This window comes from Acartia tonsa, chromosome 9 (genome assembly GCF_053477335.1).
Source record: "Acartia tonsa isolate MP-2025a chromosome 9, ASM5347733v1, whole genome shotgun sequence".
In the NCBI taxonomy this organism is placed as follows: Eukaryota; Metazoa; Arthropoda; class Copepoda; order Calanoida; family Acartiidae; genus Acartia; species Acartia tonsa.
In genome coordinates, this window is record NC_137268.1 from 19,684,153 (window position 1) to 19,756,241 (window position 72,089).

Consider the following 72,089-nt stretch of genomic DNA (forward strand, 5'->3'; position numbering starts at 1 on the left):
TAGGGATCATTATCACAAAAATCAGATGAAAAGGAAAATTATATCAAGCAAAAATTTGTCTAACGTGTCTAAATTTACGAAAGAGCTAACCATTACGGAACGCACACCTGGACCGACCATAGTTATGGAAAAGCTTCGCTTTCAAAAAGAAAGCATAAAATAAGGTTGATGTGAGCAATTAATTTTTTCAAATTTCCAATCGTTTGCCATAGAAACGAAAATTAAAAGTTCCAACCCTCTTAAATTCTTAGAATACACCCTTTTCCAATAATCGTTTGTGTACTTAATCCTTTTCAAAGGCGCCGCGCGCCGGACAAAATGCACATGAATTATAAGAGCCCAAAATAAGGTTGATATGCGCAGTTATATTTCCAAATTCCCAATAGTTTACCATAAAACAAGGATGACAACGTTCATAAAAGCGAAGCTATAAAACAGTAGGACGAACGAACATTAATATTTCTAGAGTGTCAGAACTAAATAAGCAGAATATACATAAATATGTAAGTCCAATCAAAATTAATAGTAGATTTATTGCAAAACAGCTAAAGTACAAGATAATATTTAAGGACATTCTAAAATTTTTAAGACTTGATTAAAGAGATAAATCGCTTTCATCAGTGTACTTTGTTGTCTTAGGAATCAGTATTTTAAAAACAATAGGATTATTTTATCACATAAAAAATTGTTGTCAAAAAATCTACATGTTTTAAATGGACGTACTGACTTTCTGGTAACCATTATAGGGTTGCTACGCTTTCTAAATCGTATCTAACTACTACTAGAACCGCCATGCAAAGTTTGAAATCGATAGGACAATTTTAACATGCCTGTATTAACCTGAATAATAAGCCTGAAGAGCTATCTGTTGCGGAGGGACGTAAGGATGGACGGACTGACCCTAATTATATAAAAGCTTCATTTTGAAAAGTATTAAAAGCTCCTCCCCTTTAAAATCCTTAAAATCTCTCATGTTTTAATGCTCGTATATGAGTACCTACACATTTAATAAATGCGTATATAAATCTTGGTATAAATACCAATAACTTTAATTAAATTAATTAGTTGAAACATATCCTAAAAGGTTCCAGGATATACATGCATGAATAATCTACAGATCTTGATTTTAAAGGTAATTGTTTTTCTCGTATTCATTCGAATCCGGTGGATAGGAACCGGTTCTCATCCATATGAAAAAACTATGTCTAGCATCGTATTATATCCAGCTTTCTACGAATATAGAAATGTACAATCATAAGATTAAAACTAGTTTTTTTAGCCGGTGACTTCGTCACCTCGGGGCTAAAAAAACTAGTTTTAATCTCATAATTGTACATTCTATATCCGCGGAAAGCCGTTTATAATACGATGCGAGAAATAACTATTCTCGTATTCATTTGAATCCGGTGGATAGGAACCGGTTCTCATGAATACGAAAAAACTATGTCTAGCATCGTATTATATCCAGTTTTCTACGAATATAGAAATGTACAATCATAAGATTAAAACTAGTTTTTTTAGCCGGTGCCTTCGGCACCACGGGGCTAAAAAAACTAGTTTTAATCTTATAATTGTACATTCTATATCCGCGGAAAGCTGTTTATAATACGATACGAGAAATAACTATTATTTACTTAGTACCAGAAGCTGCGCCCATAGCATATTGAGTACCTGTATTCGAATGGGTAGGATATGTATTGAAAATTGCTCAAAAACTCAAACTGTTCTAATTTATATAATAGTATAGTAAATGTCTTTTTAAAAATTATTTGGCAATCTGTCTGCCTACCATCCTTATGTTACTGCTTTATTCTATTAATAATTTGTTTTAGGTGGTGCTGCTCACCTATTACGCAGAATCTGCATTTGTGCCACCCTTTCCGGATCCAGCTGCCCTGTCAGGCCCCTCTACACTCCAATTCCAACAGAAAGCATACGAGGATTATCTGGACGACCTTAAAGAAGTCCAGGAGGCACAATTTGATGTACAGCAAGCCAGGTTGGCTTTTAACCAAGCCCATCAATATTTAAAATCTGTTGGATCCAACCATTTCCCCAAACTGGAGTATTTTAAACTGCTGAAAGAAATGAAGGAGTTAGCTGTAGATAGATTTGAGCTTGAACAGGCAAAGCAACTTTGGGAGTTTTATGCTACTCCGCAAAACCATGCTGCAAATCCTCAAATAACTGCCCCTGTTGTAAATTCTCAAAATGCTGCTGTAAATCCTCAAATTACTGCTGTAAATCCACAAAAAACTGCTGTAAATCTTCAAAATGCTGCTGTAAATCCTCAAAATGCTGCTGTAAATCCTCAAAATGCTGCTGTAAATCTTCCTAACATCGAAAGGAACCCAATAGTTGAATTAAAGCACCAGCATGCTTTGAACAAAGCCAACAAAGAATACTTTGATGACCTGCAAGATGTCCAAGAAGCTGAGCAGCAAGTTGCCCAAGCCAGAATTGAATTTGTGACAGCCCTACAAATATTGCAGTCTACAAAGATTGGGCCATTCCCTATCAAAAAATATCAAAAGCTTCAAAAGAAAATGTTAAAGTTTTCAGAAGAAATGGATGAATTGAATTATTCAAAACAATATTTTGATTATCTGAATCAACAAAATCATGCTTAAAAATCTTGTTTTGTTTGTATATAAAAAATATTGTTATATTATTTTTATATTTGTGATTTGTTATATTATTATCATTTTTCTTTTGATTATGTCGTGTTAGCCATAAATCATCAAAAATAAAGAAATGTGATTTTTTAAATAGTTATTTAGTGCGTCGTATTATAAACAGGTTTGCGGAAATCGAAATAAAAAATTTTTAGATTAAAACCAGTTATAAATGGGTTTTAGAGCCACACCAAACCAAAAAGATTTAAAGAAATAAAAACAATGGTTTTCATCCATCTAATTTTGAGCATAGCTTCCTTTAAAGATAAAAAATGCTCTGTTTTGTTAAAATATATCAGTGCCCGTAGCACCAAGGAGCTCTGTATTTAAATGGGTGGGTATTACTTACTAAGTAAGGGGCAGAAAAATAGTTCAAAACCACCCCAAGGCTTAAATCTAAAACAAATAGCCTAAAACCTTCCCGAGCCCTATGTGAAGTTTTCCTTAAAGTGATATCTTGACCAATCCAGTAGTTACTGAAATCATAAGGTTCAGACAAAAAAACCTTACTTCTTTAAAATATAGGAGAAAGTGTTGGTAATTTTAGTATAAGTAATAACTTAAGGTATACTAACAATTGTGTTCAGCCAATTTGATATTTCAAAAATGATTTTTACAAAGACGACATTCTAACAGTAGTAATTATCTTTTCTTCATATAAAGGTTTAAGTGTTATTAAAGAGAGGCGACCAATGGCCATAGATAATAGATATGCTAGTCCCAAAGAAGATAAAGTATAGAATAGAATCTAAAACTAAGGTCAATTATACTTATCACAATCAAACAATAGACTTTTCATTAAGTTGTAACTTATTATCTGTGTCTGACTAAACGTAAGATGCTTGTTTCACTTCTGTAAGAGGTTTGTATCATATGTGTCACTAGCGGCTACGCCACTAGAGGCCTCTAGTGGCACTTTAAATGTTTGGTGTTTAAAAAAAAATAATACCATACCTTGCAATGTTGCGAAGGAGTCTCTATCAAATCTCTACAATACAATGTTACATAGGAGTCTTTATTCCAGAAGAAAAAATCTCGATTTATTGTGATTTCTCTTGGAATTGTGGTGGTATCCTCCCCCAAAATAGTTATTAACCTTCCTGGGACCTATGAGAAGCTACCCTTTTAAGGAGAACCCGATCGGTTCAGCAGTTAGCGAGATTCTTTGGTACAAACTTACACACAAACACAAAGACAAACATACAAACATCCTGTTACTTTATTATAAGGACTAGCGGCTTCGCCCCTAGCCTCTAGGGGCTTGAGGTTTAATCAAACCAATTTTTTGTATTTTAGATTTAAAAGAAAATAGTTATAAACCTTCCCGGGACCTATGAGAAGCTACCCTGTAAAGGAGAACCCGATCGGTTCAGCGGTTAGCAATATCCTACAAACAAACAGACAGACAGACAAACAAACATCGTTCTACTTTGTATTATAGATATATGGTCAGACATAATTTTTTTTCTTCAGAGTAAATACCTTCTAATTACACAGAACAAAATATACTGATGATTTAATTAAAATTGAACACGAAACAAATTATGAATGTAAAGGCATGAACATTAAATTGATCTTTAACATATTTGTTGATTTGATTTTGATAGAAGGAGTTACTGCATAACCATGACAAGAAAAGCAAATATTTATTTAAAATTTTGAACAACTTTGCTTTTATAAAGTCTGTCATAAAACCTCTCTATATATGATTTATTTAAGGCTGAATTTCCGTGACCTAAGCAAAGCCACTGATAAAAATGGTCATGAATCAACTCACGTAAGGAGTAGTTTTATGAAGAACTTTATAAAAGCAAACTTGTTCAAAATTTTAAATAAATAATCTTTGCTTTTCTTGTCATGGTTATGCGGTAACTCCTAGTGGATGAAAATTGAACTTGAAATTTTCAAATCTAATTTTCTCAAAAACGGCTGCATTTTAGATTTTATTGAAAAGTGAAATAAAGTTACCTAACCTAGGGTAATGAAATGCACTATGTCCCAATTTAGGTTCTGACACAAAAGTCAAAGCACCTTCAAACGCACTGTGGGGTATGTCTTTGTAATATTGTATTTAATAAAAATAATTTTTATCTTCATCCAAATAACCAGCTTTACTATTAATAGGTCGGGGGGGGGGGGGGGATGGAGCATCATATGGGTCATGTGCAGGATTACTTTTTAAAAGCGAAGCTTTTCTATAATTAGGGTCGGTCCGTACGTCCGTCCGTAACGGATAGCTATTTAGTTAATTTAGGCATATTATAATTTTCCTATCGATTTCAAACTTTGCATGATGATTCCTGTAGTAGTTAGATACGACTTAGAAAGCATAGCAGCTCTATAATCGCCACCGAAATGTCCGTACGTCCATTTAACTATCAATATGATCAAGTCCTAAAAATGTCAGTATGTCCTTAAACAGAATTTATATTTAAGAAGTTTTGCAACAAATTTACGTATAATTTTGTCAAAACTTTTATAGTTCTGACAATCTACAAGAGTTAATGTTCGTCTGTTATACCGTTTCAGAGCTTCGCTTTTATGGATGTTGTCATCCTTATTCAAACAATAATGACACTATTGCAAAGCGAAGCACAAGAGACTAAGCGTGACTTTAACAGACAAATAAAAATAACCTTACTACTTTTTATAATTGGACAATAAAAAAATCGGATCTACTGCAGTTCACGGTAAAATATTGCTGGTATAAGTGGCATAAGAAGGACTACAAATAATCTGGAATAGCCAAGATCCAATTATGCACAGGGAAAGCTTCACTGAAGAAAAAACGCGTAAAATAGGTCTTTTTCGCGCATTTTCTGCACTGCGAGTTAATTATGCATTATTGATTTATGGCTATTTCAGATTATTTGTAGGCCTTCTTATGCCGCTTAAAACAGTGTGCGGGCATGATCTGTACGTTCAGCCGTTTGGCAGCTAGCAGCCTTTAAAATTCATAGATTTTTGGAAATATTGCTTACCAACAATATTTTACCGTGAACTGCAGTAGATCCAAAAAATCTGTTCATGTTGTGGCTGTTAATGTTCTTGTTTCTAAAAAGTGTTAAAATGATTTTTTTTTAGATTAGAAGCACGAACAATATAAGTACATTAAATTTGAAGCTTTATCGTTCCGTTTCACTGCTTTAATTATAAAAACTATATATAATTAGATAGCCAACAAGGATGACAATATCCATAAAAACAGAAGCAATCTTTTTTGATATCTTTTAAAATTAGAAAGTAACAAAATGTCTGTGTGTCTGTAGTAAAAGATCTTGCTAACCGCTGAACCGTTATGATCTTTCCTAAGCTTAAAATAGGTCAAGAGAAGGTTTATAACTACTTTAGGGAAGGGTCAATTTTTTTCCGCCCTTCTGCTGTCAAGTTGTCACACAGGCCTCTAGTGGCGTAACCCCAGAAATAAATACAAAACTTAGTTTTTCACAATTTTTTTAATGACTTTATAAGCAAGCATGACAGCATTGTATTGAGCCTGTTTTGGACCAAGACATTACCACTACTCTTACTTTTAATGTCGAGTATATGAAACAACGCTGAAGGTCCAATAGTTAGGGTCTTTAAATAAATAATATAAAATGAATTCATTTTATTAACTCTAACCAACATTTAACTCTTTTAAAGTAGCTCTGCTACTAAAAATGCAAGGGTCCAAAATTTAGAAAATTTTGTGACTCATACTATTTAGGTCGGTTCTAAAATTGTCTATTGCAAAATATCACAAAAGATTTGTTTTTTTTTAGAATAGCTTGCTTTAATGCAGTCATAGTACTGCTTTCATAATTATCCAGGACTACCAAGGATAATGGATAAAACATGTGGATTAAATTCAAATGTTACAGTGTCATTTTGTTATCAAGAAGGTGTCAGGTTTGAGTCCGGTCTCCATTTTGTAAACTTACATTTTAACTATGAGATAAATGTTGCACAATAAAAGGGTTTGTTTGTTGTTACTTTACATAAAACCCAGTGATTTAAGACAGTAAAGAAACTGCCACAGATGTGTTTAGTTTTAAATTTGGCTTGGTGGAGATTCGAACCCTTTGCCCGAATGACAATTAATCTAAAGTAACATTTAACACAAATTAGATTAGCTGTCTATTTGTTCCTGCAATGAGTGTAATATTATCCAGAGAAATCAGATTTTTTCAGTATTTGTTTGGCTTTCACACCGTCAACTATTATTACATTTTTACCTGATGTTTTTAAAAGTGAAGCTTTTCTAAAATTGCCCTATTGATCAGCTTATAATTTGAAACAACTATTGGATGAACTTTTAATTGTAACCCTTGTTGTGTGGTAGAGGGGTGTAGAAAGTGTCAACACTCCATTGGTGAATCCCTATGAACGCCACTGAATGTGACGTACTTTTTATTTATTATTGATTAGTGAGAATCTTGATAGCAACTTCCTGTATGTATACTAAAAGAGAATCATATTCATATAATTCAAATCCCTATTACAAGTTGTAGATTTAGAAAAATGGTTGTCTACTGGGATTGGTACAGTAAAGCTCAGGCTTGTCAATCATTGTTACACCTTCCCACATTGGGGCTGGAAGGGGGGGGGGGTGGCCCATGAGTTCAAAATTATGGTAAAGGCGATTTTTACATTCTTATCAAATTATTGTTTATATAAAAAAGTATGGGCATGGCATCATCACACATTTTAGATCCAGGCACACTTTTGTATGAAAGGTAAATGGTAGATCTAGGTTTCAAGTAGTGATTTAAATATTGTTTATGCATGTCAACACAAAAATCAAGTAATAAACAATACTTTAATCATGTCAGCCTTAGTTTTTTGTTGACATTAAAGAACAATAAAACTGTTTGTTAACACATTGCCCAGGTTTAACTTGGTGGACTGTACCTCCTAAAATTCAAAAGGGGTTGTTTAATAATACCCTACTTTCATAATAAGGAATTTTACTAAAGTTTAATATAAAATTTTAGCTATATAAATACAGACATAGTGAAAAATAAGCATAAGAAGTTAACAACTTTAAAAATAGATATATTTTTTGAATTAAGTGAAGGAAGAGAATTTGCTACTACAAGGCTTCCAATATTTAAAAATTTCTTTTTAATATCTAAAAGTTTAAAAGTGATAATTGAAAATTTCAGGAAAAAATGTATTTAAAACATGCTTTCTTGTTGTTGGCACTAACAATTCATCTAGCTACATCTGATTTTGTATGTACAACAACTGGGAATTTTGGTAATATACTAATACTTCTTTTTTTCTTTTAAATGTATAAATCATAGAAGCAGGCCTATCTGTTCTAACAATTAATTCTACAAAAAAAAATCACGAAACCTTTGGAAGTAATGTGGGGGTATATCTTTTTTTCTTCATATAACTGAAGAGGGGAAGAAAGGGGAAGGGGGTTATGGGGACATTTTCCTTTAGAATTGTTTGTCAGAATCACATTCCCTTTTTTCTGCATAGAAGTAAAAAACAAAACATAAGTTCAGCATTCCATCGGTGATGGTCACACATATTTTAGTGTCCACGTAAATCTACTTTCTTCCCCATCACCCCCCCAATATAGCTGAACGTGAATCACCCCCTTTCTTAACTTACCGCAAACCGCACCTAATTGTACTCACCGTACATTTACCTAGCTTGCCTGCCAGCACCATACATCGCAGACCAATAGGATAACAGATACAGCCACGTGATACATAGAGCTAGATAACTATTGGCTATAGGTCCAGCCAACCATAGTGAACAATAAATCACGTGACAACTCCAGCCTGGTGATTGGTCAATTAAACAATAAGAACGAAAAATTGTGAACACGTGCACCAAGTGAACACGTGCACTAAGATAAAGTGCATTAGTTTAAATACTACCGATAAACACACAAGTGAATTTCACAAGCTACAGGCCAATTTTTGTATATTCTATTTTATAATTAAAGTGAAAATAAATTAAATTGACCATTTTTTACATAATCTCAATTATCTTTCAGAACCAATCACCGAAATGGCGGAATCGGAGTCAAGTGACAAAATTAAGGACATAGTTTTCCAATATGCCAACCGCTCCAATGGCAATATCGGAGCCACAGTGCTCGTCAACATCCTATCGAAGATTATGAAAGGTGAAAACAACTTTAACACCTCAGACCAGCTCGATAGAATCAAGAAGATTGAAGATGACCTGGAATTATTCAAGCAAGGAGGCGGAGACAATCAGGAGAAGATCCAAGCAATCCAGGACAGCATCGACAACCTGAAGAGCTCAATCCAAAAGTCCGATTTAGCACTGAAGTCCAAGGTAGATGAAATGATTATCCACTACGACAATAGAGTGGAGAAATTAGAGCAACTCTCCACTTTACAGATCCTCCAGATCAACGAACGCGAACGGAGGGACCGATCTTTTTCGATCAAGGTTCACAACTACGCAGACTACTCAACATCTGGCCAGCCACTAGTGCAACATATTTTTGATAAACTGCTGAAACCTTGCCTTATTGATGCTAACAAGCACGGAGAACTAGATGAAGTCCCTGATTCCTGGATGCAATGCATAGAATACGGCCACCCATTAGGCAATAACAGGGACACAACAGCTCCACGCAATTTCATAATCCGACTACGCTCAAGATACTACCTGGACGCAATCCTGAAGCACAAGAGAGCTCATGTGGACGGCCTTAACGAGCAGAACCTCTCCACCAGCAAATCATATGCAGAGTCAGTCAGGTCTGGGAAGCTCTATCCATGCAGGATAGGTATAGATACCACTGCCCTTGACAGAGATGTACTGTCCTGGCTCTGCCGTCACAATGAGGTACACCGAGCATACCTGAGAGGTCAACGCATCGTATTCAGCCTCAGAAACAAACAGCAACAATTTTTCACCGTTCAGAACCCATACGGTCGCACACTTAAGGAGCTTATCTCCCCGGTGATCGATGAGAAGAAGTGGATAAGATCCAAGAACAAACAGAGCCCTTTTGCACAGCCAGCCTACATTAACGGTCGTTCTAATGAAAGGCACCTGCTTGATATGCTGAACCCAACGAAACAGAACCCCCTGCTAATGGATGAGGAAGACGACCTAACTGAAGAAGTCATCATAGATGGAGTGACAAATATCGAGGATACAGACAACAGCAAGAAAGCAACGGCGGCTAATAAGAAGAGGAAGCATGCGTTCACACCGCTCAAACTGTTCGATGAAAACAACAGAAGCCCAGCCGTGAAGCAGCTAAAATTCAACACTCCCCTTCAGAACAGATTCGGAATATTACCCCCAGAAATTACGCTGGATGCAGAGGACTCAATTATACGTCAGTTACCACAGGGTGGACCATTGAAGCAAAGAATCAACGAGACGAAGGAGAAGATAAATGCGGACACGGCTAGCTTATCGGACAAGATGGTAGACAATGCTATGGTGAGTGAGATAGCTCTCACCCTCATCGAGAGTGAAATGTCCGACCTAAAGAAGAAAAAGGATTCGAGAGCTTCCTCTGCAGAGAATACTAGAAACACCTCCAGGAATGTATCCCCGTCCACCGATACAGCGATCAATGACACCTCGACAGAGGCCATCGAAGACGAGGAACCGAAGAAGCAGCGGAAGCCGCGAACATGCCGCAGCTCACAGCAGACCACCGGTAACTGATTAACCACTCGCGGTTCACTAACAGTTGGAACTGCGATGCATTACCTGATTAACCACCCGCGGTTTTACTAACAGGTCACTTATATACCTGACTAACCACCCGCGGTTTATTAACAGGTCACATACATACCTGACTAACCACCCGCGGTTTATTAACAGGTTACTACTCAATAAACCACCCGCGGTTAAAAATAACAGCACCCGGCTATTTTATTATCATGCATTTGGTGCTAAGTTAAGTTAAAATAAATGCGGGTAAATTCCTATAACATTAGGCCACCCGCGGCAAGTCATATCCACCCGCGGATTAGTAATGCGGGCATTATAAATTATAAATCATAAACTAAGGACACCAGGCCACCCGCGGCAAGTTTCGATCATGGCAGCATCATGTCATATGAACACTAGGCCACCTGCGGCGAGTTAGGTCCACCTGCGGCCCATATAATCAAGCGGGTCCAATCGGCAAGTTTTTACTTAAATATAACATAGTTTTTTTAGTAACTATAGTATTCAGTAATGTATATCACTTAAATGTAACTCAGTAATAGTTGTTCCATCTTCTTATTATGAACGGTCGACATAATGAATATTAATTTATATCGCATACTTGGCAAAAGTCTAGCTAACAAAAATGAGATCTTAATTTACATAAAGTGTGTTAATATTTACGTCTATAATATTTAGTTGCACTGGCACTTCTTTTGCCTCTAGCGAATTAAGAGCTAATGATTTACACTGTTTGCATACACCCCAGCAAATAAGTAATATTTTTTCACGCTTTTCTTTTCTTTTCTTTTTACAAATCGTACTACTTTCTGTCCGGCATAATCAATTTATTAAATAGTATTTTACTAAATCATATAGTGATTTCTTATCTTTATATAATCGAATAGTTTTGGCCGACATAATTATTGTATTGATTTGCATTTTGTTATCTTGCTAAATCGTATAATGTCTAAGTTTTAATTGATATAAAAATATTTACTCGAACATATTTTTCTTTTTCTTTTTTGCTTTTAATTACGTAGTTTTTGAAACCCAGCAATAATCTAAATCTTTATAATCTAAACTGATATACTCCTTTTGGCAGTACTTCTATTTGATATGATTTAAATTGTCTATGTTTATTTTTCTTTTTCAAATGATAATATTAATTATGACTGTATCCAATATATTAGGTACCTAAGCGGATAATTTAAAACTTTAGAAGTCTTTGATTGAAAGAGGGGAACACACTCAGCTTGGGGGGGGGGGGGAGGGTAGAGTCCGAGGAGACTGAGATGCAATTTGACCATTTTACCAGACCCAGAGTGGTTCCCTTGGGGGGGGGACCGGGGGCGGATGGGAGGGGGAGGGGGCGGACCAACTGTGAAACATGTTGGGTCGGCCACGGTGTCAATAATATTAAGGTGTGTAGCAAATTCGATATCGAAATAAGATTTAAGACATTACAATTTGATGGAGGATGAAATAGTAGCTAATAATAACAATAATGATGATGATATTAATGTATTGAGAGAAACGGTTCGTGCCGAGGTCAGGGCCATTAATGTCGACGATAATAACGTAGCAAACATACATCAATTAATTGATAGGAGCATTCTTGAACTTAATGAAGACTTAAGATTAGATTTGAAATGTCAAGTTCTTTACGGCAACAATTACTTAGAATTTGTCGAGGATTTTAATTTACCTTCATGCGATTATTATAGCGAAGAATCAATTAAAGACTTTATGAATTCCACAAACACAAAATATTTGTCTACTTTTTCTATTAATATTCAGTCCATCTTGAGCAAGTATAACGACATTTCATTATTTATAGATAACTTAAACTCAGGGAAGTCTAAAGTAAATATTTTAGCAATGCAAGAAATATGGCACTCGGTAGACCTAACATTTAACGGATATCAATATTTTAAGAAAAATAGGACATTAGGAAGTGGAGGAGGAGTAGGATTTTTAATAAGTAAGGGCATAGCTGTTACAGTAATGAACGATGAAGAATTTTTTCGAGACCGAATATATGAATGCATAACCTTAAACATCACTATAAGTAATCAGAAATTTATATTACTCAATATTTACCGTTCCCCAAATACACCAGGCATAACTAGGAATGCAGCCATTAACGATTTTCTGGAAATACTTGAAGCACATTTAGACTCTTTGAGTAATAATAATATACCAATAATTATATTTTCGGATTTTAATGTAAACCTTTTTAAATTAAACCAACCTAATTCCGAAGCCAGTTCATTATTTAATAGCTTAATATCAAATGCATTTATCCCAACAATAAGTAAGGCCACTAGGGTAACAAATAATACCTTTTCATTAATTGATAATATAGCCTGCAAAGACATCATAGGAAAAGTAGATTTATGCGGAATAATACCAACCAATATTTCAGATCACTATATGTTAGTAAACTTAATTCAACTAAAAAACCCTCCAAAGAATTCGCATAAATCTTTTTCTCACTCAAAAAGAACTTTCAATATTGAAAATCTAGAAAAATTTAGGACAGAGCTAGCGATTACGGACTGGAGAGAAGTGATGAATGAAAAGACAGACGTAGACAGAGCATACACAATATTTATTGAAAAATTTTTGAGTATTATGAATAAAAACATTCCTTTAAAACCAGTTAACAACAGAGAGCGCAACACACCGATAAACCAACATATGGACAAAGAGTTAAGAAAGTGTAGGTTGAAAAAAAGACAACTATTTTTAGCAAGTAAAAATTCATTAGAAGACGCAGAAAGATATAGAAGTTATAGGAACAATTTCAACAGGGCTAATAGGAAGGCAAAAAAGTTACACTATAGAGAAAGAATACTCGATGCGGGTGGAAATTCTAAAAAACTTTGGGACGTATTAAAGGATACAATGGGGACCAGTAAGAAGGATACACGGATAGAATACATTGAAACCGAGGGTACTAAAATTTATAAGGACATTGAAATAGCAAACAAGTTTAATGAATACCTAGCGAATATTGGTCGTAATCTCACTCCACTGCTACCCAAAATTAATAGTAGCACTTTCCATAATTACCTACCTCCCCCGTCGGAAAATAGTTTTTTTATAAGACCAATAACCGAAAGGTTTTTATTAGAACTAATAGGAAACATGAAGCATAAAAAAAGCTCTGATGACAATGATGTCAGTATATATCTAGTCAACTTTGTAAGAATAACTATAATTAGACCACTTTTGCATATAATAAACCTTAGCTTTGAAACAGGCAAGATGCCTGATAAGCAAAAGGTCACAAGGACTATATTAATCCATAAGAGCGGACCATTTTTCTTACTCGATAACTATCGAGGTGTCTCATTAATAAATAGTTTTTCAAAAATTCAAGAAAAATGTGTATATATACAATTAATGGACTTTCTACAACAACAAAGATTCTTTAATAGATTACAGTATGGATTCCGACCAGGCAGGTCAACTTATCATGCCATTTTACATCTAGTCAACAAAATCACAGCGTGTCTTGCATCTGGGAGAATCGCCATGGTGGTTCTTCTAGATGTAAGAAAATGTTTTGATATGTTAGATCGTAGTATTCTTTTAAAAAAACTTGAAAATCTGGGGGTTAGAGGACATGCACTAAAATGGTTCGAGAGCTACTTTAAGGACAGACGCCAAAAAGTTTTTTACAAAGGAATAAATTCAAATAATACGGTAACGATTGATTGGGGAGTTTTACAGGGGTCAATATTGGGCGTTTTGCTCTTCTTAATTTATATAAACGATATTAATGCATGCTCGGAAACATTATTAAGCTATTTATTTGCAGATGATAATTGTGCATTTCTAGAAAGCGATAACTTAACGAATCTTATTAATTTAGCGAACACAGAATTACCTAAATTATTAGCTTGGTACAGTAAGAATAAACTCCTCCTCCACCCGAAAAAAACTAAAATATTAATCTTTGGACTTCCCAGAAATGATCGTTTTTTAACTAATATAGACCTAGGTCTTTTAAATGAATTCCCGGTTTATTTTGATATGAATGATGAAGGGCAAAATTCCCCTGAAAAAATTACCAAATTAACATTAACCCCGAATGAAAATGAAAAATTTTGTAGACACCTTGGAATTTTAATTGATAATAAGCTGACTTATAAATATCACCTCGACAACTTAAGGATTAGGATAAGTAAAATTATATTCTCAATGAAAATGATGAAAAACTTATTACACAAACGCCATTTAATTTTAATATATAACGCATACTTGAAATCTTTATTAGACTATTGTTCCCCATTATTTGTAGGAATTCCAGAAAGTTATATTAAACCTATTATGAATCTACAAAAAAAGGCAGTAAGAATAATATGCAGAAAAGAGAATAGGGCTCATACTAAGGATCTATTTATTGACTTGCAAATACTCCCTTTCAAGAAATTAATACTATATAACACTGCCAGATTCATGTACCTTTATAAAAACAAAAAGGTACCAGCAACTTTTGACAATACCTGGAAACTAAATAGAGAAATCAGAAATAGAGAGTTAAGGAACGATAACGATTATCATGTTCAATTTACAAACCGTTCTTATTTGAAAGCATTACCGCTCTACCGATTTCCAGTAATCTGGAACAATTTACCAGCTGAAATCAAATCCGTAGAGAACAAGAACGAATTTAACAGGAAAGTGTTCTTGCATTTACTATTAAGATAGGAAAATGGCTACGCAATTTTAGCATATACAATTCTTCATTTTAATTTTTAGTTGTAAATTATAATTACAAGGTCTAGCAATAGCATTGTTATGGAAAATTAACTGACATCATATAGATATGTGTGTACTTTTTCCTTAATTTAAATTAAATCTACACAGTGGAAATTGACGCAATCGCAATTACCTCATATATTACACAGTCTATTTAAACACTTAGGCTTCAGTTCATAAATTACTAGCGGCAGCGACACTTTCATATAATTAAACTTAAAGTTGTTTATGCAAACATCTTATATTTTGTCGAATAGATTAAGTAACGCCAAAGTTTACTCAGCCGAATTAAATACTTATTAACAGCAAACAAAAATTTTCTCTTCTTTTTTCAAACGAACAAGATTAATTAACTATAGAGCAGCTTTGGATATATCTATCTAACAAGTTAAGTTTATTTAAACTCTTAGGCCGCAGTTCATAAATTGCTAACGGCAGCGACACTTTTACCAATTAAAAGTTTTTCTACGCAAACACTTTATACTTTGTCGAACAGATTAAGTAATGTCAAAGCTCACTCAGCCGATTTAAATACTTAGTAATAGCAAACAAAAATTTTCTTTTCTTTTTTCAAACGAATTAGTTTAATTATAGAGCAGCTCTGGATCTATCTATCCAACAAGTTAAGTTCAACGATTTCATTTAGTCGCAGACGTAAACAATCCATAATTTAATAATTATTAAATCGAATTTCTCATGGTGCTAAAACACTTAATAACAGTGGACTAAGTATAATTATAGAATAGCTTTGGATCTATCTAACCAAAAAAGACAAATATTTTGGATGACTAGTTTTTAGCCGAATGAGTCTTTATTAATATCATTGTTCGTTTTATTATTATTTATATAGGAGTATTCAAATTAGTTTAATCATTCTGTTACATAATAGGATGGTGAATATATATATTTATTTGCTTTAATATGTTAAATAAACTAATCCAGAATCTCGACGCTTGGCTCGCGTCGCTCCTCGTGTTCTGACTCGGAATCCTCCTCGAAGGTGGGGCCGTCGGAATTCTCGGATTCAGCACGGGAGTCGGCGTCGTCTCCAGCGGCATCGTCTCCAGCTTCGCCAACATCGGACCTAGCTCCGGCGGACCCAGCCTCTGACTCGGAATCCATGGACCAGTCATCATACTGGCCATCTAGGCCGGGCTCGCTGTCACTGATCTCAATGGTCGACTCGAGGTCCAGCACAATATCATACGCAGAGGTAGCCATTAAGACCGCCTCCTTGTAATCATTGCACTGAGCCTCGAGGACCGACAACTCATGCTGGTTGTCTTCACGCGAGCGGTCGACAGTAGGCATTGCATCGCCTAACAAGCGGTGCAGCCGAATGCCTTCGTCGACAAGTCTGAGCGACTCGCGGTTGGGAATCTCTTGCAGACCTGCGCGAAAAGCTAACCTGCATGCATCGCGGAAGCTAGTGCGCAGGCCCTTCCCAAAATAATACCAGTCAGCAATTTCACTCGAGTAAACTATCGGCGGAGCTGGCAGAGGTTCTGGAACCGCAAAGGGAACGGGGCCGCCAACATCGGGTTCGGGAGAGGGAGCCAAAACTTCCTCTGCAGCGTCGATCAACAGTCGCAGGTTGCTATGATCAACCATGACGGAAAAACTTATTATTTAACTTATCGGCAGATTTAAAATTAACGTAACTTGATGGTAAACGTATGAACACCGGAAGAGCAATGATTAGATAACAAGAAAGTCGCAATTAAATAGAATTAATCATGTCACGTGACATGTCCCGGCAAGCCTTTACAAATAGGTCTAATTTACCTCCATTTTTCATATTAAATAATAATAAACAAAGACAGAAACCGGCCGGGTCAAAAATCAAATTGCGCAAAGGCAGCTTCCTCCCCCAATGTCGGTATTTTTTCTCCACCCCCTTTTATATTACCACCCGGGTCAACCATTTTTCAAGACGACACTTTCGGCTTCTTTGACCTCACTGACACCTCTAGTGAATATTAAGTCTTGTTGTCAAAGGGATAAAGGGGAAGGGATGCTAGGGACGGATTTCCCGGGAAGCTAGCAACAACAACAACGCATGCCTATAACATATGGGTCGTATGCTCGTCAAATACACTGTTGTATAAAAAACGAATGCGTGTGTTTACGTTTATGTGTATGTTTTTTGTGTTTGTGCGTATACAATAGCCTCACTGGCCACCCAAAGCTCCTTAGCCTCCCCAATTTGCACGTTTCCTGCCCTACCCCAATACTAATATTAATATCATCATACTACCCAAAATATTCTAAATTCCTGGAAATGATAAAGGTTAAATTGAAATTCAACGAATTTTTCTACACATATTTTTTCAATTCTTTAAATATGTTTTACAAAATCTAGCCCAAGGTCAATTTTTTCTTCATTCTCTGCTTTAGTCTCCACAAAAACTTCAATATTCTAATAATTTTAAAAATGTCTTAACGATGCCTTGAATTCAGAGATCGAATCACCACTACACAATTTACAATTTTAATCAAATTAATTCTAGTTGACACTGTGGGTCATGACTCGGTCACTTCTACAATGACCGAGCCAAACATAACCAACGATTTCAATAGGAACCCCGCCTCCAACCCCCCCCCCCCCCCCGTCAACCCACCAAAGGGAAACCAACGGTCATATGGTCACACCGTGTTCTTTGACGCTTGGATCTGGTGCACGTCGCCTTTTTCAGGATAAGGACAGCACGGTGTGTGGACTAACCAAATGGCATGTCGGTCCTATGGACCATAATCACAGCAGTGATTGGTGTGATATTGACATATTATCACAACCACGACATCCCCTATAGGCAACCAGTAGATGCATGATATATGGATGCAATTATACTTTAAATATAACTTATAAATTTAACTGTAAATTGTAATAGTACTCTTGTAAACGGATGGACTAACAACACGCACAGTGTTTTTACTCTATCCGTATAGCCACACGGCTATTTTCCATTGTAATCATTGTATTCTTCTGTTTTTCCGAAATAAATTATTATTATTATTATTATTAAGATGTTTAAAATCACATTTTGTCACTTTTATATAGGAGGTGAAAAAAGGTTATCTTCTAAAACTCTCCTTCCCTTGACACTCTTTTTGTTCATGCCACTGCACTGGTTATATATAGTAAATATTCTGTTTAAATTAAGTGTGACTTAAAAACAAGAGAGATTATACTAAAAAATTATTGTCAAAAAAAAAATGCAGAATATGACTAATGGCTTTAAAGAAATCATTGATGTAGTACTGGCCTTAAATTATATCAATTGTTAACTATAAGTTTTTCTACCAAATATCAAAATACTTATAGGTTGTAATTTGAAGTGTAGTCTATACAAAAGGTAAATATCCATTTCATTTTATAATTAAGATGTTATTTTTGATTAATATTCTTGCATAATCTTTATTACTGAATGTTGTCATAAAATTTTTTTTCTGCAACAAAAAAACTTTTTTTTTCTAGAGGTTCAGGAAGCTGTCAAAATATTGATGAGGAAAAGAAATTATCAAAAATTACGAAAAATAAGGCTGTAGATTTCTTTTTAGTAATGTCTTTCAAAAATATTTATCATATTTCTTATTTTTAATTTATTGTCAGACTTCATTTATTAAAATTAATGAAAGATAATTTCTTCCCAAGAGAAAAAAGTGTGTTTGCTTAGAGGAAGGTATTTTTTAATGTTTCATTAATAATGATTTTAATAAATTTTGTCATACTAGTGGCTATGCCACTAGAAGCTTCTAGGGGTACTTAAGTTGGGTGTTGAAGTCGACCCCACCCTGGAGAGTAACATTTTTTTTTAAATTGGGGGGGGTATTTTTTTCTAGGGGCAATTCTCTTTGAAGGGTGTTAGAAAGTTAAAAACCTTCTCTGGACCTATAATAAGCTCCACTCTAAAATAGAACCTCATAGGTTCAGCGGTTAGCAAGATCAATCACTACAGACAAAAAAACTTGCCACTTTATATAAAAGGATATGTGTTTGTATAAAGCTACAGAATATAAAATAATCTATAGTTAAAAATTTAGTTTTAAATTCACAGTTAAATTAGATATTTGTTCTCCTTTTAAATTAGTTTCTAGAAGTAAAATTAAAATTCAGTTTTGGCTATTTGTCTATAAGATTTTGAATAAAAAATTTTCTTTTTGTCATGTGAATAACAACTCTTTTTGCTGTACACTTATAATCACAATAGATATGTTGATACATATTTACTATTTAGAGGTAGAGGAGAAGATAGATGAGGCATCTGAAGAAACTACAACAATAATCTCAATAGTTGAGGATGAAGAAGAGAGGTAACTCTTCAACCAAATTTTGGTCTGTATGTTTTTATTTATTTTTGTCTGAATTTTTTTTTTTGGTTAATGTGAATTTATAAGCTGAAATTCAGAAGCCTAAATTTTCTAGAACAAACTTGAATTAACTTTTCAATTAAGAAAATTGTAAGTTTCTTTCAGGTTTTTTCTTTGAAATTTGAGCTTCTACTCTATAGGTCACTTTGTTCTTTTTCTGTTGCATCCTATTCCTTAAGATTTAAAAAACACAGACTTTTTTTTCCTGTCAGAAATATGTTTAGTAATATTTGAAAAGTTGTGGGATCAATTATGAATAAGTGAAAATTGAACTTTGAAGAAGAAAAAATCTGAAATTGTCATCCATGTTATTTATTCAATGTTTCAGTTTTTGGAAGGAAGTTGATGTCTATGATGAATATTTCAAAGAAAAGGTTGTTCTTTAAAATTAGAAAGTTAAATATTTTAAAATTTCCTTAATGTGATAAGGATTTGTGGGGTTGTCAAACATTCAATACATATAGTTGAATTACCTAAATGGTTTAATTAATAACACATATCATAAGATATTTTTAAAAAGTTGGCTGATAGTTCTTCCATAAGAGGTATATACATTTATTTAAATCATACATTATAGGAAAATGAAGATAAGGAATCATATTCCAAGAAAGATGAAGATAATAAATACTTGAGCTGGATTCTTAAGAAACTTATTTTCTTTCCTGCTGAAAGGTAAAAGCCCACAGTTTATAGTAACAACACTTATTTGATCATTTAATTTAAATATTCACATAATCCACCTAGCTGGTTGATCATGATTGTAATAATTGTACAATGCATGGAAATAAAATGAGTTTATTCATTGACAAAGAACCTAAATTTTCTTACACAGTAATTTTTATATCAAAGACTAAAAACAAACCAACAGCTTCATTATTATTTTTTTTCTATAAATATTTAATCTAAGCTACAATAAAATTGTTTCTTTGCTCATTTTTATAGGAAAGGATTCTTTGGATTTCTACAGGATATTGAGAAACCATCAACCTTTGGTCTGAACAATGCTGTCAATTTTAGGTCAGAATTTTCTTTTGCAATTTTTTGCTAAGATTATTTTAACAAATATCTGTTAAAGAAAAAGAAAAAATGGATGATTTTAATTAAATCTAATTTTAGATCATAAAAAAACTCCCTTAATTTTTTCTAACACGCTGAGCTTAGAAACCACCAAAACAGCTGTCCTTAAATACTTTATAAATATCATTTAGAATTCCATGTGAAAATGGCAGTCTTGGAGCATGGTTCATTTCACCTCTTGGTAAATAATTATTAGGTCAATTAGATCATTTAATTTTCTGAACTAGAAATCATAAATATATTTATCCTTTTCGGTCAATTTTAAAATCTTATTTTTTGCAATTGATTGCCAAATGAATTTGTCTGATTAGGAGAAAATCAAAAGGCTCTGAGTGAACTTGACAGCAATGACACTCTTGCCTTGTATCTTCATGGAAGTTCAGCAACAAGAGGTTACAGCCATAGAGTTGAAATGTACAGGTTAAAATTTACGAATGCTAACAATTATCTTTAATCTTTATCATGGGTAATGTCTGAGAGAAAACATTAATTGAAACAAAAAAGTGAAAAGAAAAAATATATTTATTTAAACTTCAAATGTCTATAATATGAAATTAAGGGAGCAAAATAGAGAGTAAAATTAAGAACTTTATAACTATTAGCTGACAAACATACAGAAAATTAAGTAAGGATAACATAATATCATTAGAATGATAACTTTTAGGAAGCTGACTGGAATGGGATATTATGTCCTGACTTTTGACTACAGAGGTTATGCTGATTCTACTGATGTTAACATCAGGTAAATTTATATAAAATTATAATGATAAATGAAAAAAATAACTTTAGATATCTTTATTTCTTAGTGAAGGAACTGTTGTTAATGACACATTAACTGTGCTTAAATTCATTGGGTCTAATCTAAGGTAATATTTTAATAGCTTACTCCACAATTATGATTACTGAAAAATAATCATCTTCAGTCTTGAATTTCAAATGATATTTGTAGTGAGGATGAAAAGCCCCTATTCTTGGTATGGGGTCATTCCTTGGGTACTGCTATTGGTACTAACTCACTGTTGCAATGGCAAAATAGCAACTTAGGTAGAATTTTTGTCAATTTTGAAACAATACTGTATTTTAAACTGTATCTAATAAGGCAGATTTTGAAACAGGTATGATATATATGTTTAGACATTTTTTCTTTTTGCTTTTTAAAAAAGATAATGGTAATTTGACTGTACCTTTTATACAATCTTTATCCTGTAAAGCATTCAAAATAGAGAACACATCATCAAGCCATTAATGTTATTAACAACCAGGAATATAAAAGGGATAAGACAATGGATGCTAAATTGATGAACATCCCCAATGATGATACACAATATTACCCCTTCTCTAGATTACAATTAGTGGTTGTATCATTTAGACAATCAACTTAATGAATCAACCAATCAAAGATTCAATTGTAATCCGATGAATAAGAAAATGTTATTATGAATCTTTGGGGACTAGAATAGCCAGAAGCCCAGTATTCCCTCCTTCCCTGATTAACAACACTTTCTTAAGAACTTAGAGTGCATGGAATAGTTCTAGAATCACCATTCAACAACATGGAGGATGAAATACACAGATTTGCTTTGGGCAGATTTATGACTGGCTGGCTTGGCCAGGTAAAAAAAACTTGTGCAAAGCCCCTATAACAGTATAAAAACTAAATGTATATTATGGGCCTGTCTGTACATCCATCCTTTTGTCTTAATCTCAGTGTTTAAAACAAACCTGAAAAAAAATTATCAAACATATTCTACTGACAAAACATATTTTACTTCAAGGTTTGCACCATTATCTTTGCTTAATTTATTTAAGAATCACACAGCAATATTGATGTCAGTGGATGCAGAGTTTAGAAGTTCTGACTATCTACCCCAGCTACACGCACCAACCCTGATCCTACATGCAGATAATGATAGATTGGTTCCTTCATACCTAGGCAAGTCCCTCTTTAAGAATACCAGGATGTCAGCTATTTACCTGTTTGTGTAAAATACTTTTAATTGATGAATACTAGAAACAAATATTTAAAAAATAAATCAAACTTATTTTCTTTTATTTGTCATCCCATAACTTAGTATACTTTACTTTAACAATTTTGTAAACACTTAATAAAAATATTTAAAATAACAAATACATGAAACTATTCAATAGCAACCAATTTTAAGTTATATTAGATAGGATTTGAATATAAACAAGTATATTCATTTAACTATTTGTTCCTCAATAAATTCCAAGATTTCTTTTTGTAGGTGAAAGACTTTACAAATCTGCAATTGATGGTGGAAAAAATAATACCAGGTATATAAAAATTAATTTTACAAATTGCTAAATTTTCACCAATGAATCATTTAACAATAAAATAATTTAGTTATATTCCTCTATATAGATCAATAGAAATCCAACTTATTATCTTATATTTAAAAATTGCAGCTTTTGTGTTTTTCACTTAGTTTTTGTATTGCATAAAAATTGCTTTTACTCCTAGATTTGTTCTTTTTCCAGCAGACATGAAACTCGGGTAAGTATTTATGCCAAATTTTATCATAATTATTAAAATTCGTTACAGAAAGCAAATTTTTAACAAATAAATTTTGTAGGCATAAATATATTTACTCAGCCCCTGGACTTGCAGCTTTCATAAAGGTAAACAATGGATATGGAATAGATAGTGGGACGGAGCAATTTTTGTAGTCAATTTAGATTGCTAATTTAGTCCATAAATTAGCAAGCTAGGAGAAACATTGATCAGGATATGCAAGCATCTCTCACTTTATCCGCTTATTATTTATCCATTAGGTAAACTGATGATTTATTTGTAAGATTTCTTAATTTTCCTCAAAAAGTTCTCTCTTATTTTTGTCTCTTAATTTAATACAAAACTAAATAATTGAATCTAGGTTTAAATTTTTTGTCATATAATTTTTAACAGTTTAAGAATTATTGACCTTTCTATACCAGGATTTAGAGCAAGAGGCTAGAGATTTCAGACAAAATCAAACAATAATTATTTCATAGTTATATTCTTGTTATTTGTTGCATTACCAAATATAGCTGATAAATAAATCTGTTAAAAGATTTTTATCTTGTGTCTCATTCTCAGCAAAGCATTCATAATTTTTAGACTTTTATTGTTTTGTGCCCACTCTGGTGCTCATGCAGTACGGAGGGGTCATTCTGTAGAGTAGTTCCGCTTCTAATTTACCAAGTGATCACCATCAAAGCTGACCGCCAACCCTCTACAACCCTGTCCACCTGTTGAAATAATGGAAGCCTAGATATAAATAGACCCTGCTGCATTCCAGAGGGGGGGGGGGGGGGTGAAGTATCACTACAATTTAGGCACAAACCTCTATCCGTTCATGTACGTAGTAGCACGGGTTAGAGTCACTGTGATACACTCACAATTGATCTATATAGATGTATATACAGATAACTACTCCCCTTCCTTTTTCAATGACCTATTTTTTGTCTGCTAGCAAATTGTTTTCTGCTACTTGGCTGTGTTAATACTTCCGACACAATTGGTTGATATTCAATGACCCAATTGAGAGTCGGCACAAGGACACTACGATGGGGAGATACAGTTATTTAACCTCTTCCCCCCTCTGGTGTTTTACTCTCATGTGCTCACAAAGAATTTAATAATAGCTTTGTTTCACCATTGAACCTATGTGATTATAAACATGTAAACAGGGAGTAAGGGAGGGAACAATGGATCGAATATTCAATTTTTAGGAGTCTTAGACTTTGGGTACTGGCTTAAAGGGAATGTGCAAGAATTTAACAGTTTCTGGCTGAGTTTGGGTACTAGCGCATGAAATGCCGCTACTTGCTGTGTTAGTTTTGAATATAGCAGACGGAAGAATTTGTTTTGATATGGCTGGTTTAAAAAAATTTTCTCTAAAAATTATCATGATAAAAACTTTATTGTGATATTTGTGTAATAAGCAATCAAAGAACCCTAACCTAACAACCTAAATTTAATTCTTGTGTATAGTGGCATTTAAAATCTATGGAAATGGGTTAAACGAGTTCCAGGAAGATTTTTCTAGTAATTAATTACAGAATGGTTACATCAGTCTGATATACTGGTAATCTAATTTTCAAATGATCGCTTTTTTCTTATTTTATAATTTTCTAAATTTTATTATACCCCCTTTACAATTTTCTTCAAATTTTCTGGATTAATCTGGATTTCATGGCCTTTCTTTGAAAACTCCTAAATTGAATTAATTGCCATTGTCCCCTCCCTTACTCCCTGCATTGTGAAGCTCATCTAAAACAACAATGACTGGTGCCTATGACTTTTTCCTGTTTTGACGACTGAATTTTTTATGTAATTTGAAGTCAACGGGGACAATGGATATAGAATACGTGCATATTGTGACAGATGATTTTTTTGTTATTTTGGGTAGCAAATATATTCCTCAGACATTGGTCAGTACGTTCATCCATCGTCAAGTGGAGGAAGTTATATGAAGTCATTTGGGACTTTAGCCGGACAAAAAGAATGTAAACAAAGAAAACAAAAAGTCTTTCTATTACTTTTAATAAAAAATAACAATTTTAAATTTATGATTTTATTAAATGATTAAATTTATCAAAATATTAACAAATACATAAATTTTAATTTATTAAAAGATAATATTTGCAATTCTGTAACAAATTTTTTATTTATATAAAGATCACGCAACCTTAAGGAGATTGCATGTAAGAAATTAGTTGATCGTTGATATATTCATAATTTTTTCTTCAGAGCCATTTGGGGGTTCTCACTACACGTCCCTTCAGGGGGCAAGGGGGCCTATAAATAAAAAAAACATTACAGAAAATGTAATATACTAATGATGGATTTAAAATCTGCAAGATAAGCCATTCTCCAAGCCATTATGTATAATCAGGTATAATTAATATCCTTCCCAACCCTTCAAAAACAAGTTTTGGGTACCTGTAGTTATCACACATTCGTTCTGAATGATCATCACCAAACTTCAAGTCTCTCATAAACCGAATCTTGAATAAAATAATAATTAGTTAAAATAAAGATATCTCCACATTTAATGGAATTTGTAAAATTTTACAATGTTGACAGCTGTGTAATTCTAGTGTTGCTCTTCTGCGGCTCTTGCAAGAAATTAAAATATTGCAGCTGGATTGGTCACTCTTTATGAAGTTATTACAATTTTTTCTCAAATTAATGATTACCTGGGCCTGGGAAACTTCAATTGGCTGTTTGAACAGGATCCAGGTGACAGATTCAAATAGAGGTGGAGTTGTCAGGGAACCTTCATATGTGTAGTAGCTCTTGTTTCTAGATATATAGATAGATAAATATCTTTGTTCCTTAATTAAGGCTTAGTATTCACTACACTAGGTATCTTAACTAGTTAAATGCTCAAGGATCTACAGAGAGATAAAATGCAATAAGACAATGGACAACAAATTGATATACAATACATACCCAAAGATGATAGACACAAATATATTAAGATTAATTGAAACTGTTAGAATTTGGTGAAGTATTGCCAGTCTTGATAGATAAATACCTTCGGTATAAAATTATTGTAAAGTAAACCAAAATCTTGGAAGTCTTGATAGATAAATACTATTAGTATAAAATTATTGTAAAGTAAACAAAAAATGTACATAATTACCTTGGCAAAAAGTTAGCAGGATCCATAGGAGCACAGATATCAACCTTGTCTCCCTTCCTAAGAAATAATCAACCATATTTAGTATATAAATAAATAGATTTAGGGGGGGTAAATACCCCCTCCTAAATGGTTGGGGGTGCCTACGGCACCTCCAGGGTAGGGGTAAATTTTAAATGGGGGGAGTAAAATGAAAAAAAATTTGGGGGTGCCTACTAAGAGATATAAGTTTTCCGGAATTGTAATGTAGGGAGTAGATTTGAAATCTGCATCAAATTTTAAGGATTTTTTATAAAATTCGTTTTTTGTATAATTCTTTATCTAAAAGCGGAAATACAAATATAGTTCATTAATTTTGGCATCTGTGATTGGTGGATTTAAAAAATCTGCGCTCTGATTGGATGTCGTACATCATTCAACCAATTAGAGCGCAGGTAGTTTAAAATCCACCTATCCTATTGGTCAAAATTAATTAACTTAAAATGTATTTTCGCTTTTAGAAAATTTTTTTTACAAAAAATGAATTTTATAAAAAATCCTTAAAATTTGATGCAGATTTCAAATCTACTCCCTACATTAAAATTCCGGAAAACTTATATCTCTTAGTGCCTAGGGCACCCCCAAAATCGTTTGGGGGGGGGGGGGTAATCGCCCCATTACCCCCCCCCCTTGGACGCCTATGGGCGAAACGCCGAAAACCGCTATATCCCGCCGATTTTTTTCTTTTTTTTTCTCGCCAATATTATGATATTTTATACTAAAAATAAAGTATGTGTCTGACGTATTCATATCATTTGATATATTAATTGTTTTGCTTATTTTAATATCTATAAAACATGTAAAACAATATGTGTGCTTTTTTTTTGACTCTGTTTGGCCAATAACAGTTTCAAAAATCACCATATAATAGACAGCTTTCCGCAGATATTAAAATGAAAAATTACAGATTAAAACTAAATTTGGTAGTCCCGGTGGGACGAATGCCCGGGCTAACAAAAGTAATATTGATTTTATTACATTCATTTTAATATTCGTGAAAAATTGTCTGTAATAAGATGCTCTACATGATTTTTTTTGTATGGATGAGAACCAGGTATTAATCGGTTTCGACGCCATACTAGAAAATTAATTACATAGAGTGATCAACACAGTTTAATTAAACATGTTATTTTTATTTGATAAGTCCAATACACAGTGTTTCATGTTAAAAAAACAATCTTCAGTTGGTTATAAATAAAAAGACATGATGCTTTAATGAGCATAAGTTTTATACTGTTTATTAAAAAACAAAAGATGATTTTTTTCCTCAAGTGGAGGTAAGGAATGAGGGGGGGGGGTGATTTTGCATAATAAAAAAGGGGAAAGGTGGTGAGGTATTTAAATTTTACCATTTAATTATGACTAATGTTTCTTATTAAACACATAAAAAGGCAATATGTACTTTGTAGTGATGAATATTATGCATGATATATATAAAAAAAATTGCTATAATATGGCCATACAAGGTTAAGTTTGGTCCAGTAAGTACTTTTTCCGATGTATGCAGTGGTTGAGGACTTCATTTCTCATGTTGAGTGATGTTGTGGTTGATTTTGAAGCATGGGCAATGGAAACGCATTCTGTCAGGCATAATTGGCATTTCTTGAAGTTTTGGTTGTAAGTCGTTGCAAGGGCTTTTATTGGCCATTTTAGGCTGTGTGGCTTGTTCTGTTCTTTAAGCTTTGAAATGCAGTCAGAAAGCTTAGTACCATTGTTGTTGTGTCTAAATGAGTGCAAGTGTTTGTAGTATCTGTTTTTAAAAGGTCCAGATGACAGCCCTATATATTGGTATTTAGTTTGGTTTCTTTCATCTGTGACAAGGGCTTTGTACACCAAACTTTCTGTAAGGCATTTTCCATCCAGGGGGCAATCTTGTGGATTTCTACAGTTGCAACCCTTTTCTGTAGGTAGGTTTGATTCACCCAGTAGTTTTTTGTTATGGCTTTGGATTATACTTCCCATGTTAGCCATTGTTGAATATGAAACTTTCAATGTGTTTCTGTTGTAGTATTTATGGAGTGGTGAGTTTTTAGGGAAGTGTTTGTCAACTAGCTTTAAGAACTCCTTAGCAATGTTAGTTTTTACTGCAGAGTTGTATGGAGGATTGAACCAAATTACTTTCCTTTTTCTGTTCTTTGGCAAAGTGTTTCGATTTTGTTGTTGTAGTTTGTATGTTAAAGTATGCTTGTAACCTGAGGCTTTTAAAGCTTTTTCATACTTGGCTTTCTCTGATTCAAAAATCGTTTGATTACTTGATAGCTCAGATGGAGATTGTTTATAATAAATGAAAGACATACTTGGGAATTTTTCTGAGTAGGTCACACAGTTTTCCAAATTCAGCGTGCTCTGCTCCAACCTAATACAAATAACAAGTTAGTTATAATTAAAATCATGGGTCTTGGTAAATTGCAGGGATCAAAAGGGATAAGACATGGTTGATAAATTGATGTATATCCCCAATGCTGATATCCCTTGTATAGATTACAATTAATGGTCGAAAAATTTGAACACGCAACTTAATGACCAAACCTTTCAAAATTTCATAAAAGACCCCAAAGTTGCAAACAAATAAGAAAATTTTATTATAAAACCTTGGGGACTAGTGTAATAAAGAGCCAAGTGTCCTCTCCCTCCCTGGGTAACATGTCTATGGCTATGAACTGCTCTAACATATTGCAATTTATAATAAAGGATGTAGAATATAGTGGAAAAATTGTCGTCAATTTAGATTTCTAACATGGACATCATTGATTGCATAGGCGTCCAAGGGGGGGGGTAATGAGGCGATTACCCCCCCCCCAAACGATTTTTGGGGTGCCGTAGGCACCCCCCAAAAATTTTTTCATTTTACCCCCCCCCATTCAAAATTTACCCCCCCCCAAAATAAAAAATCTCTAATAAAAAAAATTTTTGCACGCTTCGCGCGCATTTTTAATACTATATATTTAATAAAATTTAAATTACCCCCCCCAAAAATTTTACCCCGGGGGTAAATTTTTGGGGGGGTAAACTAAATTTACCCCTGCCAACAGATTTCAGGGGGGGTAATTACCCCCCCCCCCAAGCAAATTTTACCCCCGGGGTAAAAATTTTGGGGGGGGTAAAAAAATTTGCGGCGCGCTTCGCGCGCCATTTTACTCCCCCCCAAACACGAATTACCCCCCCCCTAAAAATTTTTACCCCCCCCCCAAAATAAAAAGCTTGGACGCCCCTGATTGATTGTTCTGTTCGTTCATCCAGAAATCCAATAAAAGTATCCAAAGTTTTTGAGCTCAACCCCCCCCCCCCATGCAGATGTAAAGATGCTCTCTGCCCCTACCTTGATCAGCATGCCCAGAACAGCCAGACCATCGGGTTTGTCCGCGGCCTCGCCGAAGCTGCCGTACTTGACGTTGTAGTGCACAAGATGCAGCTCAGCAGAGAACATCTGAATAGATATAAATATAAATAAATAACCTATAAAATAAATAAATATCGGAAATTACTGGTCTGAATTAGTTGTACTCTTCAGTGAAGCTTTATAAATGTCTTGGGGTGGTTTCAGGTTTTTTTTTTATATACCTTCCCAAGACGCTAGGAACGAAGCAACTATTATGAATATAAATCAAAGAATAAAGATGAAAACATTCAAAGGTAGCGAAGCATAAAGAAATTAATGATTGACAAACGGACAAAGTAAATAAAAAATGAATTGTTCATTAATAACAAAAGAAGATAGAATAAGATCTATCTTAAATAGCAGCCATGAAAATCAAATTTCTCTTATGGAGAATCTCAATAGTTTTATGTACTGACCGACAGACAATGATAGAGTAGTTTCGCTACGAATACATAAATGATTCAAGGGAAAAGAATCAAGCAATTTATTGGCGGCTGCAGATTTTATAAAAATAGTGCAACTTACATGTTGCCGATGATTTTACTATTTTGCAACTGTGAAAAGCAACTTAAGGTTGCAGCTGTACTTAACTAAATCATGAAAGGCGATTGAATAGGGCTACTGCACTTTTGTATCGCGATATTTTTTATTGGCATTTGATTGATATGTAATGAAAACATTGAATAACATATGCATTTTAACGAGTTTTTTTTTGTTTTTTTTTATTATCTTTTTTCTTCGATGAATGAATAAAATTGGAAATTAAGAATCTTGATAAATATTGTGAATTTGAGATGAAATGATCAAAAGTTGCGAGATATTAAAATGGATGTTCATGAATTGTATGGAAAATCTTCCTAATGAGGAAACTAAAGAAATCAGGCCAGAAATAACTAAAAACAAAATCTATATAATAAAAAAATAAAGGAAAAACATGATTTAACTGTTATGTCCCACCCACCATTAACATTCTCACCTAATTTCCATTTTAGGCTTTTAAGACTTAAATCTTTATCTTTGTTCCTGGAGCTTAAAATAAAATGAATCAATTGATTGTACTTGCAACCAAACATGTTTTGAAAGTTGAAATAAAACAGATGTACATTGTTCCTAACTCAAATCTTATTCTCATTTAATTATTTAATAACAAATATTTTTAGGGGAAAAGAGAGGGGTTACAGCTGCTAAATAATTTGTTTTTAAACAATGAAGGTACTGTCATTTTATATTTGTTGATTGTAGTTTTTTGAGCTTCGGTTTTATGGATGTTGTCATCCTATCCTTACATTTCTTTGGTTCTACCCATTTTTAAATCATAAGAGTGAAAATTATTAATTACCAGGCAATGATTTTTAACAAGTAAAGAAAGAGGTATTTTTCGATTTCAACAACAAAAAAACTAATTTTGACAAAATCCAAACTAAAAACTTTTTTTGAATTAGAGATATTTAAAAAAAATAGTACTGCTGCTACGTCAGGCGTTTAAAAGGAAAATATTATCCCATATACTTCCAGATTTTAGGCTTATACACAAAGGTTCTGCAACCCAAATATAAATTGCAATCAAAGGAATGACTGTTTAATTTACAGAATAGAAAATATGTAAATCATTATTACTGACATACATAAATGTTAAGTTTAAGTATGCTATTGTGTTGTATTGCGGTAATGTAATATTATCTGGAGGTAAAAATATGCGAAAGTGAAGGTGCTCCATCGCCAAGAAATTAAAATTGCTGCTGAATCATGACACCCATTCAAAGTGTTTAATCACTACAGCAAAAATATTAAATTGTTTGGTCGTTTTGTATACCTCTAGCATAAGCAGGAAGAAAGGGTGCATAAGACTGTAAATTACACTAGTACCCAAAGATTTGTAACTATTTTATCTTATTCATTGACGTAAGAAAAGCTGAGTACTTTCAATGGATTTTGATTAATTGTTCTTATAAGGGTCCAAACTTTTAACCGATAACTTAATCCCACAGATGAGGTAATTATATTATTATCCCTGATTCTGAATCAGCCTCTACCAATAACGAAATTAATTCGGAAAAAAAATCACGAAACCTATACGTGTTTTTCAGCTGTCGTTGGGGGGCAACACATCGTAAAAATGACGACCTCTACATTTGCCCCCCAAATATTATTTTAGATTTATTTTGCTTGTTGGTTATACCTTATTCCTGATTCTGAATATACGAGTAGCATATTTTTTCAGTATTCTGTTGCTTTTCAAAAAATCAAAATAACAAATAAAATTAAATTACTTTGAAAATTCAAGAACACTCAAAAATAATCTTAAGAAATTATCATTTTAGACGAATCATGACATTAATTCCACTGTATAAATTAAAGGGACAAACATTTATTTAGAAAAATTTCTTAATTTCTGTTATGGAAGTCTAAAATTTAGTTGAGGGGATGTAAATATCCATTTATGCTAAGCCTAACTCATTACTGCTTTACTTTCTTATATAAAAAATAAGTTGCTGCGCTACTAATGGACAAATAGTCCATGTTACTTAATACTCAGCAAGGGAGAGGATAATGGACTACACTGGCATCAAAGTTTAAAACCATGTTATCTTATTCGTTGGGTCAAAAACTTTGGGTACTTTGATTAGTAGGTTCCAAACAACTAGAATATTTCCGAAATTGATTTAAATCTGAAGTGGAAAAATTGTTTATCTTCAATGGAAATGTGCAACAATTTATTGTCAATTGTCTTATCCCTTAGGATCCCTGTAAATATAAGTCGACTGTCTCCAAGTGAAGACTAATGACAACATGCCAAGTTTTAATGCAGTTCTTATCTTGATTGCAGAACCGGTAAATTTTCACTTAACATTAGGAATATAAGGATAAGACAATAGACAATAAATTCCCTCAATGTGCACAGTCGAGCAAAGACCCCCTGCCCCTTATTTTAAAATAAATTAAAAATAAATGTTAGTAGCATTCGTGTGTTTTTAGGTCAGGTTAAGTTAGGTTGTATTGGTTGTTTTGCTCCTTTTGATGGAAAGTACCTCATTTATCTGCTTCAATCTATTCAATTTATGAATCAGTTTGTAAAGAAAATCAAAATAATCATCTATATTCTTCATTGTGTTCGTTTTTTGTATCAATCTATAATGTTACCATGGGGAATTAAAATAACCAGTTAAAATTAAAATGCAACATTATGTTTAATTTTTTCACACATGTTAATTCATCCAATTTATAGATTTATCTTTCTTCAATCTGGAAGTTAATTAGATAGATTGATGGATTTTAAATAATCCATATATATAAGTAACATGCTATACACATGTGTATTGTGTAACTTAAGATATTGTTAACTGCTGGTCTAATATGATTCTTCCTATAGGTCCAATGTAGTTTATATAACTATTTTTGGGAAGAATATCCAACCCTCCTGAGATAAATCACCCTTAGAAAAAAATACCTCGACTTCCCATTCTTCCCTTAAGATGCCTGTAGTGGCGCAGCCGCTATTATAGATCAGAAAGTACTTAATTCTAATATCTAGAGATTAAAAAATTTTCATTTATGGTTTTACTGATAAATATTGCATTATAATTATAATGAAGTTCCAATCAAGATAAGAAGAACCTGAAATTTATAGTACACATACGTTGGGAAGATTAAGATATGTATGTTGCATAATATTATAGTAGAAGGAATTTTCATCAAGATTAAGAAACTTGTTCATTTCAAGTTTACTTAAGAATTCCTAGTACAAAATTTGAATTATACATTGATAGATATAAAGTGGGTAGATGCTACGCTTGAAATATTATAGTTGCTTGTCCTAGTAATCACCATTAGGTAATTAAGTTAATAATAACATAAAATTTTGCATTAAAGTTTTTGTTCCAAGATTGTTATAAAAATTAGTCAGCCAGCTAAAACCGCTTTAGCAGCAAAAAGACCATAGTATATTTATTGAATTTATACAGTTAAGTGTTAAACTACGTAAAGACGGACGGACAAACCGCCACCGAAAATGTATAAATGGTTTGCATTTATACTGGATTATAAGACAAACTAGAATGAAATATTTATTGCAAATACTGATCAGGTTTGAAATAATGATCAAGATATGAAACGAGTTAATTTCTTTTTGCCTTAGTAATCAAATGTACCACGTTTAGTCATTCAAAAGGTATTTTTTTTCAGGGAGGGGTTAATTTTAATTGGCGGAAAAAATGATCCCCATATTTTTTTAGCATTTAAAATAAAGAAAGAGGAAATCTTTGTATAAAGAAATCATAGTTCTAACATTATAAAAGAGATGAGCCACTGACCAATACATTGATGGATATCCCCAATGATGATACACAAAAATACTCATTTTGTAGATTGCAATTAAAGGTTGAAACTTTTCGACAATCAACGTAATAAAAAATCGAAAAACAAAAACAAAAAAAATTAGTATTCATTGCCTTACCTTTCCATCTACAGTGTGCTCGCTGCCACGGCCATTCTCTCCACCCCAGTGAGCATGGAACTGAGCCAGCTGGTACTTGTCGTTGCCCAGGGGTCCACCACTCAGATCTGAAATTGTCAGGGGTTAGTTGTGCTAAAAAGCATTTATAACACAGTACTTCAAAAATCATAAGAGCTCTGAGCCAGCCATCAATATAATGAAATGAAATATGAATATAATGAAAAAGGCTGGCAACATCCCTCAAAATGCCTAGTCGAGCACAGAAAACCCTTCCCTAGTGTTGAAAAGTAATTTGAAATAAAGGGGAGCGACATTAAGTTAGGTTATGTTGGGCAAACAAAACCTCCTTTCAATTAATTTTTAAAGATTTGAAGCTGTGTGCTCGCTATGTACTTTGAGGGAGAGCACCAAAAGGCTTAAATAATTTTACTGAAAATCTTAGGCTGTTCTGATTTTAGTACTCAACATAAATGTCTTGGATCCGAAGAAAATAATACACTAAGAAAAGGGTGAGGAGAAAATGTGTTTATTTTGATTTTAATTATCAAATTAAAAATCAAATTATTTTAGTAAATTTTTTATAATTGATTTTTAAAATGATATAGTTTGTGTATTAATTTGATAATGAAGGCAAATATTTTAAAAAATCTCCTCTTAGTGTTTAATTTCGGTATTAATTCCAGACATTTTTTAAAAATCTAAAGATAAATACAAGTAAACTCGACTAAATTATAAATAATTTTACCTTCAAAATCAAATTATTATTGTTGTAGTGTAGAATATGAAAACACTGGGTAAAAAATTGTGAAAATGAGATTTATTATTGGAGTTAAATTTATTAGGACAATCAATTAATATTCTTTATTCAACCAAAAGTTATATTTGTAAAATTTTGTAGATTGTAGCTTACTAGTGGCTTCGACCCTAACATACAGGGGCTCTGTATTTGAAGGAAGGTGGACGGGGTAGAATAAAATAGCTTTAAACCATCCAAAGACTCAAAGGGGGGGGGGGCGAAAGTGACACTTTTGAAACCAAAACTAAAAGTCAAAGGAACTCAACTAAAAAAAGAGATACAGGTCTGACATTTTGCATGGCAGTTGCTTTATAGGGGTACAATATGGAACTGTGAAGAAACGGCGGCGCAACCGCCGAAAACCGCCGAGAAAAGGCAAAAAAAAATTCGGCGGGAAACGGCGGTTTTCGGCAGTTGCGCCGCCGTTTCTTCACAGTTCCATATAGTACCCATATAAAGCAACTGCTATGCAAAATCTCAGACCTGTAACTCTTTTTTTAGTTGAGTTCCTTTGTTGACTTTTAGTTTTGGTTTCAAAAAGTGTCACTTTCGCCCCCCCCCCTTTAGAAACAAATAAACAAAAGGTCGGGAGAGGGGTGGAGAGTTATAAAGAATTGACATTTAATACAAAAAAAAGGATTCTTTTTGATATAAAGCTTAAATAACACTCCCACCTCTTGGCGGATAAAATCTTTTATTTTAAATGAAAACTTTAGGTTGTTACTTATCCCTACAGTTTGCAGTCACAGAAGTCAGACTTTAAAGAATTTTCCAATCAAAATAGAATTTAGAATTGCAGACAAATAGAAAGCAATTAAGCTTGCAAAGTGTCAGTACAGTTTGGACTTTTTAGAGAGTTATGCTACTTTACACTTTGTTCAAAAACGTGTCCGTATGTCTGTTAACATTTATATCAGTATGTAAGTCAGGAAAATAAAATGAAGTATATTTTAAGCTTTCTAAAAATACAAATCTCTTGATTTGTAGATAATTGTATGTTTGTGCGTCACTAAAGATCTTTAAAACGGGCAAGACCAAGACCATTAATCATTAAAAAATATGATTGGTCCAAGGTCAATTCTTAGCAGAAAATGAATTACTAAAACAAGAACAGTTTTTAAATTAAATAAACAGCCTTTCCTCAGATTAACTAATGCAGAATAGCTATAAAACAGTAGTGTAAAAACACACAAATTGAGACTTATCACATACTTTTCTTTTTAATTCAAATTGTTCAAATTTAGATACGGCAGGAATAAGGAAGTTTTGATTTTACCATAAAAACACTTTTAGTCTTTTATGTCTGAAAATATCTTTTTTTTATAAAGTTTGGTTTAGGTTTGTTAATTTAACATTATGATCTTACTAAACACTTAACTTATTGATTTAAGGAAAAAAAATTTCATAATATTATATTTAAAGGGGACTATCCACGAACGAGAGCAAGTGATTCCAAGCAAATTCCATAATTGATCCATAGAATTTTTTTAGTGAATATACTAGGTTTATTGACTAAAAAGTTAGGTTTCACCATGGTTTTTATATGGAATAAACTTTGAAATGTAAAGCATTTTTTGATGCAATATCATCAAACGCTTTGTTGAGTTTAAAGGACAAAATAAAATAACAAGGCAGAAAAGCATCAAATGCTGTAAATTGCAAAATCTATACATTAATTGAACTGTTTACAATATAAAGTTTCCAACCCTTTTTATAAATATACATTTTTGATCAAAATAATATACTTTTGCATTAAGCTTTTAAACAACAGTTTGAAATCAACAAAATACTGCACCGAAAAATGCTTAACAATTCTAAGTTTTTTTCATATAAAACCATGGTGAAACCTAACTTTTTAGTCGATAAACCAAATAATAAACATAAACCTAGTATATCCACTAAAAAATATCATGGCTCAATGCTGAAAGGTGCTTCACTTGCTCTCGTTTGTGGATAGTCCCCTTTATGTCTTGGGGTGGTTTTAAGCTATTTTACTACCCTACCAAGATGCTAGAGCCGAGTCTGCAAGTACGATAAAAAGAATCTTAATTCTTTCTTTTTTAAAGGGGGGGGGGGGCGAAAGTGACACTTTTTGAAACCAAAACTATAAGTCAACAAAGGAACTCAACTAAAAAAAGAGTTACAGGTCTGAGATTTTGCATGGCAGTTGCTTTATAGGGGTAAAATATGGAACTGTGAAGAAACGGCGGCGCAACCGCCGAAAACCGCCGTTTCCCGCCGAAATTTTTTTTGCCTTTTCTTGGCGGTTTTCGGCGGTTGCGACGCCGTTTCTTCACAGTTCCATATTGTACCCCTATAAAGCAACTGCCATGCAAAATGTCAGACCTGTAACTCTTTTTTTAGTTGAGTTCCTTTGACTTTTAGTTTTGGTTTCAAAAAGTGTCACTTTCGCCCCCCCCCTTTGTATTTTTTGCCTCCCCTCTGAGTTTAAGATACTTGCATTACTTTCAATTTAAAATAGTTTTATTTTTATTTTGTCTATTCGGTTAATTTGAAATACTTTCCAAGTCTTATGTTCTTTAGTTTTTAAATATAAATAGCTACAGTTCCAAGAAAAATTTATATTTTAGAGGCACTATGAAGGCCATAAATAATATAGCTTAAAACCTATTCTTTTTTAAAACGTAGTTTCCCTGTAAGTCCCGTACCTGCCCAGATATTTTCGAGATCTTTTTATACACACAAAAATATGAATCCAACCACATAGAACAATTTTTCAATAAATCTCATTTTTATAGAATCTGTGTATTATCAAAACAACAAACTGGGGGTGTAAAAGGAAATGATTTTGTGCAGTTTTTTTTTGGATGCGAGTTTACTTGTTTTTTCTCTAGGTTTCTTTATGCATGATAATAAGGCATCAATTCCTAAATAGATGGCAAGATAGAAAATTAGATAGATAATATGAATTGTATTTTCATTAAAAGTAAAATCTACATTAAAAAAAAACATCTGAACATAAAAAAAATAATGAAGACAGTTTCAAGGATTTAAATCATAGAACTGGGACTAATATTCTAAAGAAGGAAAAGGTTTTAGAATGGACAGAAAAGATTTAACTTTTTATTATTTTTTTTTTTTTGGGGGGGGGGGGGGTTGCGTTCTGAGCTCCCTGGCAATTTGAGAGAAAGCACCAAACATTTTTTTCGATTTATAAAGAAATATCTATATTCCTAGAATTTTGCCTTTCTGCAAAAAGATTTCTGTCTCTCAATTTCAAGTGCAATTTTACTATTTTATACTAATTTACAATGAAGCTGTCCAACTATCTATCTATCCATCTGTCTAAATATCTTTCAATCTATCTTTCTATCCTTGTTATCTATCTAAAAATTGAATTGAATTTACAATTGCTGGTCAAAATAAAAGCACTGAAACAGAAAATAAAAAGTTAAATAAACATACATAGATCTGCTTTTTAATGTAATGCATTATCTTTAATGAAAACAAAATTAAAATTTTAGAGAGTGTTTTAATGTAAAGATTTGATACTTCTTAATCAAGTTTGTTCTATTTTAGCAAAAATATAAAAAAATAAAATTTACAATCCGATTTATAAAATTGAAATGCACATAATGAAATTATCCTTTTTTTAAAGATGACAAAGCATGATAAAGTGATTTTAAGAAAAATTAAAATCTTACTGTACAATTTCATTATTTTCAATAGTTATTTTTTAGATAATTTTGTTTTTTATTTATCTGTTGCTTTGTAATCTTTATTATCTAATATGGGGGCAGGGGAGTGGGTGGGGGGAGAATCAACCTACATTTAATAATCATAAAAACCTTGACCCTTCATGAGTGAAATAGTCATTCAGATAAAGATAAGTTTTTTAACTTTGTATTATATTTTAGCCTTCTATTTATCAATCTATTTAGCCATCTATTCATCCATCTATTTCAACATCTAACTATCCATCTACCATCTATTTCAACATCTATCCATCCTTTTTCTATATCTATCCACATATTTCAACATCTATCCATCTATTTCAACATCTATTCATCTATTTCTACATCTATTCATCTTTTTCTACATCTATCCACCTATTTTAACATCTATCCATCTATTTCAGCATATATATCTATTGATCTATTACAACATCTATCTCTCCATCCATCTCACTAATCAAAGTTACTTACGAGATCCATCACTATTGACATTGACTTTCCATGAGGAGCCAGTATTCTCTACACTCATACAGTTTTTGGGATCATACATGTACTTCAATTCACCAAGCTCATCACACACTTCAACCTGCAGAGATTGATAGATTGGTAGAGGAAGGAATAGATTGATAGGATTCATAGATAGAAAATAATAGCTAGATATAAAAGGAAAGATAGAAAAAAGCTTGATAAATATTTTAAAAGGACGATACACGTATAGAAAAAGAGAAGGCTAAATCGATAGATAGACTAAGGTTAGAAAGACTGAAAAAGGATGGATGGATAGTAAAAAGTATAGATATAATGATTAAGGATAGAAAGAAGTATGGATAGAAAGAAAGATACATGGATATTGGATAATTGTATATAAAGGCTGCAATTAAAACAAGGATTCAACATTCTTATGTATCAAACAGACAGACCTACTATGTGAGTAATAAATAAGATTCTATTTTGTCTTAGGAATCTTTACACAAAAATCAAACATCATTTCTTATAGTAGACGAGCATTTCCCTTTTTTATAATTATATCCATCTGTATAGACACCAAAAATCCAGTTCCCCCAATAATGGACTGACGGACGGACATATAAAGTCATTGTGTAGCTCTACTTCTAGCAATCAATGTGATTAAGCTAGAAATTTTCGTTATAGTAATTAGAATAATTCTTTAAAACATACAGGGATCTAAAGGGATATGACAATGGCCGATAATATGATGATACATAAAATTACCCCATCTGTAACACTTCAAACGTTTGGACACTCACCTTAATGAACCAAACAATCACAATTTTTAAGTCCTCAAAGTTTTTCGACCAACAAATAAGAAAACGTTATTATAAAACTTTGGGGACTAATGTAATAAATAGCCTGAACATACCTTGTTGGTTTGGACATCAATGGGTGACTGTCTATTACCCTCTACTGCAACTGGGTAGGCTCCTCCCTCTACAATATGCCACATGGAGGGTCCTAAAAAGGAACGGTAAAATTACAACCATTAATAATTATACCTCTAAGAAACACCCCATAGTAAAATTTAATACAAAACACAGAAAAAAATATAGTTATACAATTGGTGTACATCAAAAAAGCTTTAAATTAATTCAAACATGTTTTTCATGAATTTTAATGTTTAATGCCTTGGGGCTATGTTACAATTTTCAATACATAATCAAATAGTCCATAGAGAAGCAGGAGTATAGGGATAAGACAATTAACTATAAATAAATATTATTTACAAAAAAAAACTTTCATTGCAAGATTAAAATTATTCAAAGAAAAAACTCATTGTCATCTCTTTTAACTAATAAATATAGCCATAACAAAAATTTATCCCTCTTTGTTGCGTGACTGACGGGCTGACGGACAAAGTAAATTGGATGATCTTTGAAAAAGTGATGTCTTGATAAAAAAGAATCAGCAAGCTATCTTGAAAAGAACAGCTAAGAAAATCAAAACAGCAGTGGGACGGTTATACAAGGTGAATTATAGAGTAACTTTGCTATTAAAAACTATCATAGACTATGTGTTCTAATCCTTGTTAAAAGTGCGGCTACTCTGTACTAAGATAATCAAATTGTAAGTTAGTCTGGCGGTCAAAGTAAACTATAATGATTATTTATTGTATAGTATTATAAACAGCTTTCCGGGAATATAAAAATGTACAATTATAAAATTAAAACTAATTTTGTTAGCCCCGAGATGATTATGGCATGGGCTAACAAAACTGGTTTTAATAAAATTATTATACATTATTATATTTGTAGAAAACTCCATATAATACGATACGATACATGATTTTTCAGTATTGCTTAAAACCGGTTCTATTCCAGCGGATATTGGTCGGTTTCGAAGCCATACTGGAAAAGTGTTACTTACCATTGTCACCGCCGTATCCCCACTTTTCCATTTTATATATCTGAAGTAAAGATATCAATTATATTTATGTATCCGCGGACAATTGTCTAACAGACCACATATAAAAATTTCCAGGGATCTAAGGTTTATAAATTGCTGTACATTCAAAATGATTTTTAAAAATTACCCTTCTGTAGATTGGTATAATTGTTGGATGGGTTTGGACAATAAAAATTTTATGAAAAAAATGATAAGAGTACCCAAAGTTTTGGAGCCAACGAATATGATAACGTGTTTGCAAAACTTTGGGTACCAGTGCTTTTATTAAGTCTATTTATAGAACAATCCCTTTCAAAATAAAATATTATAAAATATCAATTAAATATTTATTTCAATGAATGATAAAATTAAAGTAATTAATTGAAATGCTTTATTTTGTTCCTATATCAAAATAGCTTTTAGAATATGTTTATGCAAAAAAGCAAATTTTATAACATCACTTTTCCTTTCATTTTTAAAATACATCAGACATATTAAACTTATTTGCTAAAATGGCCTTAAACCTGTACATTGCCAACACAAGGCATCCCTGAAAAGCTTATTTCTATCACACAGAGACAGATTTTTACACATCCAACTACTATTTATTAACTTTTGCAGATTTAAATGCTAACTAAAATTGTTATGTTTTACTTTTCGCTCCAATGAGCATTGAAAAAAATTTGGGGTAGGTAAAGATATTCTACGAAACAAAACAAAAAATTAAGCTTGGCAAAATGGATATTTATTGATATCAAAATGTGTGACATGTTCAAAATTTTTAATTTTTTTCCAGTTTCCAGGGAGGGAGGAGGCATTTGACTGTAAATTATACTGATACCCAAAGTTTAATAAACTGTTTCTAATACAGCAGATAAAATAGTTCTTCAGCAACAATTAGATTCTGTTTTTAAATGGTCACAGGACTGGAGTATGCAATTTAATGTTGATAAATGCAAAGTCATGCACGTTGGAGCAAGAAACCATAACTTTGATTACTTTATGGATGGAAAAGCATTGAAAAAAGTTGAATTTGAGAAAGATGTTGGTGTCAGAATTAATAAAAACCTCAAACCTAGCCTGCAATGTAAAGAGTCCTCCAGAATTGCTTTAGCTATGCTTAATCAGCTTACTCGTGCGTTCCACTATAGAGACAGATTTACCTTTCTAAACCTGTACAAAAGATATGTTAGAGTACACCTTGAATTTGCTTCACCAGCTTGGAATCCTTGGCAAAGTGGAGATATTGAAGTTCTTGAAAAAGTGCAAAGGAAGGCTGTTTCTATGATATCTGGCCTAAAAGGAGAAACCTACGAAGCTAAGTTGAAAGAAATAAATCTGATGTCACTAGAAACTAGAAGGACAAGAGCAGACCTGATCCAAACCTTTAAAATACTAAATGGATTAGATTCAGTTAATGCTGACACTTGGTTTACAAGAGTTGAGCAGGGAAGGCCAGCTACAAGAAACACTAATAGTGAAAATTCATTACAGATTGATTTCAAACGTACAGAAATTACCAAAAACTTTTTTAGTACCAGAGCAGCAAAGTCATGGAATTCACTTCCAAATAATGTGAAAACTGCAGTGAATTTGAACATTTTTAAGAAAAGACTAGATATTTATTTGAACAGATGATTCTGTAAACCTCTGACAATGGTCCTACCTGGACTCTACAGAGTACTACAACAATAAAACAATAAAAAAACAATAAACGTGATCTTATTCGTTTGATCGAAAATTTTTGGTTCCAATCTATCAGTATCTAAAATTCTAAACAAAGAATTTCAATCTACTTAAGGGGTAATTTTGTTTATCATCACTTACAGTTATAAAAAAATTTAATATCTTTTTAAAATGCTGTATTATTTTTTTCTTGTTATTGTTGTGCTTCTTATTGACAAAATTGTATTTGGTTTGAAGAGTAAAATTCCATTGAAATGATTTGTGATGCCATAAAACTTAACAAATAAAGGGAATGCGCGAGAAAAAAAAAGATTTAACAATGCCTTTTTTTCTGTTTGCAGTAAGTAAATTGCTCAATCACGCAAATTTATATAACATTTTCGCTTTAAGTTTTTTTTCTTAAGCTGAATCGATTGAGTTTACTATTCTAAGCGTGGTTTTAGGCTATTTCATTTAGATTTAAGCCATGTGATGGCTTCAAGCTATTTTTCTGCAGCATTCCTCTCCTTTAATGAAAACCAATAGTACAAATGAAAAAAAATACAGATAAACAGACCGATGGAGAAACATTTTTTACAGAGTAACATTTTAAAAGTTAAACGCGGCAAAAAAGTGGCAAAATAAAAAAAAATTTTAAGTTTATTTTTTCCCCAGCCTAATCCCTTTAATCCTTGAAATAATATAATTCAATGTCAATGTTTGTGTTTGCAGTTTAATTAAAATAAATAACTTTTCATTAAAATCAAATGTCAACAACTGATAATCATAACACAACAATATATACATTTAAGTTTATCTTAAAAACTTTAGAATACCCTTCAGGGGCTTTATTCCATATAACTTTGGAAAATGGCATTAAACATGTAAATTGAAATAAAAATTATGAACCTTTTAAGCTGGTCTTAAGATCTAAAGTGCCATAAATATTTAAATAATAACTAGGTTTCATCTAAAACTGATATAAGTTAGATAAACAAAAAATGAATAAAACCCTAAATAACGGAAAAGTTATAATCAAAACAAAACAATTTAAAACTTAAAAAGGAAAAATCCTAATTAGCTTTTCTTGAGTAGTAATTAAAATGTCAATACTTTTTTAAGAGGTCTATATTTCTTAAATCTAACTTTAAGGTTTGTTTAAAATGTCTAAACATTTTTGGTCAATATTTAAAAGAAAAGGGGATTTTAAGATAAAAGAAATGTATGAAACATTAGTCGAATTAACAATAGACAGAAAAACTAAAAATAATATTGATTATAAACAAAAGTGAGTAGAACTAAAAATCAATTATAGAGAATTCCTATAAATGATTAAACATTGCTAAGCTTATTCTTCCTTACTGTAGAAAAGCTTTGATTTAAAATCCACACGAAACAATGCACCCACACACACGTCCTTCGCCTACGAGGTCTACAAGTTGACTGAAAGTGGTTTAAAACTCGCCGTATATAAATACTGATAAGCCATACCGTGCAGGGATAAGGGGACGGACGATTGCAAAATAAAAAAATCAGGAATAGGACAATTGGCATTTAACTGAATCTACCATTGGTAGCTTGTATTTTTTTGGGAAATGATATTTTTTGGCAGTTTCCCTCAAAGTATCTAGTTGGGCATAGCCCATTATAGGGGAATAAATTGAAAATAAGGGAGGGTTTCCTCTGTTTCAATGGGTCAGTTTAGGTTAGATTATTATGCGTACAGGGTCATGGAGCCACAACTATAGACCCCTGCAAGCGTTAGGTTTTGAGAGGAATCGAACCCACTTCAGGGTTAAGGATCTCCGCAAGGGTTTGGTCTTCGAAAAAAACTACCCTCTACTCTATTTGCAATCAGGGATAAGGGATGGGAAACGTAGGAAAATATTATTTCAGGCCTATTTCAAGCCTAGGCCTAATAAACCAGTTTTGGGATGACGCAGTGGTTCGTCCTAAACGCTAATAAAAAAGCTGTGTGTGTGTGTGTGTGTAGATAAAGTATAGAATCAAATTCAGGTAGCTAGTTTAAAGTAAAAAAAAATAACTTTTTATAAACCTATATATTAATGGCTTTTGTTAAAATGAAGTTTTTTCTCTCCCAAAATTTTTTATCTTTTACTTTGGTAATTTGAACTGTCAGAAAGCTATCGTTGGGTTTCCCTCAGACAGATTTTAGTTTGTATTATTTGCATTTTTATTAATGAGTAAAAATTTTATTTGAAAATTTCATTGCTAATTAAAATTCAAAATAAATGAATAAATATGCACTTGGGTAACATTCTATCAAGTTCTTTGGATACTATAATGTAATGATATATCTGTACTGTGTTGTATTGTACAAAAATTAGGGTTAAGGTGTTGTATCAATTCTGTACTAAATTTTTAAAATTCAAAATACAACATCTAATTTATAAACTACCAAATGAAAATTCGTAGCTACCTTCTTTCAAAAAAAATAATCCCGTTATTTTTGTTTTTTCTATATGGCCCTTTTTTAATGTTTAACTCTAAGCAGATTTGATAATTAAACTAATGTGATCTAACACCATTTATATTCATTTTTTCGTAGCAGACGAAATCATTATTTTTTCTAGAATTGTCTGCTTCTAAAATTTCCACCATCTGTGATTTGGGCTTGTTTTGTATCAACCAATCACAGAACACTATTGGTTTAGAGCGGTAGCCAATATGTGCCGTCCGCCAGTAAGGTCATTAAATTAGGCAAATTCCTAGGTTTCCTATCCCTTATCCCTGATTTGCAATATAGACATGTTATTCTTATTTTTATTGTTCCATGGCAAGTTTTAGGCTATTTAAGAAATTCTTCATGGGAAATGGCATTTAAACTTTTACAAATCTCCTATTTGGCCAATAACATCTAGATTGATCCTTAAAATTATTATCTTACATCCGCGGAAAACTGTCTATAAGGATAAATAATTTTGGCGACTTGATCATTCATATTTTTATATTATTTTCCCCATTCGAAATGATATCCCTAAATTGTAACCGAAGTAAAACTGAACAAGTTTTATGAAAGGGATTCTAACTAGAAAAATCTTAATAAATCTCACCTATGGTTAACAAGCTAACTGCTTTACCTATAGTTTTATCAGATAGTGAAACACTTTTCTTTTAATTGAATAATCAAAAAATGGTATCCACTTAAACTAAGTAATAATTTGGTTTAGCCAAAATGGATAGTTTAAAAAATTTTGATGAAAAATCGCTATAAAACTTGATAGTCTAAAAAACTAATTGTTAGAAAATATTCATTGAATTATTTTAGTGCTTTCCCTGAAAGAGCCTACTGAGCACATACATTCCTAATAAATAAGAAAGATAGGGGGTTCATTTTCTCCTAACTTTACTCATGGAATCCAACCCTGCGATGTTCTAATCAGGAGAGGCTATCCAGCATTCGATATAACGAAAATCTAGGTATCTTAACGGATATGACAATAAGGTAAATTGATTTGCACACCAATTGAAAGATATCTTCTTAAATTTAAATTGTTAGTAAAGTTTATACACTGCTTGTTTATACCTATTAAGATTTATCACAAGTATAAATGTTTTAGCCAACGAATGGGAGAACATTCTTTTAAATTTTTGGGTACCAGGGCCCAATATCACTCCTTCCCTTCCTGGGTTTTCATCACATATGCAATTTTGTCAATAAAAAGATATTGGTTGAATTGCATATTACATTTTCAATGGAGAATTTTTGAACACTTACTCGTTAGCTAGGAAGTTTCTAGTATTATTTGACGTCATAGATGTATTTAGTATATATATTTTTAAGGATTTAGGGAGAGATAAATTTCAAACTATTCTGGACAAGTTTCTAAATATGTATGTAATCAAAGTATTCTTAAGGGGGTAAATTGAATTATCTCTAATTAGAAGTCTACTTCTAATTAAGACCCCTTTTTAATAGCTTCAAACCTGCTTCAGAATAACTTTCCCAGGGATAAGGGATGGGAAACGTAAGAAAATATTATTCCAGGCCTATTTTCCAACTAGGCCTAAAAAACTAGTTTCGGGATGACGCAGTAGTTAGATTTGAAAACTATGAACAATGATGAAATAGCTATTATATGAATGCAAAGAAAAAAAGTATAGAATAGAATTCAGGTAGTTGATTTCACCAATCATAAAATATAATAAAAACTTTCCAAAGAACCAATATGTTAGTGGCTTTAAGTAGAATCCCGTTATTACTTCGCCAACCCCCCCCCCCCATTTAAAAAAAAAGTTTTTTTGAGATGGTTAAATCTGATTTATTTTCAAACATTTTAAGGGGGGATCTACTTCACCCCAAAATTTGTATTTAGAAATATACACCGCTTTAGCCCCCCAGCTTTAATAAATAAATTAAGTAGATTTGAATAAGTACATGGGTAACATTCTATCAACTAATTGTTCCATAGCATACATATAAATAAAGAATTTAAAAAAAAAAATTATTTTACGTTAAATATTAACAGAAAAGTTCAATTAAGTGTGCAATAATTTTTACCAAAATTAATGAAAATTTTTTTTTAACAAAACACAGTACACTTTTATTTACACATTGAACTAGTTTTGTATTTGTAATCATTTAGGTGGGTTATCAATTCCACATGAAATGTAACTTTTAAATTGTCTAAAGACAATGAGTTTTTCACATTGTTCTAAAGTATAAAATGTTGAATCCTACTCAGTCTTCAAAAAACGATCTCTCAATTTATGTTTTGCTATATGGACATTTATTAATGTGTAGATTTAATAATAAGTTGATGTGATTGAACGTCATATATATTGTTGTCCTTCTGATAGCAGAAACTTTCCATTGTTGTCTTTCTAATAGCAGAAATTTATGTTTGCTTGAATTAATTTAGCCAATAATAAACTGGGGGACGCGTTTGTTATTAATAATTGGTTAATGCTAAAAGCAAGTTTCAGGCTATTGGATATTGGCCTACAGCCAATAATGAACTGGCGAAAATGAGTTGATTTTATAGGCAAAAAAGAAAAGTTGCCCCATCACTTTTAAAAGGAGGCTGAGACCTAATTTTCGGTCAGGTTTCCCATCCCTTATCCCTGAACTTTCCTAATAAGCAAAACTATTAAAAATAAGTTTCTCTTGCATTAAAAGTGACTTAAATGATTAGCAATTTTATGGATTTTAATCATTTAATGTTTTTGCGTATTCTTGTATTATTTAAAACTTTAATCCTTTTCTTTGACGGTTTACCCACAACCATTTGTTTAAACATATTATGAGAATGTATTAATTGTAAAGATTTTATGGTTAAAACTGGTGAAAATCTATCCCTTATTTGACAAAATCAAATTCTTGAATCTTAAAAGTTGATCAAAATTTAAATACAATAACCTGCTTATTAACATAGTATATTTATAATTAACTAGATTTGTACTATAGTTTACACGGATACAGGGATCTTAGAGGGATAGGGCAATGGACGATAATGGGTGCTTTCAAACAAAAAACCTGTTGAGCACTAACAACAGCAACCCCTCACCCACAACTTATTTCTTATTAATTCAGAAAAAGGAAAAAAAGTAGAAAGAGTTTCTTCTACGCCTAAACCCTTTTATGGGCCTTAGCCATGTGGAGAAAGTAACAGCGGTGCCCTAACCCTGTGGAGCTACCCAAATAACCCAAATTTAGTCCTAAAGGAGTAAACAAACAAACGAAAAACTACCCCCCTCCTCCTCATTTCTTGTGTAAGATTGATATTATTTTTATTTTTGCTATAAGTTATTGAATTTTACAACAAAAAAAATCAACCTAATACCTCGTAAATGCATTTATGGAACTATTCCTTTTACAAGATCGTTCGTTTTTATATTACAAATGGATTAAAATAATGTAAAATCTTCCCACTAAAAAAACCTAGGGCCCCAAAATTTGATGACACAAAACCTTACAAAAGTATAAAAAGCAAGACGTAAAAACTTAGGTTTCAAGAGATGATGAAATGTTTTTTTTATGGATTATTCGATCAAATTCTAAAGAAACTGAATTGGAGATACATTGAAACGCTAATTAACTATTTTTGTAAAATACTTTTTGATACTACCCCCTTCAATATTTAAAAAATAAACATAAATAAATTATTTAACTTTATGAAATAATTGTAATTTTAAAACTAAAGTGATTGTAAATAATATTATGTATGGTTTTTCCAAAGCTTTCATGGCTTTGGACATCATATACATACACTTTTCTAAGCGCGCTTTTAATCAAATAGGATGGTTCACTTTTTTTTCAAATTGCCTGTTTTCTGAAAACAAAATTTATTCATACGATTTTAGGTAATATGACTAGAAAGAAGTATTTTCTATCTATTTAATATGGTAAAATGTTTTAGGACGAAAATTAGTTAAAAGTACATGAACAAAAGTTTAAACCTAATTCAACATACTGATTAGTTCTTCATAAACCTCTTTTTTTCTGTAATAATTTTCACGATTCCACTTAATAATTATCACAAAAAATGTCTTTGAAATTCATCATCAATTATAAACATTTCTTTAATCAATGTTTTCTTAAGTTTAATAACTTGTAAATGATAACAATACAATAACTAATAACATAATCCTATCACTTGCATTGACAAAGATATACTAAACAAATACATGTAAAATTTATCAGAATATTATTCTAATTAATTTTCTTGGCATTTAAGATAAGTTTTGAAACAAATTAACAAAACATTTTATAATATTAAGTTGTTCCTAATTTTGCTTTTATTTTATTAGAATATAATTATAACCAATTTATATTTTGTTTGCACTCTTTGTATCATTTTAAAAATAATTAAACTCTTCGTTATTTTAGTTATATTTTTTAAGGAGATAAATATATATGGACTAGACTAGCTCTACATAATTTTTCAGTATGGTTGAGAACCGGTTCCAATCCAGCGGATATTATCGGTTTCAAAGCCATTCTGGAGAATAGTTGACCAGTCTAACCTCGCTGGTAATGTAATGCTTGCAACGCGTACGTGGAACATTCTAGATTTTTAGCCTTGCCTTCATTTATCTACCACCCCCTTCCCTTTCCATTGTGCCAGGCCCCCTATCCAATAGGGAGCAACGAATTTTTACTTTTAGTATCTAAATCTTGATATATAAAACTAACAAAATAATGATTGTATATTAGGATTAATTATTCTATTTAGTTCCTATATAAGTATACTAACTTATAACATTTTAATTTCCTACGGGTTAATTTTAAACAATGGAGAAGCGACTCTGTAATTAAAAATTTCATTCTGCTTGTCTGCCCTTACTTATCTTGTTTTAGAAAACATGAATTTCTCAGCTATTATTGAAAATAGACAACTTATTTTGTCAAATATTTCCCATACTAATGAGCATATCTACTAATTACTATTTCTTTTATCCTGTGATTGCACATTCTGTTGTTATTAAAGAAAGGTTTTTTTAAAGTTTGTGTAAAGATTTTCTTAAACAAGGAGCTACTTATAAATGTCAGTTTTTTATGAATTAGAATGATAAAAAATTATTACACGTTAAAACGTTTTGCAATTCGTTGTGCATTTTGTTTGATTTGTGATTGGTATGTTGAATTTAATTAAAAGTGTCCAGACTTTTGTCTCAAAATTTATATCTATTCATAGGGGTAATTTTGTTACACAAAAGTAACTGTTCCATTCACACAATTAAAATAAGAGGCTAAAACCTTACGGGGGGCGTCAAAGGCAACCATTACCCCCTGGAATAAAGTTAAGGTAATTCTGCAGAATGTTATATGTTGCACCCTATTGTGGTATTTGAATGCTTGCAAACTGCGTAGTTATTTAGGTTGGGATTGGTACAACCTTGCACACATTATACTACCATCTATCTTTCTATCATTCTTCTTATCTAGTAAGGAACATGCATTGAATCAGATATCCTAATATTTTGTTAAATGCCGTCTCAGGCAGAGATCTAAAGGGATATGACAATGGCTAATAAATTGATGTACATCCCCACTGTTGCTACATAAAATTACTCCTTCTGTAAATTGCATTTAGTGGTTAAAACGTTAGGACACTCAACTTCATGAACCAACAAATCAAAATTTAATAAAAGTTCCCAAAGTTGTTAAGACAACGAATAAGAAAACGTTAATATAAAACTTTGGGGACTAGAGTATTAAATAACCTAAATATAACCTTCTTCCCTGTGTCTATGGACTCGTTTTATTTTTTTATGGGGGGGGGGGGATTTAAAAAAACTTATTTATTTAACACCAACTCCAAACCTACAAGAAGTTCTATTTTGCAATAAAATTAGATATGATTCGATTATTATTTTCAAAGCAATTAAAGAAATAATTACTTATTGGTCAGGGCCTTCTTGCTGCCACTGTCAGCTAAATATATCTATTAATTTTGTTATTTATGAAAAATTGCCTACAAACGATACCATACATGATTGTTCAGTATGGTAATCGGTTTTAATCCAGAGGTACTATTTACTGTATTGAGTAGATTTGGGGCTATTTCTAATGACTCTCTTCCTCTTCTGTACCATCCCTAATGTCTAGAGGCAAAGCAACTAGTTCTTATAATATAAAGTAATTGCACTTAATTCAAAATATCCACTTAATCTTACACAACTCTACGTCTATACCCAACTATTATTTATCTGTATAGTGTATATATATGGTAAGGCAAGCCTTGCAAAGCGCGCAGTAAACCAACCGTGCACGCATTATACTACCATCTATCTATCTATCCTTCTGGCTATCTTAGCTGAACAACTATCTACATATTAAATTTACCACCCTCTCTATATATATTAGACAAATAATATAAAGAATGCCCTATACCATATCTAAAAATAGGAGATAACTTCCGGGATCTAAAGGAATATGACAATGTCCGATAAATTGATGTATATCCCCAATGATGATCACAAAATTACCCCTTCTGTAGATTACAATTAATACTTCAAACATTTGGACACTAAACGTAATGATCCAACCAATCAGAATTCACTAAAGTCCTCAAAGTTGTTAAGAAATGAGTAAATGCTATTATAAAACTTTGGGACTAGTGTAATAAACAGCCAATTGTCCCCTCTCTCTCTCTTAGATAAATTAATCCTGCCCAAAGTTTTAAGATTAAATTCTGCTATTTTATTTAATAGCTGTTATAGATTTATTTCATTGCAATAATCTTTTCCATATCATTTGAAAAGTTGAGTGATCCACATACCATTCTTCCCTCCAATATTATTAGCTTCTTAATCCAAAATAACATAATAATCATAATCAGGAATGAAGGGGGTAATGTTGGCTTAAACTTTGGGGACTTAGATGGGTTGTTTCTTTAAGTTGAGTGTCCAAATGTTTCAACAAATAATTATAATCTTAGGAATAATTGGGGATTTACATTAATTTATTGATCATTGTCTTATCCCTTTAGATCCCTGATCATAATAGTCATTTATCCTTAACTAAGATAAGATTTGTCTATGTTTGCCTTGCGTGGGATAGATCCTATATTACTAAGTGTCTTGGGATGGTTTTAGGCTATTTTCCTTACACCAGCCACCCCCCTCCCTCCATCCATTTGAGGATAGGGGCTAAAGCAACTAGTATTATATACTTTCAAAACTATTTCAGGCAATCTAAACTATTTCTAAAACCCACCCTCTATGAAAATAAATGTATGTACATGTATATATTTGATATATGACTTAAAGTTATTAGCATTTTATTTATATAGTCATGGCATCATTGAAAATTTACAAATCTTTCTCTAATCTAGTATCTATCTATCTTTCTATCTCAATTACTCAAATTTGTAAATTCCCTATGTTTCTTAAACTACTTCATAAAAATAATTGCGCCGTAAAAATTTTGTACAGTTTAATGATATTAAGACAAACTTTTACATTTTTAGAATTTGTTTGTGCATTTGTTGCAATAACTGTTTGGATATTATTATTTAAGGCAAGTTAGATGATGTATCTTTGATATATATTATAACTAACAAGGATGACAACATATATAAAAACGAATAATAATCAATCAGACAGACAATAATTAAGTAGCACTTTTATTGACATATTATTTCAAAATGAGAACAATTTGGTTTTGCAAAAGGAATTGAAAATTATTTTTTAAATCGACTTACTCATTTAGACTTTATTATTTTATAATTATCTTAATAGGAATCATCATTCTAAAATTCAAGCCAAGAAGGATAAAATAATGTAAAATATTATACAGCAATTTGTTCAAAATGGATATAGGAACTTTCTGGTAAGGATTACAGAAATGCTACGCTTTATAAATTAGTTACTGGTTTTTATTTTAGAGTTTAAAAGCTTCTGGAAGATTGAAAACCAAGAATGATACATTCATAAAATCGAAGCTTTAAAATCAGAAGAAAGAGAAATAAATAATAATTATAAATAAAATAATAATAAAATCTATATACACTTTAGATATTTACATTCCGTAAATCTTTTAATCTAATGATAAAAGCTTTCTAACTTTCTAAATCAAATAAGTCCATAAATAGGTGAATCCTAAAATGGTGGGTCCGGCTCTCTGGCATATCTCAATTTTGGCGAACTTAAAATTTTGCAACGCCTTAGTAGAAACAAAATTAATTTATATTTAGAATATATACATTCTGTATTAAAAAGCAATTAAAATTATCAAGAAATTTAATTTTGTATAACAAAAATATCAATTTGATTTTAAAAATTAGCGATGACATCGCAGACAACTTCGTATGAAACTAATGTAAAAATTTGAGTTACTTCTAGGATGTCATGACACTTTTTTTTAGTAGCGAAGCTACTCTATTTCCAAAATGTCCATCTATACTTAACTTTGTCATAAATGGAGTAGGGGAAAGGTGATTTTCTCAGCTACTATTCAAGATAGACACCTGAAACTTCTTGACACCATTCATATAATCATTTTTGAAAACAATGGCAGTTGTAGGTAGCTTTATCCCTTCCTTTTTTGAGTGGGGAGGAGGGGGACGGGCATTGAACGCTTCCTTAAACCTTTTATATCATCCTCTATTACAGCAAGAAGGTTGTGTGCATATTCCCTGGTTGTTAAAAAATTTCCGACCGTAAGTCGTTACCTTGATAAAACAAACAAATAAACTATTAGGAAACCATTGTTTTAGAGTTCCTCAGGTGTTTTCTATCTAATTTTATGTGTGAGAGTCCACATCTCTATCCTTGGGGTTACAGGATGCGAACAAACAAGGCAGGATCATGCAGGTGAAGAACAAAAATATTTTTTTTTTACTTAAACAAAGCTTTTTACATTACCAATATATTAAAAGATCCTATAGTAGTCCATATCAATTTAAAATATAGGGTTTAAAGTCATTTTCAGGTTTTGGGTATGACCTGCATAAAACTTTAAATGGCTCCTATGAAAGCACTTTTAGACTAAGATAATTTTATTTTTAAACTCCAAGCTTAAACTAACATGTTAACATGACATATTAAAATGTCATAAGAATTTGCCGCTATTTTCCCACCAACCGCTAACTGCAGTGGCAGACAGCTTCCAAGTACACCACTGAAGTTTATATTTTGAGAATTCTAATACAAAATAAACTTTTTTTGTTGGAAAAATTGCTCTTCTACCCTCAAAAATAAAGAAAACTACAGCAGCTTAAAATCTTTAAAAAGGGCCTAACAAGGATGACAACATCCATAAGTAGCGTGGCACAAAAATCGTGGATGGGAATACATACAAATAGAATGAAAGAGTAATCTTTAAAATCAAGAAAAGATTCACTGGAAAAAATAAACACAAAACCTTATTTTATTTTCTATAATGATTGACATACCAACGGCCAAAGTAAATTATATGCTGGATTTAATTTAGATATCAATAACTAAAAAAGATTTGAAAATCGGACCATAAACACCAAAGTTATGGTGAAAAATTTGAAAAATACAAATATAGCCTAAAACCTGCTAAAAAGCAGTCCGACCGCTATGAATGTGTTAAAGCTAATTATGCTCGTTAGTGTTGGGAATGTTGACAAAAAGTTTCAGCCTTCTATCTGTCATAGGAGCCGAGAAAATCACGTTCCCCCTACTTTGTCTCCAACCGAAATACGGACATTTTGAATTATAGAGTAGCTTCGATACTAAAGTAAAAGGGTAGGAAATACAGAAATTCTTTATAAAACAAACACTCTTTTAGACGGACTAAAAGACATTTTAAATTATAGAGTAAATTGCAAACAAATAAAAGATTCATTTTTCAGCTCAATTTGTTCCTGCAAACATTTTAAAAAAAGCCTTTCTATAATTTTGATCGGTCCCCCCGCCCGTACGTCCGTCCATACGAATTAGAAAGTGTAGCAACTCTACCAAGAAAGTCTGTACGTTCATTTAACCCTTAACGGTCGGAAGGGGGAGGGGGGGGCGTTGAACGCCCCCCCATCCGGTTTTTTCTATCTCATTTTCTGTGTGTGATAAAGAGCCCATACTGCTTGACTTTTTAAGTGTGGGTATGACACATAACTGAGAGTTGGAATTTTTTGAATATCTCCATCCTGGCGGGCACAGGATGCCAGCAAACCTGGCAGAGTCATCCAGGTAAAGAACAAAAATATTTTTTAAATTAAACAAAGCATTTTATCTTACCAAAATACTAAACTATCCTTTAGTAGTACATCCTCATATTAAATACAGGTGTTCAAGTCAATTTCAGGTTCCAGGTATGATCCTGCAGGTCCTGATCCTCCAGGTCTACAGAAATCTTTAAAAGGCTCCTGTGGCAGCAATTTTTGACTTAGAGGCTTCAAACTTCAAACTTAAGCTTTTCTTATATGTCTACATAATGTATTAAAATTTCATAAAGATCCGCCGCCGTTTTCCCGCCGACCGCCGACTGCGGCGGCTGGCAGCTGCCAAATATAGCTGCTGCCGCTGAAATTTATGTTTTGATATTTCAAATATAAAATTTACATAAGAATAAACATTTTCTGCAAAAAAATTTTCTTCTAGCTTCAAAAATAAAAAAATTACAGCCGTTAAAAATTTTTAAGTAAAAAAGGACCTAAAAACAAAGGTTGTTAAATAAAAGGGTGAAGGACTTTGACTTACTTAAGGTCGGAAATTCATCATAACACAGGGGACTTGCACAAAAAAATTTAGCCCTCTAGCTCTAATAGGAACTGAGATAATATGGGGGGGGGGGCGTTGAACGCCCCCCCCCCCCCCCCCGACTGATTAAGGTGCGGCAAGGGGCCCGACTGTTAAGGGTTAAAACATGCTGATTTGTAACTTTTTTGACAACATTTTTTGTATGAAATAATAATTAAAATCGACATTTTAGAATTGTCATTTTTCATAATGATTCCTATGACAGTTAGGCACAATTTAGAACAGTTTTGTACGAATAAGAAAGCGTAGCAACTCTATATTATCTATCAGAAAGTCAGTAACTCCATTAAAAGATGCTGTTTATCCTTTTTATCTGGTTTTTGGAATAATGATTCCTAGGAAAATAAGTTAAAGTATTATAAGCAAGGCATCTCTATAATCAAATTCTAAATATGAAAGTATGTCCTTTTACTGATTCCTATATTTATGCAATTTTACAAAAAATGTATGTACAATTTTGTTTAGACTTGGAAATTAATGTTCGTAATTTATTGTTTGACTGTCCTTCCTGTTGATTTTAGAGCTTTGATTTTATGGATGTTGTCATCCTCGTTTTACTTTAAAGTGAACACATTTTATATTCTGCGAATAAATTGACGCCTAAACTAAAGTCACCCGTTACTGTTGAAATGAAAGATAATCAGAAATAAAATATGATACATGTATAAAAAATCAATATTTTTTATATTTTTATTCTCAAAACTGTTTAATTAATGGTGGTGAATTAACCACTTTTTGGTACGCCCCCCTTGAAACGCCTCTATTATTCTACATTCAAATTGATAATAGTACACAAGGTTATTAGGTACATTGTTGTATTGATTTTTTAAAGGAAAAAAGAAATTTTATTTTAAAAGATAATTTAATAACAACCGTTCGAGATTATATTAATCAATAATAATTTTTAGATTTTTTCGTTTAATTAAATTCTTTGAAATTTTGGCGATAGTTCTCAGTGAGTAAACATACAAAATGAATGTTGTTATATATTTTTGACTTTAAACAAATGCTTTAGTTAAGACAAATTAGTTGTACCAAATAATTTTTTTAGTAGAAGAACTACTCTATAACTCAAAATTTTAATGTGTTCGTCTGTAAGAATTGGTATTTGAAAAAGCTAAAGATTTTAACTGCTATATAATAAAGATGGCTAAATTTTTATGGAAAAATTATGGTTTCCTCAAAGGGACTAGTTGAGCAAAGAACACCGCAAACACTCTAAATTACAAATAAATTGAAAATAATGAATTCGGAAATTTTTAAAGTGAAGCTTCTCTATAATTATGGTCGATCGGTCAGTCTGTCTGTCCGGCCGTGACGGTTAGCTCTTTTTGTTAATTTAGACATTTTTTCTTATCAATTAAATAATTTTGTATGTTGATTCCTATATAAGTCAAATACGATTTAGGAAGCATAGCATCTGTTAAGTAAATGTTACTAGAATTTCTGTATGTCCATTTCAAACATGTTGATTTTAAATTTTTTTTTGCGATAGTTGGCGATAATTGAAATAATGATTCCTAAGACAACATTGTACAGTGTTTTAGCCGAAGCTTCTCTATAATTAAGTCCTAAAAATGTAAGTATGTCCTTAAACAGTATCCTATATTTAAGCAGTTTTACACTCTACAAATGTTGATGTGCGTTTGACCTACCACTTCAGATCTTTGCATTTATAGATGTTGTTTATGAATGTTTTCATAAAATCATAATGTTATTATAATTTACTGTATATGCACAAATTTATATCCAATAATATTAACCGTTCCTAACCTCTCTGGAGGGCCTTAACCCTGTCAGGATTATTTAATATTTCCTAAACTAATCTAACTCAACCTAACCTAACCTAACCCCTGGGAAGGGGGGTAAATCCTGGAGGGTTTCTGTTATAACTAACATAACTAAACCTAACCTAACCTAATTTTACTGAGCCAAAGTGAATCTAACCCCTGCGGAGGTTTCAAACCCATTAGGCTACTCAATATTATCTGACCTTACCTAACCTTACCTAAACCCTGCAGGGAGCCCTAATCCTGCGAAGCTACTCTATATTATCTATTCCTATCTAAATAAACCTAACTTAACCTAAACTAACCAATGCAGGGGACCCTAACCCTTTTGGGATACTCAATATTAATTAAACTAGCCTAACCTTACCTAATTGAATCTAAAATAGCCTGACTCCTGGAGGCAGCTCTAACCCTGCAGGGTTACCCAAGATTATCTTACTAAACCTACCCTACCTAACTCTATCCTAACCCCTAACATAACGGGTCTACTCAATATTACCTAACATAACCTAGCCTAGCTTAGCCTAACCTAATCTGACTTAATCTATCATAACCTAACCCCTATGGATGTGCTAACCTTTCAAGGGTACTTAACATTACCTAAACTAACTTAACATAGCCTAACCTAACCTAACCCAACCCATGTGGAGGGCCCTATTTCAGCGGGACAACTCAATATAACCTAACCTAATTTAATTTAACCTTGTTTAACCTAATCTAAACCCTGTGGGAGGCCCTGACCCTATGGGGCTACTCAATTTCATCTAAACTAACCTAACTAAACGTAACTCAATCTCTGGAGGAGGCCCTAACCCTGTGGAGCTACTTAATTTTACCTAAACTAATCCCTGTGGAGGAGAGCCCTTACCTTGTTTAACCTAACCTTACCCGTGCAGGGGGCCCTAACTCAGCGGGGCTACTAAACTTTACCTCACCACTGCACTGTGGAGGGCCTCCAGGGCTTTAATCTGATAATTTTTCATTTTTAATATCCGAGGAAAGCTGTCTATAATACGATGCGTTAAATAATTATTACTCAGCTTTAAAAGAAATCAGATTTCAAGTCTTTAACTTCCCTCATGTCCAATTGTTGAAATTTTGAAAGTTTTTTAAATCTGCCGTTTGAATCATATTGTTTGTTACATCTATATTTAAACCTTTAAAGATTTTATATTTCTATAAACCATTTCAAAATTAATTTATGATATACATTATTTAATATACAACATTCAAATATAATTTTTTTATTTCATAAATAACATTTTCTACTTTTCATCCCTATTGTTCTTAAAGTGTTAACTCAGTATAAACTTTGTACTTTCCCCCCAACTAATTTGTCTAACTACGCCTCCCACAATACAAAACTGTATAAAAGTCGTAAGAAATTAAGACGGAAAAAACTCGAGATATTTGTCATGCACGTAATACGTGGACCCACCATTTTAGGGGTCACCCATAAATAACTTGGCATTATACTTGAGTTTGTATCTAATAACCTGATTTGTTATTGCTAAAGTTATAAGTACACTTTGGGTAGGTTTGGTGTGTGTTTTTTTTGGGGGGGGGGGGGGTGGTTATCAGGCAATAACTTTCTAAGTGTACTGTCTTAAACAATAAGTCCATAAATAGGCATTAGATTTCTTTAATTCTCCCAAAGCACTCAGTGGTTATTCTCCACGTCATACATAAAGACGTCCAAAAACAAAAACAACTACATGTCATTAATAATTAGAATAGGGGGATTGTCTGGGTTCAACACCAAAGGTTGTGCATAAATAATTATAAATAAGATAAATAAATAAGAATAGTGTCAGAACCTGGTCAGAACTCAATAAGCAGAACATTAATTTATAAGTCTAATTGTTTATTGATATAAAGATTTGTTGCAAATTGCGTAAATACAGGATAAAGTAAAAGGATATACTTTTACTTTTAGGATTTGATTATAGAGATGCCTCGCTTATTATAATGTACTTTGTTGTGCTAGAAATCATTATTTCAAAAATCAGATGAATAGGATAACTATTTTACAAAAAAATGTTGTCAATTGAATGGACGCAAGGACTTTCTAGTAACGATTATAAAGTTGCGACGCTTTCAAAATCGTACCTAACTATTATAGTTATCATTATACAAAGTTTAAAATTGTTAGGACGGACGAGCTGACCCTAATATCTATAATACAAAGTAGAATGATGTCTGTCCGTCCGTCCGTCTGCCTGTCCCTTAAGATCTCGGTAACCACTGAACCAATCGGATTCTACTCTTCAGAGAATATACCTACGGTTCCTGTGATGGTTTTAGGCTATTTTCTTGGGGGGTGGGACACCCCCAACCCCAACATAAACCAAAAAATCCCCCCCCTTTTTTTTAACGACTTTTTACAAATTTTTACGAATTTTTATGAATTTTACTTTTTTTCTAATTTTTACGAGTTTTGCCATTTATTTGCGAAAACTTGTGATCCATTCTCTTTTTTTTGGCTGGGTAGGTAATATAAGATTTAATTATACCTCTTGGGGCAAAGCCCCTAGAGGCTAGAGGCGAAGTCGCTAGTTAAAATATATAAAGTAGTAAGCTGTTTATGTATGTATCATAGGATCTCGCTAACAGCTGAACTGATATGGTTCTCCTTTACAGTGAATCTTCTTATAGGTCCAGGGAAGGTTTTTAACTATTTAGGGGGAGGGGGGGTGATGTGATTAGATGACCCCCTCAAAAATTTGACTTCCTTAAGTGCCTCTAGAGGCTTCAAAGGGGCGTAGTTGCTACTTTGAAATAAACGAAAATTAAATACAATAATTTCTTATTTTCTTTATTAGTTTTACTTTTATACTGTTAATGTTATTGGTGATACATATAAAGTCCTTGTTTATTAATGATTTAATATGTAATATTTTTAAAATCTTATCATAACAAAAAGACATTTATTGCCTATAACAAAAAGCTACAATGTGTCTGCTAGTACCGCAGCACTTATTGAAAGGAAAAAGAAGAATTAACCTCTATAAAGAAAATTTCCATTAGCGTATAAGTATTTCAAATAAGCTTTTTAAAAAACCTTTCATTTTTGAAAATGTATGAGCAATAATTTTGTTTCTGTTAATGTTCTTATATAATGTTTTTGTAGCTTAAGATGAGGTTTCGTGATTTTTTTATTTAATTATTTAACCATTTAGAAAATTATTACTTTGGCTACTTTGAAAAAATGTGATTTTACAACAAAAAATAGAAGGCAGACAAAAACCAAACTGCTGCAAAAAATGAGGGATTATCCATCTCTTTTTTAGGGGTTTTCTTCAGAAGGTATAACCAACAAGCGAAATAAATATAAGATAATATTTGGGGGGCAAATGGAGAGGTCGTCAATTCTACGATGTGTTGCCCCCCAACGACAGCTTAAAAACAAGTATAGGCTTTGTGATTTTTACACAATTTTGCAGCAATTTGGTCTTTGTCTAGGAGACGCTCAGCAAAAAAAAAGTTTTATTGTCGAGATGCATTATCAATGGTTTCAGTGGACTAAATGGCTATAATAAAATCGTCGTACTGCTAACATGAACTCGAAATGCCAATTTAAAATCACATCTATGACTGAGATATTTTTATGTAAAAGTAATAGAATGTCTGTTTATCTGTACCGAAGGAACTATCCAATTGCTGAATCGATATAGTTCTCCTTTATAGTGAAAGATGTTTAACTACCCTCCCAAAAGAAATCGCTCCTAGAAAATTTGACACCCCTCCATTTTTTCCTCGTAGATCTATTATTCAATGTGCATGGTCCTATTACATTTAATTCAAGCATTACCAATTTAAATTATAACCTATTGTATTATAATTCTTAGATCATTATTTATAGCAGCTAGTACGTATTATTTTGAGTATTAGTTTTTTAGTCTTAGGTGTGTCAGCAATACTTTTGGGAATAGTCCCTTTCGTAACATCGCCCCATAAGGGGCGATTCGACGTATTTTTAAAATGTCTTTTTATAGGTTATATTGGGTTAGATGATTGTCCCACAGGGTTAGGTAATTGGCCCCGCAGGGTTAGAGCCCCCTGCAGGGGATAGAAATAGGAGAAAAGCTACTGTGAAAAATACGAAGAATCGCCCCATAAGGTGCGATGTTACGAAAGGGACTTTTAAAAGGTCGTTTTTTACGAATGAGATAATATGTTTTTGATTCTTTGAATGCAAGTTTAATTCACAGTCCAATGTCCCTTGTTGGAGCTGCAGTAGGTACCATTGAAATGTCTCTAGTATATTTCCTAGTAGTTCATATTCGAACTCGTCACCTCGAGCAAGGATCTATAGGAATAAGACAATGACCGATAAATTGATGTACATCACCAATGATAACAGTCAAAATTATCCCATGTTTAGATTACATTAAGTTGTTAAAACGTTTGGACACTCAACTTAATGAACCGACCAATCAAAAATCTATAAAAGTCTCCAAAGTTGTTAAGGTAACGAACAAGAAAACGTCATTATAAAACTTTGGGGACTAGAGTAATAAACAGCCCAATGTCCACTCCCCCCTCTGCTACATTTGAGTGGATTTAGATCTCTCATACTTAAAGTCATAGCTAATTATAGAATGGCTATACGCTACTACAAAACTACTATTAAATGTGTTTAATTTAGCACTCTCTTTGATAAACTAAGTATTTGTAACTTGTTGTGTGTACTTAATAAAGATCTTAAACAATTACGATGTTCCCACAAGCATACAAAATTTTACAATGTTAATAGCAAATTTGTAGTTGGTATACGTCACAGACTGTTAGCTCATTTCGGTAATTTAAAAAGATAAAAATTGTCCTATTGATTTCAAACTTTGCATGGTGATTCCTGTAATAGTTTTGTATGATTCCTAGTACAAAAAAGTACAATGTTATAAGTGAAGCATCTCTAAAATCAAGTCCTAAAAATGTAAGTAAATCCTAAAACAACATCCTTTATTTAAACAGTTTTTCAACAAATTTACAAACACTTTTGATTCGACTTTTATAAATTTATTTTCTGATCATTCAGTTCTGACACACTACAAGTTAAAGATTCGCTTTTATAGATGTTGTCATCCTTTTTAAAGTTCATTTTTGTGATGTAGTTTTCATTATGTGACAAATTTCAGTAAAAACGAAACCACTTTTTTTCGGCTGGTAAGTAAGGGTTGAGAAAAACCTAAAAACCCTCCTAAGACTTAATTTAGAAATAAGTAGCCTAGATAAATACAGGTACAGTTTTATTCCAGAGGGGCATGTAGAACTCAATCGGTTCAGTGGTTACATAAATCTTAAACTCATACAAAAAAGCCTTATTACCTTACAATATAGGTTTCTCAAACATTCTAGAATACAGAAAAAGAGAATTTAGTTGTATAAAATTTGTCTTGGAGTGCCATCTTAGCATGTTTAAAAAATGTAACCTTCTATGAGCCAAAACATTTCTTTGGACATTTGCAAATGTGTAATAAATATTGCTGTATTGTAGGTGCGTTACATTACAATTAAACATTCTGCTATTTTCGATTTTACTTAATAGGCATGCCGCGAATAACTAAATCGTTTCAATTTATATTATATCAATAAACTTACATTAGAATAACAATGTTTTACTATATGTCGCCTAGTGCGACTTTTATTCAATGCTAAAAGTCAAAGTAGAATGATGTCTGTCCGTTAGGATAAAATGAAGCATTAGTAACTTTCCTCAATCTCTTAAATTCTACCTGGAACCCCCTGTTAAGGACCTTTTTCGTCTGCTAGCCAATCGTTTTCTGTTACTTGGCTGTGTTAATATTCACGAAACAATTGCATGATTTTCAAAGAACCAATTGAGAGTCAACACGAGGTCCTTGGGAAGAGGAAATACAGTTTTTTAAACCCTTCACCCTTTAGTGTTTTGATAGTTTAATTTAAAGTCAAGAAAACAAAACATTATTATAACCGGTTCTACCCCCTCCCTTATTCTCTTCCTCACTTTCAGGTTGGGGGGGTGACGCAAATTTCAGATCCATTTTCACAATTTGAGAAAAATTTATCTTTATACAGTATGACCCTCGAAAAAGTATTTTTTAGCATCTGCAGCCCTTATTTCTCAATGAATCATTAAAAAATGTATATGTCCTTGTTATATATAGATTTCCACATAAGTAGATATACAAATTTTAATTTTACCTCCATTATTAAGATTTTTAGAGCTAAAGTTTTGAAAAAGTGACTGAGAAAAAGAATTTTTTCTTGTTTCTCACAATTATTGGATAGTTATATTATGTTTTTCTGGCAACTGAATAATGATACACAAAGAAAAACAAGTTAACTAATTATTTCTTTTTTATTACACCAAAAAATATCAATTTTTAATGGCAAAAAATACTACTACATGAATTGATTATTTGCAAATTTTAGGTTATTTATTTAACCTTACTTATGAAAAGGATTAATTATGACAGTTGCTCCGCCCCCTTTTCTGACATCTCAATCATTTAATAGGGGGTTGATTAAGCTTTTAATATAAAAAATCATTATGTTGAAATTTTATTTTCTTTATAACTTTTTTGTTATTAAACAGTTAGGGAGTTGAATCCATTTTTATAGAAGCAGAAATATAATCTATGATTATGGTTTGGACCCTCTAAAACTGTAATCTACCTTTCCACTTTTCCCTCTCTTGGTGAAGATATCTTCAACGTCGATACGATTTTTGAAATGTAAGATTCTACTTTCCCTTCTCTTGGTGAAGATATCTTCAACGCCGATACGATTTTTGAAATGTAAGATTCCACTTTCCCCTCTCTTGGTGAAGATATCTTCAACGCCGATACGATTTTTGAAATTTAAGATTCCACTTTTGCCTCTCTTGGTGAAGATATCTTCAACAAGAGAGACAAAAGTGGAATCTTATATTTCAAAAATCGTATTGGCGTTGAAGATATCTTTACCAAGAGAGGGGAAAGTGGAAGGGTAGATTATAGTTTTAGAGGGTCCAAACCATAATCATAGATTATATTTCTGCTTCTATAAAAATGGATTCAACTCCCTAACTGTTAAAGTTAGGATTATGAAACAAAAACAATTTTCCTGCTTTATTCATAAAGATTTGTTTGGTTTTTTAATCTAAAACAATTTTGCCTAATAAGTAAGTTTTTCAAAATATCTTAAACTAAAAAGACTCAAAAAATATGTGTAAAAAAATGCTTTTTTCTCAAAACCTAAATTTTTTATTTTGTTTTTGTATAAAGTTTCTGCTAGTAACAAAAATAAAAGGATTTCTACCTTAATTTTGCTAAAAAAGTCATTTCATGTTAAAAGTTACTTTTTCCTCAGTAAATTTTTCAAAACTTTAGCTCTAAAAATCTCCAGTGTTAATGGAGGTAAAAAGAATATTTTCATATCTACTTATGTGGAAATCTATAGAGAACAAGGACATATACATTTTATGATAATTTATTGAGAAATAAGGGCTGCAGATGCTAAAAAATACTTTTTCGAGGGTCATACTGTATTATAGCGAATTAAATAATCTTGCAAGCATCGCTTTTATCTTATGAAGAAAAATCAGCGAAAAATGAGATCTGAAATTTACGTCACCCTTTAAATATGACGCTTGACCTCTACGACCGCGAGACGTGGCAGTAAATTGTCCACTATCAGTGTTTTACTCAAGGTCTTCCCTAAACATGTTTAGACGTTCATATAGTGAACAATAAGCCAACTACTTCAAAGTATTTAATAATTGAAAATTTGATCTATCCCTAATCAAAATATTTAAATTCTGCATCTGATTTGATCTTGAGACACACAAAAATACAGTATACACAGATAAATAGATAGATAAATAGAGGTCCAGATTTTATGGTAAAGATTATAGAAATGCTATCCTTTCTAAATCTTTCCCATTTGTTCATAGGAATCATCATGCAAAAGGTTTATTGTTATAGATAGTACAATTTTCATATACCTAGCTATGCAGACTTGACACCCTAATTATACAAAAATTTCGCCTTTAAAAAGAATTAAAAGGTTCTAAAATTGAAATTGTCAGGTTTAGAAAAAAATTGTTTACTCCCAGAGCAAATTTTAATGTCGTTGTCATTTCAATTGTGTTGAAAAATTTAGCTCAATAAACGAGGACTTAAAGACAAAGGTTTCTACATTAAAGGCAGTGGCGTGCGAAGCACTTTGTCTAGGGGGGGGGGCATTTTGAAGATTTTGTAAAATTTTGCCCCCCCCTAAATCAAAGTGCCCCGGGGGGGCACTTTGCTTTAGGGGGGGGCATTTTGATTATATATACTAATTTTAAATAAGGGCGTTTTAAGGGGTGGGATTATTTGATTATTGGCCTTCTAGTCCTTATCCCTTCTTCCCCATCCCTATTTCCCATTTATATCCCCCATATCTTCCCCCCCCACAGTGGAATTTTTGGCGGTTTTGGGGATTTTTTAACTTTACCAGTCACAAATGCCAACAAAAGCTTATATTAAATGAAAATAAAGTTAAAACCTATCACATACAGTTAATGGCTTGTATAATATAACATATTATGCACATATTATTGTGATTCTGGTTAAGAAAAATGTCCCCAGAACTAACCTACTCAAATGGTTAAAAATTAAAATTTCTAATTTAATTCATTTTGGAGAGAAAAGTTTTTTAGCACTGACTTATACCTCAATTATAACTTATTATAACTTTTAGGTCTTATTAAGGTGATTACGATTAATATACATAGTTTTTCAACAATATCATACAGGGCTCGGCATCCGCGCGTCAGCCGTGTCTAAGCCACAAATTTAGATCCATTTTGATGTTTTAAAAAAATTTCTTTATAAGAGGGAATGCCAAGTTGGGTCAAGTTTAAACTTTCAGTTGATTTTTAAAATTGTAAAGGGTTTTCCTGAGGCATACAGGCTGCCGAGCCCTATTATGCCATGAAAATAGAAAAAAATAGGTGATGTTGTTTATGATTTTACTTACGTTCTCAAATCGATAAACTGATTTTAATTCATGGTGTTTATAGTAAGAATATTCTTCAAATCAAATGAATCTACTTTAAATTAAGTGCTAGTGGCTGCGCCCCTGGAGTCAAGGGGCTTTGTATTAAAAGAGACAGAGAAGGGCTAGAAAAATACCCTAAAGTCTTAAATCTAAAAATGAAATAGCATAAAACCAACACGGTACTAATTTAGAGAACCTAATTTCAGTATTTATTGAGATCTTAAGCTTCAGACAAAAAAACTTTAGGTTATATTATAGGATATCTAAGAGTGTTGTTCTAGATCATATTATCAATAACAAAAAGTATTATAGCTTATGTATATTATTATGATTTCTACCTTTTTTTTTATACATATATATGACTTTTTAAACATCTTTAAAAATATAACATATCAGTCCGTAACGCAATAGAAGAAATGTGATTTTCACAGCTGTAGTGAAGATTTATATACATTATTTTGTCCGTTTATCTGTCGGTCATTCTTCAAAAGACATAAGTCTCATTTTTTAGAGGTTTTGTGATTTTTTTGAGTTTTTCCATAATCTCTCTCTCTCTCTCTGTTTTGTTATGACTGACAACTGAACAACTGCTCCACCACCCCATTTTGCCCGTTTGTATATTCCAATTTTTTTGTGCTTCGCTACTTATGGATATTGTCATTCTTGTTATATTGTAAACTTTTAAAAATTTTCAAATCTTTTAAATGTTAAGAATATAAAAAGTTGGACGAACATTGAGGTAATAGAGTAAATGAAAGTAGATTATAAGATTAATTCCATTACATTTAGAGAACAATAGCACTTGATAGTTGAAAATTTTACCTTTAATATAATTAAATATTTTACACAGAGCTATATAAGAACAGACGGACAAAAAATGTAGAAAAAAGCTAGTTTGTCAGGCTTAGAAACCATGTATACCATAACAATTTCAGATAGGCAGCATGACCTTCATATATATATATTGAGCTTGGCTCCAAAAAGTATCATATAAAAATTATTCTAAACCTATTAAGACTAGCACAAAAATTTTATCTAATTGGCAAGCCATTTTATGAAAGATGACCGCTAGAGCATTACAGACATACTGACGTACCAATCAAGATATAGATATGAGGAAAATTATTATTATATAAAAATCAGCTGTTTATTTAAAATAACAGCCGAGGAAATGAAATTTTTATAATACAAATCAATTGTCTGTCAGAGAATTAACAATAGACTGACAGACTAATTTTATTATAAACTGGCTGCTCATTAGTGTAGGGAATATTCACATTCATTTTCAGATGTCTCTTGAATAGCTACTGAGAAATTCATGTTTCCGCCAATAACTTTTCTTGCGTACAAATGGACAGATTTACAGACATACGGACATTATGATTTATAGAATAGTTGTGCTAAAAATAGGTTTTTATCTTATTATATAAAGTAGTAAGTTTTTAAGTCTTAAGCTTAAAACTTCAATAATTACCTAACTGATTGAGTTCTTCATTTTAAGAAAGATTTACATAGGTCCTAGGAAGGTTTTAAGGTATTTTTTAAACCTCTTCTCACTCCTTTAATACAGAGCCATTAATTGATAGGGATGCAGCCTCTAGTAAAATATATATATTATATTAAACGCTTTCAAAGATGGTAATTTGACTTTATAATAGCACTTGATATATATAAATAAGATTAAGAATTGTCCATTTTTAAAGCTAATTTACCATTTTGGGGCTACGAGGTGCCAAAAGTTATGAACTAATCTTGAATTATGAATACTTGAATTTTATCAGGGCCTAAATAACTTTTGGCACCTTGTAGCCCCAAGTTAGAAAAACCTTTAAACGTAAAAAATACATGTTATTTTAAGATGCAATTTGAGGTGTTCTTAGATTTTAAATTACAGATTTATGACAACTTTTCTTATTTTTCTTGGCATTTTGAAGTAGAAACATCTGTCTATATCAATGAAGTATTGTTACATATCATTTAATCAGAATTTTACACCAATTTATTCTAGGAAAAAGTAGGAAAAGCAATGTATGATGATTTTAATGAAAAAATTCACTTTTGAAAAATATTCCTTTGACCACGTTCAGCAAAACGGCTGTATTTTGCCTAATTTTGTAGTATATAAAAAAATCTGTTGTATGGCAACTTTTGAATGGTAATACTAGCCTTTGGGACATTTAACTCAAATTTGAGAAAATTTAAAAAATGACCAAAAATCCTACTGTGCCCCCTCTCTTCTCCCCCATCCCTTCTCCCCACCCTGCAATGACCGAAGGGAAGGGAGCTAGAAAGCATCTTCGAAAAAAAAGTACAGAAGATAATTTAACCTTCCACCCCCCCCCTCTCCCCCACCACAAAACATTTTTTATGGGAGGAAGGGGATGTTATAAAATCTCAACAGGAAGGATGAATAACCCCATTAAAAAAAAAATTTTTTTGGGGGGGAGATAAAAACACTCATTTTGGAAATAATTTACCAAAAATAAACCTAATATGTAGAACTGATTTTAAATATTTCTTTATTGTATTACAACAAGGATGACAACATCTATAAGTAGCAAAGCACAAAAAATCATTAATAAGAATATAGACAATATTTATAGAATATAGATTTAAGGAGCATTAGTTTAAATAAATATATATCTTAGGTAGAAAAAGTCACAAATCCTTTTTCTTGTATGTTGTGTGATGACAGTCAAAGTAAATTACATACTAGATGCTCGGAACAACGAGAGATTTTATTTTTTTGATATTATAATCCACAAAAAAATTTATTGTGCTATAAAATCCAAAGATATAAAGAATTTGTAAAAAATAAAAAAAAATACTTGTCCTTTCATCTACAGATATGAAAATCTCTTAGAAATATGGAAAACTCTAAGGTATAGTCTCTTTTGTGGCAACGCCTCTTAAGGGGCATTTCGTCGCTTTTAATAGTTTATTATAGGTTAAGTTAGGTTAGGTGATTTTCCTGCAGGGTTAGGCAATTGGCCCCACAGGGGCTATAAATAGGGGAAAAGCTACTGTGAAAATATGAAGAAATTAAGAGGCAATGTCACGAAAGGGACTATACCCGAAATTTGATTTTGATACCCTTAGCTACAAAAATTTTGTGAATTGGACCAAACAATGGGGGAATTGTGAAAGATACAAAATTGCCAAAAACATCCTAAAAAGCAGTCCGACCTCCAGAAATTTCTAATATTTAATTATACTCCATAATGTTGGGAGTGTTAACATTAAGTTTTAGCCTTCTATCTTTAATTGCAGTTAAGAAAATTACATTTCCCCATTAGCATTACAAACTGACAGCCATAGTTATTATAGAGAAGATAAAAAGTTATATCAACATATCCTACCCTCTTCAAATGGCAATTTAACAATATGTCAATTTTTCATGAAGTGGTGTTTTCAAAAATATTTATTTCTTCTTTGAACTAAAATCAATTAACTACAACAAGAGTGACGTATTTTAACAAGTTAGGAATATAGAGTGTAGTTAGTTTTAAGGCTCTTTAATGAAAATTGCCATAAAAAAAACATGTCTTTTTGTATGGGTATGTACACAAAAAAATGATAAACTTATCATGAACATCATATGACATCATATATAGTTATTAATTTAGACAGACATACAATGTTGAAAAAAAGGCTTAGATAAATATCAACGCTGTTTCATTTTTATTTAAATAACTTTTTGATTAAATAGTTGATTTTTACAAATGTTTTTATACAATGTGATAATAAGCAGAAACCAATTGGAAGGGCGCGAAGCGCAAATATTTTTCTTCAAATATGCAGGGAGGAGGGAAGGTGTTTTGGGCTTTTTATTACACTAGTCCCCAATATTTCATATAAACATTTTCTTATTCGTTAGCTCAACATCTTTTGGGACTTAAATGGAATATTGATTGGTTGGTTAATTAAGTTGAGTTTCCATACGTTTCATCCACTAATTGTAATCTATATAAGGGGTAATTTTGTGTATCATCATTGGGGATGTACAAAATTTCTTTGGTAAAAAGTTTATATTATTCAAAAAAAAAGATACTTCCTATTAAGGTTAAATGAATAGTAACGGTCTGTTTGGCGCGAAGCGCCAAAAAATTTTTTGTTGAGTATTTCTTGATCTTTTTTTTGGAAATTGGGAGAGTTTTGCTTTTTGTAGGGTAGGGGGCAAAAAGGGGCATTTTTGTTTACCAGGGGGGGGGCAAAACGGGGCATTTTTCAACATTTAGGGGGGGGCAGGGGGGGGGCGTTTTGATCGCTAGGGGGGGGCGATTGCCCCAAACGCCCCCTTCGGTTCGCACGCCACTGATTAAAGGGCCAAAGTAATCAAAAACTAACCAGGACTATTTATTAAAGTTGGAAATGCTATATAAATAAGGATGACAACATCCATGAAAGCTAAGCTCTGAAATCAAACGGTAGAACAAACTAATACTTTAAAAGGGGGGAGGCGGATGTGACACTCTTTGAAACCAAAAGTAAAACGTGCATGATCTTAGCCCATAAAAGAGTTACAGCTCTAAAATTCGGCACAGCAGTTGCTTTTGTATGGACCTGTGAAGAAAAACCTCTGAAAACCGCCGTTTCCCGCTGAATTTTTTTTTTTGCCTGTTCTTGCCAATTCGGCGGGAAACTGCGGTTTTCGGCGGGAGCGGCTGTTCCGCCGCCGTTTCTTCACAGTTCCTTATTGTTCTCCACTAAAGCAACAGCTGTGCCGAAGTTTAGAGCTGTAACTCTTTTATAGACTAAGATCATGCGCGTTTTACTATTGGTTTCAAAAGGTTGCACATCCGCCTTCCCTCTTTGTAAAACTTTTAGTGGACAACCCTTACAATATTAGAATTTTTTAATATAAATAAATAAGATCATCTTTTACTTAAACTTTTCTACTTTATACTAAAACGATGACGAAACAGTTCAGGAAAATGAAAAAAATACTAAAAGTAAGATTTTATAATGTGTTTATTATTATTTCTGTTGACTAAAATTTATACAAATAAGTTTATCACATTTTAAAATTTAAAATATATTTAAAAATTGAAGTTAAAATATTTGTACAAGTTTCCATAGTTGTGAAGATTCTATTTTCCACCATACATTCGGTCAATCTCTGGTTGGTAGAAGTCCTGAAATTGTAATAGTATAGGGGTTTTCCTCTCAAATTGCATAATCGAGCATAGAACCCTTTTCACCTTATTTAAAATAAATCAAAATTAATAGGGGAGTGAGTAGTTTCTCTTTTAATTGTTTTTAACTTTAAGTCAGGTTAGGTGTGGTTATATTAGATTCAGGCTTGCACCGCAGATATAAACCCCGCAGGGTTAGAGGGGTTACGTTTAGAGACACAAACAATAATATTCCAATAAAAAGTTGAGACTTCTATGGAGAACCGATGGATATTTCCATAGTTCGACCACTTAAGAATCTATTATAAATCTTTAAACAGTATATGTTTAATCCTATTTAAAGTTT

At 32.2% G+C, this 72,089-nt stretch overlaps 4 protein-coding genes across 5 annotated transcripts in view; 2 read left to right on the forward strand and 2 right to left on the reverse strand.

Annotated features, from left to right (window-relative positions):
* The first annotated feature begins 1,016 nt into the window (after positions 1–1,016).
* On the forward strand, positions 1,017–2,769 carry LOC145328411 (uncharacterized). The gene is made up of 2 exons (XM_080172051.1): positions 1,017–1,132; positions 1,833–2,769. Exons 1-2 carry the CDS (start codon positions 1,103–1,105, stop codon positions 2,628–2,630), a joined length of 828 nt encoding a protein of 275 aa, XP_080028177.1. The 5' UTR covers positions 1,017–1,102; the 3' UTR covers positions 2,631–2,769.
* Positions 2,770–7,804: 5,035 nt separating this feature from the next.
* Positions 7,805–23,621, forward strand: LOC145328427 (lysophosphatidylserine lipase ABHD12-like). The gene is made up of 19 exons (XM_080172117.1): positions 7,805–7,916; positions 18,427–18,457; positions 18,580–18,608; positions 18,755–18,784; positions 19,340–19,415; positions 19,801–19,846; positions 20,050–20,144; positions 20,415–20,489; positions 20,681–20,730; positions 20,861–20,969; positions 21,214–21,291; positions 21,356–21,415; positions 21,499–21,593; positions 22,059–22,162; positions 22,359–22,482; positions 22,796–22,844; positions 23,032–23,064; positions 23,144–23,189; positions 23,505–23,621. The coding sequence occupies exons 1-19, from the start codon at positions 7,829–7,831 to the stop codon at positions 23,559–23,561; spliced, it is 1,275 nt and encodes a 424-aa protein (XP_080028243.1). The 5' UTR covers positions 7,805–7,828; the 3' UTR covers positions 23,562–23,621.
* Positions 23,622–25,110: 1,489 nt separating this feature from the next.
* LOC145328428 (carbonic anhydrase 2-like) lies at positions 25,111–41,011 on the reverse strand. Of its 2 annotated transcripts, XM_080172118.1 has the most exons (11): positions 40,942–41,011; positions 39,941–40,032; positions 39,031–39,145; positions 37,705–37,752; positions 34,069–34,175; positions 29,556–29,663; positions 28,534–28,592; positions 26,201–26,257; positions 25,752–25,857; positions 25,495–25,559; positions 25,111–25,350 (listed from the first exon to the last, which is right to left on the reverse strand). In XM_080172118.1, the coding sequence occupies exons 1-11, from the start codon at positions 40,970–40,972 to the stop codon at positions 25,299–25,301; spliced, it is 840 nt and encodes a 279-aa protein (XP_080028244.1). In that variant the 5' UTR covers positions 40,973–41,011; the 3' UTR covers positions 25,111–25,298. The 2 variants fall into 2 exon arrangements, with proteins under 2 accessions (XP_080028244.1, XP_080028245.1); XM_080172119.1 differs by lacking the exon at positions 37,705–37,752.
* Positions 41,012–71,561: 30,550 nt separating this feature from the next.
* The window catches only part of LOC145328415 (long-chain-fatty-acid--CoA ligase 4-like), a 22,107-nt gene continuing 21,579 nt past the window's right edge, over positions 71,562–72,089 (reverse strand). Inside the window, exon 23 of the mRNA XM_080172054.1 lies at positions 71,562–71,743. Within this exon, the coding sequence (XP_080028180.1) occupies positions 71,699–71,743 (45 nt within the window). The 3' untranslated portion in view covers positions 71,562–71,698. The remainder of the gene's footprint in view (positions 71,744–72,089) is intronic.

Bases quoted from the DNA above. Each gene is read 5' to 3' on its own strand.
- LOC145328427 (XM_080172117.1), top strand. From the start codon at position 7,829: ATGTATTTAAAACATGCTTTCTTGTTGTTGGCACTAACAATTCATCTA. The intron at 7,917-18,426 runs GTAATATACTAA...AAATACTTATAG, and splicing joins TACAACAACTGGGAATTTTG to GTTGTAATTTGAAGTGTAGT. The intron at 22,163-22,358 runs GTAAAAAAAACT...AATTTATTTAAG, and splicing joins TGACTGGCTGGCTTGGCCAG to AATCACACAGCAATATTGAT.
- LOC145328411 (XM_080172051.1), top strand. From the start codon at position 1,103: ATGAATAATCTACAGATCTTGATTTTAAAG. The intron at 1,133-1,832 runs GTAATTGTTTTT...AATTTGTTTTAG, and splicing joins TACAGATCTTGATTTTAAAG to GTGGTGCTGCTCACCTATTA.
- LOC145328428 (XM_080172118.1), bottom strand. From the start codon at position 40,972: ATGGAAAAGTGGGGATACGGCGGTGACAATG. The intron at 29,664-34,068 runs GTAAGGCAATGA...ATATCTATTCAG, and splicing joins AGCACACTGTAGATGGAAAG to ATGTTCTCTGCTGAGCTGCA. The intron at 25,560-25,751 runs GTAATCATTAAT...ATTTTATTCAAG, and splicing joins TTGAAGTTTCCCAGGCCCAG to ATTCGGTTTATGAGAGACTT.